General features: G+C 39.9%; 1 protein-coding gene across 1 annotated transcript; it reads left to right on the forward strand.

Annotated features, from left to right (window-relative positions):
• Positions 1–16,504: 16,504 nt before the first annotated feature.
• On the forward strand, positions 16,505–59,920 carry lrrtm4l1 (leucine rich repeat transmembrane neuronal 4 like 1). The gene is made up of 3 exons (XM_030065822.1): positions 16,505–16,631; positions 17,120–18,765; positions 59,492–59,920. Exons 1-3 carry the CDS (start codon positions 16,505–16,507, stop codon positions 59,555–59,557), a joined length of 1,839 nt encoding a protein of 612 aa, XP_029921682.1. The 3' UTR covers positions 59,558–59,920.
• Positions 59,921–67,915: the final 7,995 nt, after the last annotated feature.

The raw sequence follows: 67,915 nt of genomic DNA on the forward strand, positions 1-67,915 counted from the left end.
TTGCTTGCCTAAGCTCTATCACACATCACACACTTTAAAACCCTTGGCTCCTGTGTCAGAGACAGTCGGGGAGGGAAGCGAAGGAAAGGCAGGGGGTGGGGTGGGGGTGGGGGTGGGTGCGCTGGGGTGGGGTGAGGGGGGAGCTTGCTGGCTATAGCAGGTTCATATTGAAGCTCCCAAATCTCTAAGCCTTTCACATGTTTCAGGTGCTCTGATTGAAGAGTATACTGACGAAAGCCTCTTTCCCCTCAGTCATGCTGCTTGTGAATTATGCATGTCACATAATTTCAGCTGTTATTTCTATGTATGGTGTAGATTTTCAGAATGTGCTGTGTGTGCGCACGCTGTTCAGACCTAGAAAACTTTTTTTTTCCCCTTTCCTTTTTTGTTTTTTTTTTTTTTTCAAGCAGTCTATAACCTTGAAAATCCACCCCCTTCCCAAAGTACCACACTCTTCCTTTTAACGTGTATTACCTGTGGTACAATATAGCATTTAATAAGAGGTAGTAGGTATATTTTGTTTTCTTACGCACTTTTCATTTCTTTGAAGTGCTTCGCCGCACAGCCTTAGCACTACTGGCCAGCCCACTTGGGCACTCTGGGTAATAGCCTTTGCGTCAGTGCTCAGAGCGCCGTGCATTCAAATGAAATATCAACTTGTCGCACCGCCAAGGAAGACGACAGCTGAGTCTGCTATGCCTGCCAGAATCCACTCCGTCTCAGGGAAGAAGCGGCCTCACTCTGAGAGGATTTTCAGAAAGGTTGCCTCGAAATTACCCGACCTTAGATGGTCTAATTGCGAAGGAATATAATAGGAAATTATCTATATTATGTCTCAGTTAGGGTTTGTGCTTTTGCAAGTCAGTAGCAGTCATTCTAAGTAAAAACACGAAGAAAACAGAAATGAAAAAAAAAAACCAGGACAAAGAAAGAATGAGCTGCGGGAAAGCATACTTAAAAGCAGAGCGCCCGTGCACAAGAGTTTTTCATCTCTTCAGCAGACACTTGGAATTGTCCATTTTTTTTTTCTGCAAGCTTGGCTTTTTCACAATTAACAGTTCATATCTGCTCTTTTGCAGAATGAATGGAGAAAAAACAAACAAATAGCAACAACAACAACAAAAAAAAAAGTTTGCATAACAACAGCTGTAATTACAACTACAACGAAACAAAGGGGGCTCGTTTTACCAGCGTGCATTGGTATTGTGTGTATCTGAACGTGTGTGTGTGGGTGTGTGTGCAGTGTGCAAGCGTGTGCAATCATGCAATTTCGTATGTTTTGTTGTCTTGTATTGATGAGCATATGATGAAGTGGTAATTGCTGAACTTTTTTTTTTTTTTTCCCAGGCCTTGTGTTTGTTTCTGCTCCCAGTCGAGTACCAATAGAGACTGACTCTATTATAAAGATTTGTGTAACTCAATTTCTCTGAAGTGTTGATGCATCACTGCCAAAAAAACACGCCTAGGGACTCTTTGCCGACCTTGTGAGTGAGGTCTCACGGTCCCCGCAGGATCAGATGTTGGATATAGGAGGGAAAAACCTCAGCTATGCCGGTACCACATTTAATGACTAGTAATGAGTGGATGATCAATCTGAAACGCATGCCAAAGTCTCCCCCCTCTGCGCTCTCTAAAGCTCCCCACGGGAGCCTGATATAGACATGTCCATTGGGTTTGTATCATTCTTACGTCTACACAGAAATCTATGCTGAACCAATGTGTGCTAATTAAAGTGCTTGTCCTGTGGAGGCGTCAATGAGCCAGTGGCAGAACGTTGTAGCTTTCAATCACATCTTACAGCCCGGTGCTTTTTAGCGTCTGAAATATGCCTGAATTGAACTTGAACGCTTTAGTGTTCAACCCCTCTTTTTAAGGGCACGTGCATGCATACGAGCTACCAAATGTAGCTGAAGCGATATGACTAGGTAAGGGCTCTCTGGAGGTTCACAAAGGACCGTTGTAAAGGCTCCAACGGGATTATCATTTTGGTGAAACTGATGACTCTGACGCTCGGCCAGCTAACGTGGTGCACCCTTAATGGAGGAGATGGAAGTGGCTGTGCGTACTGTATTGCCTTTAGGACTTAAGGGCTTTTTTTATTGCACCAGATTCTCTCGTGTATATGTCCTCGCTCGTTCTCATTCAGTCCACTCCTTTTCCCCAATAACCAGATCAAGTTTCACAGTTCCATTTTCTAGTTGATTAACCCATCCTTTTGGAATACTAGTTATATTATTTTCAGAAACAATTATTTCCTTGCCTCATCATTCCATTCCAAAATTCAGTCATATATTGCTCTGTTGGGCAAGAAACCAGTGTAACTCATGAACCAAAGCTTTAATTTGTCTGATACCGGCCAAAGTAGTATATTGTAAAACATGTTTCCCACTCTTTCTTACTTTTCAGTTCAGAAAGATTGGCTGATTAATCACTCGATCGAAATTATCACAAGCATAATTCACATTTATAAAAACTTCGCCCCAAGTATCATGTACCCACTGAGCTAAACATAGCTAAATAAAGCTAAGTAAATTTTAAAAGTGTCACTTATGTCATGTAAATAATCAAAATTGCTTTACAAAAATACTTAACCATAAATTAAAACGTCAACATTTGTTGTTCAGGCTGTCACTTTGTTTTTTTTTGTTTTTTTTTTAGACTTTGTTCAGGCAAGTATACTTAAAATCTCCAGTCTAATGAAATCAAAGACAGTTAACAGATGCCTCTTTGGCAACGTGCTGCCTCGCAAACTGTACGCTGTCAAACTGTGTGTACCTTTATTGAAATACCGGGGCTTTTTATGTATTCTTTTTTTTTTTTTTTTTTTTTGTCTTTTGTTTTGTTATTGACCTCCACAACCATCATAGGCGGCAATTTAATTGGAGAACACAACACTCTCACATTTCAGACAGAAAATAACTGATACACTGAAATAAACCTGTATCAAGCCTGAGCTAATGTAACACCCAATGTAAGCACACTAATGAAACAACAACTAGTCTGTCAGGTGTGTGTCAGTGTAAGTTTCAGTATGCATACATCACATACATACATACATACATTTTTTTAATTGACAATAATAGAAATGCTCATAACAGGCATTGTTTGATTAGATGTTTGTCAATTATGCTTTAAGCTCAGCACAAAGTGTTCCCGTCCCGTCAGCAGTGACACTGAAGTATTGACCCAAAGAACTGATGACAGGCTCTGGGTACATGCCATCGCCCGACTGTCCCATAACAGGCTCAGTATTTCCACCACATTAAAATATAAGCTCGCAAAAAAGAGTAGCTTCAAAACCAGCAGACACAGCAAGTGGGTCATTCACATATTCTGCAACTCTGTGTGTAGCGTAAGTTAATATTGTTATCTCCAACATTCCAGCCAGGCTAACGTTTTGAATTGATTTTGAAGTTCAGCTCTGCAAAAACGACCCAAAAAAAAAAAAAAAAAATTCATTACTACTCTATTCATCACAATATTGCTTTTGCTTTGTTTAGTTTTGCGTTCTACTGCTGCAGCTTGTTAATAAAGACCGTATGAAGAAAAAAAAAGGTGGGCACGAGCTCAACTGTTTATTAGATGTCTGCATGAGAAAAAATCCTGGTAAGTCTGTAGGCACGAGGGAGTTACTTAGTGGGGAAAAAAAAAAAAAAAAAAAAAAAAAAAAAAAAAAAACTAATGTGGAAATCCCTATTCTGATTTTTGCAATTCATGCATATGGTTTAACAATCTGTGCTGCCTGCTAAATGTGCTCTCTTTGCTGCTCGAAAGGCATTATTAGGGCATTGCGAGCTAAATTGTGCACAATTCTACAAACACTATGAATTGAAACACACGTTCCCTTGACTGCACCACTTTTTTTGATACAAAGGTTGAGTCTGTTTTTTTCCGTGTGCATCGCGCTGTGCATCAGAATAGCATGAACTGAACACCTGCCAAGACTCAAAACTTAAGCTCAGCAGTACCGTAATGCACATAAACAATGGGCTTTATATTTTTCCTGTCAAGGTGCATGCACCATTGATGTTGCATAAAATATTTTTCCATAAAACAGCTGCAACTTTTCTCAGAATGCAGCAACTAGGGTGATAACGAGAACTCGGAAAGCAGAGCGTCTTACTCCCATTTCTTAGATCTCTGCATCGGCTGCCTGTTTGTAACAGATTTCATGGTTTTGCTGCTTGTTTTTATATCTGTTAATGGCTTTGGTCCTAAATAGATCTCAGAAATGCCAGTGCCATGTGAACCCACCAGAGCACTCAGATCATTATTGGCTGGTTTAGTGGTTGCGCCTAGACGCAAAGTGCCTGTGCGCAAAGCATGAGGACACAGCTTTCAGTTATTATGTTGTTTGTACCTTCCACCGACCACTCATTTTACATTGGTTTCCTTATATATGTATGTATGTATGTATGTATGTATTATTATTATTATTCTTTACTCGTTTTACCGTTTTAAACTTCTTTTCGTGCTTTCATCTACTGTAAAGTACTTTGACTTGCTTTGTGCATGAAATGTGCTATATAAATAAAATTGCCATTGCTATACATAGTGGCAGGGTTCTGTCAGAGTGTATGGCATTTCAATTTTTCCTGATCTGTGCGTCATGACATGACATTTTCATTCAGCAGCACGGCACTTGTGAGCTGCCTACACTTTTATAGAAGTGGATGCTGCATCCGCAAAAGTTTAAGTAATTCCAGTTAATGAAGTTTAGTTTCAAACATGCTTAGGACATGTTATAAAGTGATTAGGATAAAAAGAAAGAGTGGACATTTCAGTGTTTCTGTATGAAACCCGCATGTAAACAACTGCATGTATACGACTAGTTACCCCAATTATATTCATGCCACATTTGAATGTCATTTTGAATACATGGTGAAATACACAACTCATTAGAAGTGCATATGCATTATAAGTGTAACCTCATAGGCAAATATAGATGTATATGGATGTATACGTATATAGGTGTGCATGGTAACAGACTGCATTGCCTCATGAAAGCTGTGCCTGAGTGTCAGTGCTCTGGTCACAAATCACTTTGTAGTCGCTTATTTTTTTTATATCCTTAAAATGCCATTAATAAAAAATGCAAATGTATCCTACCAATCAACTCTAAGCCAATGCATGTGTTGTTGAAATGAGAGTTACTGATCTAATTTCCAGTGAATGTAATCAAGCATCAATTCAATAAAATATGTAGCTAATAATGACAGTCCTGTTAATGTATCTAGAACAATTAATCAAATATTCTTGAAATCACAGTATGGCCAAGTGCAATGTCCAGATTGCAGAAGCCACTTTTTTTTTTTTTTTTTTTTTTTTTTTTTTTAATAAAATTTGTGACAAAACCTTTATAAATGAAGCATTGTGGTGTTACAGAGATGCCTTGGTCTACAAATCATATTCTCCAGATGGAAAAAAAAAAAAAAAAAAAAAAAAACATGTTTGTTGGATGCAGACCTCAGCAAAAAATTACATGATCATCATTTTCTGAGTATGTTAGATATGGTCTATCATGGCACACTGATGTTTGTGACTGGCTGTAAAGCCCTCGTGCACCACCGCGCTCTGTATGCCAAGGCTAACTGGCCTTCATTATCTAATGGAGGCATACACAGGGGCTCACATTCATTTTAAGGTGATTCTTGGCATGCTTCCCTCCCATCTTTGCACATAAATATCAACAACAGCAACACCAGAGCAGTTACAGTGCACGTTCCTGTGACCCGCACTCACTATCTGGATCTGAAGTCCGTGCACAACTTGGCACAAGGGCCTTGAGGTGCTCAGACTTCAAACCAAATTGCAGCTGGAGTATTTGGTGAGTTTTGGTGAACAAAATAAAAAATTACAAGCCTACTATAAGTCCCAGTTGGCTACAGTAGTGCACATGTGAGCTGATTCAACATGCCTCTTCTTCTGAGATAAATCAGTCGGCAAATTCATTATCATGTCAGTCTGGCATCACTGTAAAAACAACAAAATAAAAAGCCATAATTGGTTCTTTTGTTTTGACTTGTGGAGGAGGACAAATGTGTTTCATGCAAAATTGTTTGGAGGTTTGATTTCATTCATTTGGTTGTTTTGTATTCCTGTGACAAAAGAAACCGATAAAAGGAATTCATCATTGCCCTTGCCGGGTGTCTTTTGGTGTCAAAACATCACAACGTGGCTACATGCGCACGGCAGGTCAAGAGATTCAGTACTGCCAGTGAAAGACCTTTCTTAGTTTGCTGTCCCGCTTTGCTCAAACAGCTACAGTCTCAAGGGTTTCAGTTTCCACTTTGACTCTCAGTCCCATGCCTCCACGATCTTCCATTTCAGAGATTGGGGTTCTGGGTCCGGCTTATGGGCCAGTGCCACCTATTTCCCATGGTCCAGCTGACTCGGGATCATGTTCAATCGACTTCACGCCCCCAAAAAACCCCTACAAGTACGCAGTGGGATCAGTGGCCCAAAGGGAAAGGGATTAAATGTTAGAACACACAAACACACGGCTGTCCAATTATAATAGTTGGATAAATCTCCCATTAGTGTAATAAATGTCATCCCCTGTTACTGCAAGAAAGCACAATGCATGATTATTAGGCTACATCAGTAGTTTTTCCAACATTAATAGGAAGGTAAAAGTTCTGACAGTGTTGAGTCCAGCTGTTTCAGGGCAGACCACTCAACGTTCCTGCTTTTTTGTTATTCATAATTAGTTCATTTGTTATATTTTGATTTCTCCTGTGTCCATACCCTACACGTGTGGGTAAGCAAGACAAATATAGTGCTGACATGCCTTTTTTTCACAATTATTTTTAGAATTCATTTTTTTTTTTAACCTTTATTTATTAAGGATAGGTTCAGTGATCTTTTTCAGCATCACCCTGCTTCACTCTCACATGTTCTTCATAGCCAATTTTGTGATACAGTTTGATGTAAAGGTGGATCTAACATTTACAAAAAAGGAAAAAAAAAAGAAATCCCTTGCCTTATGTAGCTTCAACATTATATCATAAAACATAAGACATAAAACATTAAACATAAAATAAAATAGAACCACCTTACATTTGGATACTACCCATAATATATAACTGGCACACATATGGACTGGAGTTCAAGCCCAGAGTGAACCATCTGTCCACTAAGACTTCTTGGACAAGACTCCTAATGCTACACTTCCTCCCATTTCAGGAGACAAGAAAAGTTATATGAATATTGGCTTGGATGTTGCATGATTTAACAAGGGAACTAGGGATCTGATTATACTGTTTCTACTGGAACAAACCATTTATCAGCAAGAGCAGAAAACCTGGAACTGCTGGAATGTAAATTAAGTGGCAAACCCAATAAGAGGAGATACATGAAACATATGATGAAGCTCTGATGCCCAGTATAAAAAAAAACAAAACAAAAAAAAAAAAACAATTATTTATCCTATGTTCAAACATAGATTGATGGATTACAAAGAGCATGTAAATGCCACAGCGATGATGCCAAGGAGATGATGTAAGGCTTGGCATGCACAACACGATTTTTGAGATCTTGTTGGTTCACTCCAACTCACACTGCACGAGTAAATCATCCACGATTTACAGCCAGAGCTCACCTTTTACACTGTACAGTGCGATTATCAAGTCTTGACCCAGGTGCTCATACTGTACGTGAAAAACAGAAACTAAAACGGCCCTTCCACTCCTGCACACTGTTTTGGCTATTGACAACTGCCGATAGTGGTTTGTTTGAAAGCTCTGAGTACTGCTGTCAGGCTCTTTCTCTCTATTTCTCTCTCCTTTTTTCCCACTCAGACACACATATACATGCATAGGGCTTAAACCGAAGCTACAGGGAAAAAAGTTTTTTTTTTTTCTTTGTTAGCAATGAGTGACATGTTTCACTCTAGGCTCCTGTTGGTTTACTTGGCTTACTTGCCGAGCTTCAAATCGAAAATGTGGTGAAAGTGCAGTCTCAGCTACAAGGTGCCTTGAATGAAGTTTGTTTTGGTGCTTTCAGAGGCTTTATGTGACACTACACATAGGCGCAGTGAGAAAAAAACAGACACTGAGGCTGGGGAATCGACTCCTGGCTGCGCTTCAACTGTGCGAGAGCCTTACGACAGCCGACCAAAATTTCTCCCGTTAGAAATTCATCCGAACGTCCGACAGCCGGTGGGGAGCAGTTGATGGGTCCTCGCTCCCCGCTGTACGCTGCACCGCAAACGAAGCCTAACAAAGCTTAAATTTGGTATGACTCTAAAATTAGTTTGTGTGGCTCAAATATCAGGTGTATGCCCGACTTAAGCGCAACCTGCACCCACAGAGGAATACAGGAACACACTGAGTCCTATGCAGTGGCGCTCACATGGCACAGCTCTCGATATAATGGTGATGATCCTAAGCAAGCTAAGCAATGTGCCAGCAGATATCAGTGTAGCCCTACACACACCTCCCTCCACCACCATAACTGAAACCAATGAGCCGCTATATGCCACAGCAGCAATTATCCTAGAGAGATACTCAGCTACAAGATTAGGATGATAAGCAGTAAACATTTCCCTCCTTGGAGACAAAGACTAGAAGCCAGGATAAAGACACGCAAAGAAGCTAGCAAGCTGGCTCAACTACAGAATCATTATTAAGGACAGGTCCTGGCTACTGATGGAACACAGCTCGGATTTTCTACCTTTGTGTTACGCTCAAAGATAGTTGTATTTCAGCACTGACCCTGCTCGCTGGCGACCTTTCAAAGTGTGTTCAGTCAGATTCAGGATAACAATAGCCAAAATTGAATGCCTTGTTATATCACACAATATCACAACCTTGTGTCAGCAGTCAGATGGTGCTACCAGTTTTATTTTCCTTTATTGCTAGTGGCCAGGTTGACTGCTGAGAGTTGATGCAGACTAACGGAGAGCACAGCTCAGGCCGCTTATCATGTGTGAGAAACCTTTAGACGCTGCTAAACAAAGGCCTACATCGATTCCTGCCAGACTGAAAGGGGCACAAGGAGTGTGCAGAGATGTCATTATCTGTATTGTATCTGTCTATCTATCTATCTGTCTGTCTTTGTTTAACCAACAAAATTATCTGGAAGTGGGCGTGGCTTTTGCTGGAAGTCGCGTTACATCATGCAAATGTTGTATTCTCTAGCCTAATAATCTCTGGCAATGCAATTGTTGTGGCTTCAAAGCATCTAATTGATTCAATACTGGCATATAATTAATTATTTTCCCTCATTCCCATACGGCATGTTTCATCACTGTATCTTCATTTATTTATTATTTATTTTTAACTAATCTAAGGTTTATGAACTCCCTGAACCCCACTACCACCCTTGCAATGAAGGGCTGCCTGACCAATTAGTGGCTGTCATCATTTTTTTTTTTTTTTTCCAAGCATAGTTTTTTATGGCCAGTTTCTCTTTCTCTCCCACTAACTCACACACAGGTATGCACGTGCACATGACACACACAGGCATGCACATGCACACGAGCACACACACACACACACACACACACACACACATCGAAAAACTTTGTGCTCCAGACGTTTGTACGTGATAAAAAAATCCCCATTCTGTTTGCAGGCTTTGATTTCACTAACTAGTCATTTAATTTCCTACACATTATTAATAAAGTGATTGCTATATTCTGCACCGTCGCCCCCACGCCCACTGAGTCAGCACACAGCAGGCAGCAGGCTCAGAGCTGACCGTACCCGGTGGGTATGTATTCCCTGATGAGAAGTTTGCCACTGGCTGAAACCTAAGCTTGTTTTTCACTGTTTGACAGAGCAAACATACACAAATCAAACACCAAAATGTTCAGCATGTAGCAGTAACAAGAGTGAAACAAAGTAATGTCTTCTAACTTTGGACGCTCTTCTTTTCCTCTCCTTTCCTCCATCTTTCCACCTCCCCACCATGCACACACACGTCTGTCTCTCTCTCTCTCTGTCTCTATCTCTTGAGACACACTCATAAGACAGGATACTAAGCCATGTTTTTACATACAAACAGTCATTTAAGCTCCTGTTTTTCTCTGGTAAACTGCAGTCACTGTGGGGATTGATGCACCAGGACACACTGCAAAGCTGTGTGCGTAATGGACACAACTCAGAGATACAATGGGGAGCAGAGGCCAAAAGGATAAATGACCTGCTCTGCAGAGAACTGTCCAACGTGTGGTACTCTCAGCTGCAGAGCAGTAATAGCAGATCCACACAGAGCTGAAAATGAGACGTATTGGTGGAGCATTTGGAAGAAAGCATCATCACATAATACCAATGGCTAATGGACCTGAAAGCAGGCAAATGAAAACTCCAATCTCCACAAACCAGTCAAAATCACAGGAGTAGACATTCAACAATGGCTCACAAACCTGGACAGCATGAGGTCCTGACATGAGTCATACCTACTGGTTGAAAAAAAAAAAAAAAAAAAAAAAAAAAACTAAGAGGACTGCATGATGGCCTAAGCAGCATAACTGAGCCATCCACTAACATCACACTCCCACGCTGACTGGCAAACACAAGGCAGGACAATATCGATCATGAGAGACTCACACAATGGAACGGCACCATCTGACTACTGACCAATTACTTGTCTCTCTGCAACATGAAAACTCCTGTCAGGCGTCATAGCTACCGAGCTGAATGAACATATATGTCAATACAATGAACACTGTTCAAAAAGGAATTGGAGCAACAATAGGTATTGTCAGAGAAGTGACCAAACAAATCAATCTGAACACAGCCTGGGCATTGACAACAAGAAAACGTATTGCTCAGGGCTGTATATATACATAGATGCTGTGATGCTTGGCATTTTACAATATAAGGTCAAGACATCAGGAGAAAACAACAGTACAAACCAACTGACAGATCCTGTTCAGACTTCATGTTTTTTATCCAGATATATCCAAACCCTGTCTATATTCATTTGAGACAGATTGTAACCTGGCATTGAAAATACATCTTGAATAACTATTTGTGTTCAGATACCACATACCTGCCCTGCATGCAAATATTTAATACAACCCTTTGTTTACTATATCACTTACATTAACTTCCACTTCTGTGCCTATGCGCATAATCAAAACAATATATCCGGCTTCCAACCCACATCAAGATTTGTGCACGCTTATTTTATTTTTATGACTTTTTATCAAATTTTGTGCTTTCTCTTATGACCACATGATGCAGTTGACTAGGCTGAGGACACATATATTCACACTACAAAGAACATATGTTGACAAATGGTCATCATGAGGAGCTGATATGGATGTAGGTTCAAATGTGGGGAAACCATCTGTCACCTCCTCTACATGGTTTAGAGTCTGGTGAGGGAAAGTCATGCAAGTCAGCTGTCCAAGCTCTTCCTGGGATTTTAAATAGGCCTGGCTGAGCTTGGAAAATGTCCTCTTTGACAAAACTTGATGTCAGAACGGTTTCCATGGCTCTGCAGAATAGAGTTATACTTATCTTGGTCAATAAGTAGTTGTTCCCAAACTCCAGAATAAGTGAGGCATCTTCATGTCTGAATATTTCTTCCACCATGTTTGACTGCAGGTTCCTGAGCAGTGAAATTTTGGTATTGTTGAGCTCATCCTTAATGTGCAGACTGGTTTTGGCATGAAAAAAAAAAAAAAAAAAAACTCTTTTGGAAACTGACACTGCTTCAATCGGAAAGTGGCACTAAATAACAAATGAAAATGAACAAATGAGCAAGAACATTAAAAAATAGTGACTAGAGGGCAGAAGCAATTCAAAAATAACAGGTAATAGTAAATTATAAAGCAGAGATGTCAAATAAAGGACATAAAATAAAAGTAAGCCTATGAAAATAAAATTCGATAAGTTCGAAAAGATGATACTGGCTGTCAGTTAATTAGGCTGTCAGTTCCCTGATGGCAAAAGTCCAGTCACTTTTGGTCTTAAACCTTTGAATGATCATTAAAGCCCTGTCCAAAGAGCCAATGTCGTAAATCAGCTTGTGTAGGGTTAAAACATCTTCAATATATATTATATGTCTAGCCGTAATGTATCACACATCTTTGGGACAGCAGACATAAACGTGCTTTATAAGTGATCAGGGAAATCAAAATCAATTCCAATTCCTCCTAACAACCAGCAGAGAGATACCAAAATTGGAGGAATTTGGTTTCATACTTTAACACATTCCACAGGAGAAAAGGTGAACAGATGAAAGAAAGATTGACTTTCTCCACATTACTAAATCTTTTTCTTTTCATTAAGCTGCAAAAGATTTTTGTGACATCCAGCACTTTTCAATGAGGCCTTTCTTGAGCGTGACTTAGCTCTGTGAGGCTTTGGCTCTTAGGGGCAGATATAGCCTATCTGTGAAATCAGCCGTGACGCTGTGTTTCTGTATGATATGGACACTTGGATAGGGCCTGAAACTGAACCATGAGGAACTCTACAATTAATGTGTGCTGAAAAAGAGCGTGAGTTTCCTAATGTGACAGAGAACATAAGAGGTGCAAGCTGAACCTATAAAGTGTCCTTGGTGCCAAACCAGAATTTGAAGTGGTCAATTAATTTTTTTCTCAAGTGCTTATACTCTGTTAGTGGGCCTATTACTAAATCTTTAGATAAAATGGAAGCTTGGAGGTATGCCTGTAGTTACTTGGATTTGAGAGCTCTCTCTAACAAGGGGGTTGATCAAGTTTATGGAAGACCTCTTTGATAAATTTTGTGGACGCAACTTCAGTAGAGCAAGTGGTGGATTTTATCAGAGTCCAAAATATAACGTAAATCCTGAAATTCACGTGCACCATAGACAGTACTGTTCATAACAACCCAGTCAAGAGGAGTGATCTGAAGCCCACATGCTCCACATTTAAAAAAAAAAAAAAAAAAAAGGTAAAAACTCTTTACAAATCTCAAAGGAGACTTCAGCACCATGAGTGGAGAGCCCTGATGACAGAGTTTATCATACTGAACAGCACACTTGTTCGTAGATGTAATAGCTGTGAGGACAAAGCGCTTTAGAGTCTTTTAGCACCTTCTTGTTTATCCTCATATGGCCTCAAACAGCCTTTCAAAATGTCATAAATGTCTTTTAATCTATTTGCCTTCCACTTTCATTTGGCACTCCTGTACTCTTTGTAAAGCCGAAGTGATCTCACTGAAGCACGAGCAATGAAAGCACTGCAGTATTTGATTTTTTCAATGTATAGGAACAACGAAGTTAGTCATGCCAGGCAGGTATTATTAAAAAGAATGAATAGCCTCATTGTGTTGATTTGCAATGACAGTTCTTAGGTGATTGTGCATATGAATACAGCAGCTCTGTGGTCAGACACAGATATCTTTAGCATATCGACATTACTGTAAGACCAGACAACAACATCTTGTCAAGCATATGTGCCTTAATATATTAAGATGCATGCACAGATTGATGTTAAAAAATATATATATGTTCAGGTTTTTTGGCAAGTGTTTGGTTTGGATAGCAGACATGAATGTTAAACTCAGCTTGTGGTCTGCAGATTAGTAAACAGAGCACAGGGACATTATCATTTATTATAAAACTGAGATAATCAAAAGAGATAAAATCATGATTTGAGGGGAACAGTTCTTTCTACATATGCCACATGGCTTGGGCTCGTCAAAAAGATCTTGCTGAACTAAAGGAATTAAAGAGTATTAAAGAGTATTCAGTATTAATGAGACTAATTAAAGGGTAAGAAATGTTTCAATATTCTGTAAATGTTAAAATAAAACCTACAAAATCATGGTAAATAAAAAATTAGTTCAACAGAGATCTTATATTTAACAGTCCAAAGGTGACGGACTCATGTTCGAGCACAAATTCCTTAATTTAAGGAATAGGGCTGAGGCAAAGTCATTATGATAATTTATTTTAGGGGTCTGTGTGGTACAATATCCCATGGACATGATGAGCATTTCATTTGGGGTACAATGTTCATTATTTGTTTATTGGCGTCCATTTTTACTCAGAAGAACCTAATGTAACTAGAGCATAGAGCATTTGATGATCACTCTAAATCAGGCATATATAATTGTAATTGTAATGTTTTCAGATTTCTGTGTGAGAAAGGCTACAAACATTAATATTCAGTATTACAAACACTAGAGTATTATCTACCTAATTCGTGGTGTCATTTTTCATTCACCTTTGCTTAAAGTTTCAGATCTTTTCACCATATTTGGAATTTGCTTTTAGTTGGAAGAGCAGGAACTTAACTAGTGTCTCCCAACAAATGTTGAAGTGATCCATTATTCTTTTGATAGATTTTCATGTAAATCCACTCATGTAGGATGACTCACAATCCAACATGTTTTAGTATTATATGATTTTGTGCACCCATACTAGTAGATGAATTTGAGTGTTGATCATTTGTTGTTCATGTGGTATTGAATCCTGTCCTAAGCCTCTGTTCAAACATGTATAGGCACATGAGCAGTCTTTTAGGAAATTCCTGCTATATTACATAAACAACTAGAAACAAGTTGATACAAGTAAAAGAGCATATGAGGTTGGTGTCCATACATTACCTCCTTTACTATCTATGAGGGCATTTCTAGTTGGTAGTAGGAATTTGATCATCTACATCTACTGATTTGTTGACAGTGACCTCCTCAGTTGCTCTCTTGGTGGTAATGACCACTGACCACTTTTTTTTTTTTTTTTTTTTTTTTTACTTATCTATGTTATCACATGCATGCTACTGTTCATTCATTGGTAATGACCACTGGTCATTACCTTGACCACATTGAAAAGGGACTCAAGATCCTTGGAATTTGTCATATGTTAGTCCAACATACCATCAGTGAAAGAAAAAAATGTATCTTTTCTGCCTCTATGTTCACTACCAGGCTATCAGCTCTAGTGCTAAGGAATTACAAGCAAAGGAAACCCATCACCACCATTTATCCACCAGCTAGTACCTACAGGGGAAATTGGTAGATAAATATTTAAACAGTTTTCTCCCAACACCAGTCAGGAAAACACCTAAAAATTTCCTCATGAATAAGCACCTTTAAAAAAATAAGCAAATAAATAAGGAATAAAATCCACTGGTTTTAGGTTTCCTTAATAACCAGAACGTTGTGTATGTTCTTAGTCTACAATTTACTCAATTGCTTTACTCTTTTGTTATCACATCACCCAATTGTATCTCCTGTCTACAACAATAATCCTCTCAGAACTGTGGGACAGACAGTGTATGACCTGACGGCTAAAATGATGAAAGAGCGAGACCCATAAATTGTCTAGATTGAAATGAAAATGTGGCAGCAGCTGACAGTGATTCAGAGGCTGGATCAAGGAAATAATTCTCACACTGAGGAGTTAAAGTCTGCAGGGACTGGTGGATTGGGAAACACTGGATTTGATTAAATATTATTGATTCCATGCCATGGATGCAGCAAAGTGAACTGCCGGACAGGGAGCAAATGGGGTAAAGTGGGATTAGGGATTAAGAGATGACTGATTATGGCATTCTGGATGACTCAGGATAGGAGTCATACAAGGAACCTGTCAATGTGGAAGATTTGAATAGCAAAGGAAAGAATCTCTGATTGTCCTGCAAGCTAACTACAGGGACCTGGCAACCTGGACTAGAGTGAGCAGAAAACTGGAAACTGCTGTGAGACAGGGACTTTATTTTTCTGGATATTTAGTGGTGGAATCTGGAAATTCTGGATGTAGTTCAAGGGAGGGACCTGAGATTTCTGGGAGTAGGGTGAAGGAGGTACCTGACATTGTAAACTGGTTGGAAGAATGTGCAAACTCCAAAATAGTGGAACATGGGGGATCTGGCTTCTCTCAGGAAAAGGAGGAGAAGAACCTTAGCATCTCTGCAGGAGAGAAATCAACATGATTCTTATTTGGAAGTGGAAAAGGGGGCATGATCTCTCTTTGAAAAAGTGAAAAATGCTTTTGACTTTCTGTGGACAACAGAGAGCTCAGGTCTTGCAAGTGGTGGCAAATCTTGAATATAAGGGTCAGTTATTTTCAGAGTTGAAAGTGAGGGCCATGTGCTCTCCACAAGAAGACAATGACGATCCTCGACTGTGGCTTGGTTGCTTTACAGTTAAGGTCTCTCAAATAAAAGAGTTAAGTACCTTCTTTATTGAGATGCTTGATGATGATTATGTGATGAATATGAATATTCTTGTAGATAGCCACATCTGATTAGGGGTAAGTGAACAATCTTTTGCTTTAATCAGCCTTGTTACCCACAATTGCATTAAAAAGGAATTTCCAGGTGTGGAAGCAAAGTACAGATTGCAAGTCTTGTTTCAGAATATTTTAAAAATGATAGCCACCATTACAGGGGCCACAATATCACTCTGGGGCTTTTATAATTTGTCTCACTGCACCAATTCAAATATAATTTTCAACAAACCTCAGAGTTGTGTGGCACCATATTGACTTTGCTATTGGAAATCTCCCCAAAAATATTGCCCAGTCTGTGCACATCATTCAAGCCCCCTGATGATAAGGGGATTGGAAGAGCTCGTATATGAAATGGGAGTCATGGGGAAGTTATGAAGCTAAGTTCCCCAAAGATATCAGCAGTAAGAAGAGGTGTGGATGGACAGATGTTATCACTGCTGTGAAGATGATTGAGGTGGTGAATTCTGTAGTGGGTATAGAGGGGAGGAGAGACTAAGTGGAAGTGTGATCAGTTGTGTCAAGATGGAGCATACATGTGTTCTTTTAACACGACAGTGTCTTATCTGTCTGTTCAACCTCGTTTTCAGATTCAGCAAGCTCTCATCATATCCTCTTTGTAATATCCCTTTGTACTATCCTTTGTTAACATACCTTTTTTCAGACATCTTCAGTTAGTTTGCCATTCATCTGGTTTAAGCTCCTCAGTGCTTCTTATAACCATTTGGCTACAAACACCAAATTATTTCTCGCCAAGCAAATCTGCTCCACTAGCTGTGAACCATTTTTGCTTGAAAGAGGAGACTAGATTTCCTTCTTGTCCATTGTTAACTTTCACAAATAAGGCAAATAAGTACTAAAACATGTAATCGCAGTTTTCTGAATTGGTGTTCATAGTAGTAATTTAATTTCTCTCTTTTCTCTCCCTATCTGTGTCTGTCTGTATTCCCTTCTCTTTCTATAGGTCCATTGATGTGTGATGGACGGCTGGCACACCTCCTCTTCCCTCTGCTCATCCTCTTGCAGGCTCCCCTGTTGTTCAGTTTTGGTGAGCGCACATGTCCCAATAACTGCCGCTGTGAGGGGAAGATTGTCCACTGTGAGTCAGCTGGCTTTTTAGATGTCCCAGAGAACATCTCAGTGGGCTGCCAAGGTCTCTCACTGCGCTACAACGATCTGCACACCCTACTTCCTTATCAGTTTGCTCATCTCAACCAGCTCCTCTGGATTTACCTGGATCACAATCAGATCTCTTCTCTGGACAGCCGGGCGTTCCAGGGGGTTCGCAGGCTGAAAGAGCTAATCCTCAGTTCCAACAAGATCACATCTCTGCACAATGCAACATTCCATGGTATTCCCAACCTTCGCAGTCTGGACTTGTCATACAACAAATTGGAGGTGCTGCAGCCAGGTCAGTTTCATGGCCTACGAAAGCTGCAAAACCTACACCTACGCTCCAATGGCCTCACCAACATCCCAATTCGAGCATTCCTTGAGTGCCGAAGTTTGGAGTTTCTGGATCTGGGCTATAATCGAATCAAGGCTCTAACCCGTACCACCTTCTTAGGACTACAGAGGCTGATGGAGCTACATCTGGAGCACAACCAGTTCTCAAGGATCAACTTTTTTCTGTTTCCACGTTTAGCTAACCTGAGGTCTCTCTATTTGCAGTGGAACCGCATCCGGGTTGTCAACCAGGGCCTCCCGTGGACTTGGTACACTTTGCAAAAGTTGGATCTGTCTGGAAATGAAATCCAGACCCTGGACCCAGCTGTGTTTCACTGCCTGCCCAACCTTCAGATCCTCAACCTTGAATCCAACAAGCTGTCCAATGTGTCTCAGGAGGCTGTGTCAGCCTGGATTTCACTGACCTCCATCAGCCTGGCTGGGAACATGTGGGACTGTGGAACTGGAATATGCCCACTTGTGGCCTGGTTGAGGAATTTTCGGGGCAGCAAAGACACCACTATGATCTGCAGCAGCCCAAAGCGTCTTCAGGGAGAGAAAATTATGGAAGCTACAAGGAATCATGGTATTTGTGAGGAGACTGATTACTTTCAGACTGAAACAGCCTCACCGATGCCAGAGCTCTATTCTGAAGCTACCCCTGACCTAACGTTTGCTACTACTAGCGACTCTCCACCCCTGCTACCAACCACCACCCTTGGTCGTGTCCCACCATCCAGACCAAAACCCATTCCTCATCCTACATTCCCAGGCCGTGTTAGTAAGAACCCTAGAGACTCTGCTCCCCACACTCGGCCCAGTCTTAACAGTTGGTTTATCACGCCACCTCCAGAGCTGGAGCACATGTCTCTGCACAAAGTGGTGGTGGGCAGCGTTGCACTCTTCTTCACCATGTCTCTTATCCTGACCATTATCTATGTGTTGTGGCGGCGCTACCCAGATGCAGCCAGGTTGCTGCACCAGCGATCCATGGTGGGGCGCAAGCGTCGCAAAAAGAGTCCAGAGCCAGAGCAGAACCTGAGCTCCCAGCTACAAGAGTATTACATGAGCTACAACCCTGCAGCCACACCAGATGCATTGGAGGTGCTAGGCAATGGCACTGGTTCCTGCACTTGCACAATCTCTGGCTCCAGGGAGTGTGAGGTATGACCCATCGCATCAGGCTAAAAATAAAAACTCAGATCAAAACACAAAGGCTCAAGAGAGAGGTAAATCCTTTATCAACCATGCACTGTAGAAAAGCCTTTTGAATCACAGTTAAGCTCCCTTGTCTCTTGGTTCATGACGTATTTTGACTTAAAATTAGTTTGTGGAAGTTTCCAATTATTCATTTACTTACTCTTAAATTAAACTTCAGTGCTACTGTACAGTAGAAATTACTGTCAAAACCAGGGGCAGCGGTCCATAGCTTTGGTTCAGAGGACTACATTAGGACACTGACACATCACTGAATTTCCTGTGTTCTGCAGTTAATTGATTTTGGTTAGATTTTCTCATTCAGTTTCCAAGAGTAATTATTTTCCTCTCTTAGTTTTGTGTCATACCATGTATCTATTTATTTGCATAATTATTATAGTAAATTCCCTTTTTTTCAAAGCAAGATTTTTATATATGCTCTTGATGGTAAGCCTATTTGTGCCTGAGGAATTGCACAGTGCACATGCTTACCACAAGCATCCTGTCATCACAGCAACATCACACAATTCACAAATGCTTTGAGGTTATTGGCTGCCGGTGACGTGTGTATGTGTGTGTGTGTGTGTGTGTGTGTGTGTGTGTGTGTGTGTGCGTGCGTGCGTGTGTGCATGCGTGCGCACTTTGTGCATCTGCATGTAGGTATAAGTCACATAAGTGATGTATCTTACGGAGCTTTTCATTTTCAGTGGAAAAAGTTATTTTGTCACTAATTCAAAAGCATCTATTCTGCCAACTCAGGAAGAACTCCCTTCAGGCTGCTGTAGGACACCACAATGTCATTCTGTGCAAAAATCACAGCATGAGTTGATGAAGTACAACAGTATTGATCAGCCAGAATTGGATGGCGCATAACAGAGTGAGAGGAATTGCTCGTGAGGCCTTTAAACCACTAAAAAATGTGGCATTTATTAACATTCTCATCATCTGCAAGCCCTAACACTCATTATAGTGTGCTATGGTTAGTTAGCTTTACTATCTACGTGATCCTTGTGTATGCATGTACACTGTGACTGGCCTTCTGCCTTTCAGTGTTAATTTGAGGCTTTTTGTAACAGTTGCTCAGTTGTTTGGGGAGATTTATGGTAATCTGTACAGAGGCAAGGCAATATGGGTAATCCCAAAGCTTATGATATGGCTTAAATGTGGATCCCTCTTCTGTGATAAGGGCATATTTATATTCCAGGGTAATTACAATCACCTGCCTGAGAACTCAGAATTGCAGGTTGTCTTCGTTTGATCTCAAGAAGCATGCTTTTTGCACAAATACACCCTTTTAAATCAATGGATGCACAGCTACGTGATATCACAGAAAACTATTTGTTTTGAAAGGTGTGTGTGTGTGCGTGTGTATGTGTGTGTGTGTGTGTGTGTGTGTGTGTGTGTGTGTGTGTGTATGTGTGTGTTGTAAACTGTGTTGTGGTAACGTGTTTTGAAAGCTTAACTGGAGGGAAGTAGAGATCAGAGGAAGCCCAAACTATGAATGTGCAAATGTTTGGTCTTTATAATAAGCTAGGTAGTTAATTGAAATATTCTGTTTGTTGACAGAAGTAATGACATTCCCAAAAGCACTGAGAAAAAATTGCAGTGGAACAAGAAATGTGTGTGGTTTAATTTTTAATTTTTTGTCATTTGTCATCTAACCAGTTCGCTCAAATTTTAACCAATGCTTTTATTTTTGACATAGTGCAGTTCCCCAAAATCATAAGTATGACTAGTTTTCATAAAGGAGATTGAGCTGAGCAAAATTAAAAAGGGAAAAAAGTGAGAAATCAGGGGGAGGAAAACCCCTTCCAGGCCAGATTGGGGTGCAGTGGGTGCCGCATGGACAATTATTAGCACTAATTTCTAATCAAGCTTTAATCAAATGCATTCAAATTAGTTTGATGAATCAAATCCAAACAAAGCAGATCAAAAGCGGAAAGACTCATCAAGTCATCATCATAACAGGTAACCTGAAAGTACCAGGATGGATATAGGTTCATATATGGAATATGTTGTCTCTTCAGAATGAGTCACTGCTGCAAAATGATCATTTGGCAGATTATTTTGTAGTTAGTCCCCTCTATAGCATTCATAATTAGAAATGGAGCAGCAGCCCCAGCTCTTACATATTGCACTGCACTGCACTGTAAAACTGTAAAAAATTGTCCTCATGCTGCTTCTGCGTTCATTGGTGGCCATTTTTTTAATCATTAATTCATCAGGCCTGTTGTTAAAAAGGAAATGTAACAGTCACAGAAAAGCTTCCTTATTAATTATTAATAAGCCCTAACATTTGTAGCAATGGTGGAATCAGTGTGATTGTGGTGCAGTATGTTTATGAGTAATGCGCAAAGCACTCTAGAAAACAACAGCAGACACAAGTGAGGAGGAATATTGTGATATCATATTTGTTTCTTGCCCTCCATGATACACCAGCATTATGTGCTAATTACACGGCTGCCCCGTTGGTTTCAATAATCACCTGTGCATAAGGCGGCCACCAGCATGACCCCGGAAAGCAGGATACCAATGTGCGACTGGCAGAATGGGCAACCAGCAGGGCTGCAGCTAGCATTTATGTAGCTTTTATCATAGCTCTCATAATAGTTTGGCTGCTGAATATACACACACTACATTAGACGGATTAGTCGAGTCAGAAGTGATGAAGAAGAAATGAAAAGAGGGTTCATGGTTAAAACATTTGAATTGGCTATGAAATCATTTTTATTTATGTCAGTGAAGTCAAGGGACCATTACTAAAATGTGAAAGAGAAGAAGAGCCTGCAGCTTTCTAGATTGTTCATCTTGCTTGCCTATGTTTTATCAACTGAATGAGTAGCTAAATCTGGATTGAACTGATTTAAATTGACTTGTATTTAAATATTTATCCATTCCAGTATTATCAATGACATTGATGATTGCTGTAATATTACTTGAATCAGCACACCATTATTTTGGCAATGTGAGCAAAGCAGATTTGAACTGGAGGGAGAGAGAGAGGGCGAGACAGTGACACTGGTTAGTGACAGACTTCTCTTTGCAGAGATAAGCAACAGGTGGTGATGACTGACAGCTTGGCTTTATCTGAGATCATCTCACTGTTTTGTTTCTGTGGATTAGCCAGCCAAAAAAACAAAAAAAACAAGCTGAAGTAAAACAAGGACATCCAAAAAGTTTCTGTACAACTTTCCCATAATCACTTATCAGAGGCAAATATGACAACTAAGCTGCCAGTGCATCTCACACATTGATTGCTGTAAGATCAGGTTTGGAACCATGTGTAGGCTTGCTGCTGGATGTATTTATTAAAATCATGGAAACCAATGAAATATGAGATAATTTGTATTCAATGTATTGTATGTTTTAGCAAATAATGCACAGGGATACAATACACAGGCAATAGTTTTTGGCTTGGTCTTTGGCTTCTCTCCTCATGAAGGGACAGCAGTTGAGCCATAGAAAACAACCGCTCCACATAGCCTGAGCTGCTGAAGTTAATTAACTGGATTTATACAAGGGCTTCCAAAAACATAAGATACTCTCATCCCAGTTTGGCCCCGAAACACTCTGCCTAAACACCAACCCTCACATTTGCGTGTTTGTGCAAGCCATTGCCATATTATAGGTTGTGCCGTTACCAAGTGAGGCAGATGAACTGCAGGCAAGTTAGTCCTCTGCCCCCCACCCCCTCCTCCAAATTGAGGAAATTAATGTGCCTGCTTAAAAGCAGGAGATGCCCCAGCAGGCTTTACAATACCAAAATGAACTACAGTGGGGAGCATGGCAGAGGTGGAGCCAATTCCCTATAAATGTAATCATATTATCTCCAAATTAACTGGCTACAGTTCAAAGTACTGTAGGTTAAGATTTAATTACAAAACATAATGAATTGAAAAAAAGAAAAAAAGATTATAATTAAATATATAGAATATATTATATATGTTTATTAATTACTCATTATTCATGCATGCTCCTCAATCTCTGTATGCACCACAGGACTATTATGTAAATGGTTTATGGGCAGTATTGCATCGCTCAAATAAAAATAACATATGCGGCAACTCTGGCAACAGCTGGCTGGTGATGTGCTATGTCAACAGGAAGCGATGACAAAGGGAAGTGCATCCCAGAGCTGGTGCCACTACTCATACCCCTTCCAGCCTCGGTTCCTCGCCCTGTGAGTGGCCTTCCTCATACATCACTAACACTTTGAACTGAGTGTCACTCAAAACTCAGGGGCAGTGTTTAGGGAGAGAATTAGGATGGGGGACGGTCGAGAAAGTAGGTCAGTCATTCCTCTGTACTGTTTTTTTTTTTTTTTTTTTCCTGCCACTCAAAGCATAGAGAGATGAGCAGACAGAATATGCTCTGTGATTTGTCAACCGAAGGCCTTTCGTGAAGTTGGCCAGTCCTGATTGAGATTTATCAGTTGACTGTAAATTTTGCTTCAAAAAACGATGACCCATCATCTACCAGCACCAACTCGCCATTTTAAGTAATCGCTTGCTCAATATCTTTCCCTTGTAATGCTGCTATTTCACATACATAGTATAGTCAGTATACACAATGCACAACTATAGCAAGTACATGTTTGCTCGACATGATTGCTTTTGATACACTGATTCAGCAAGATGCTGGAAAAGTTACAAAAGGATCTTGGTTCAAGCTGACTCAGTGGTGTCATGAACTTCCTGTGGGTTTTTCAGAAGCATATTAATATGTGAAACATCTCATTCCACCTCATCAGAACAGGCTGTCCTCCGGTAAGTGACCCCATAGGTTGTTTGTACAGCAGCTTATTATAGTTGTGTGGTTATACTTTAATTACCTTATTAAAGTTAAGCGACCTCTAGCAGACTAGGGTAGAGCAGAGTAGGGAGTAACAATGTCTGCGTTGGTGGGTTGAAAGGTTCGTAGGTCAACGATCAACACGTCGTTCACTCAGCTGACCCTGGTTCAAATCCAAGCGGTAGCAGTGTTCATTTCTAATTAACTAATGCTAGATAGCTAATGTTCATTAATATTACTGTGAACATTAGCATTTACATTAGCTTTAACATTTCATAACCTTGAGCCTGACCTTTTCATAAACTTAACCATCACGGCAAATGTTAGACCCTCTTGTAGATCACATGTGCGACTAATTCAGGAAACACCCCTGTTGGTCGTATTAGAGCATTGGAATAAGCAAACCTGTATGGGTGCATGGATTGAAGGACTTGCTGCATCTAAATATGTTCTGTTAGGTTGAGTTAAAGTCATTTCCATGTTTCTGGACCTATCTTGAGATTATGGCATATTATTCTGCTAGAAGTATCTATTTGCAAAAGAGAGACACATTGTCAGCAACAGTGTTAAGGCATGCTACAGTGCTGAAACGATGCTCGCCTGGTGCTTAAGAGCCTAACATGTGCCAACAAAACAACCCCCATGCCATTACAGCAACATCACGAGCCTGTACTGTTAGCAAAAGGCACAATGTGTATTCATGCTGCTCATGCCAAAATCTGAACCTTCCTCAGCACGTCGCAGCAGAAACCAGGATTTGTCCAACCAGGCGACATTGTTTCATTTCATTTGCAATTTCAATTGTCCAGTTATTGATTGTAGTTTCGTCTCGGTGTTCTTAGAAGCATGAGTGGAACCCAGCCGGGGCTTATGCTGCTGTTTCCCATCCACTTGTGGGTTTGATGAGTTGGATGATGTTCCTCTACACACCACATTTGTACTGGCTACCGACTGAGCTGCTATTTTCATTCTTGTGCCCTGCCTTATACTGTTGCTAGAGTGAGCCTTGCTCCCCTGAACTCACTCATCCACAAGGTGTTTTGCCCTCAGGACTGCAGCTGAGTGGATGCTTTTTTGATGCTTGCTACCAGGTGGCAAACCTTGCTCTCCCTGAAGGTGTGCTAGTTTCGCCTGCAGCTCATGTTTGGGTCCAAGTTGAGGGGTCCATTTGGGAGAGTGTATGCATGAAATTTATCAGCTTCTTGTTCACTGTGATGGCTCACCGTTACTGACTGAGAGGACTGTTGTTTTTATGCTGTCTGGAATTTGATGGGAGTGAATGAAGCCTAGAGATTTTGCTTAACTGACTTAAAATCATCTTTCATGGTGGTACATGCTTGTAAAAACAGATTTAATATCGCTGTGAGGATAAAACAAAAAAAAGCTAACAAAAACAGTCTCGTCACACTGGAATTAATGGAAAACCGCATTAATGGGAAATACTCATAATTTTGACAATAGAGTCTCCTAGAAATTTAATTCCCATACAACTAAACGGCATCTTTAATTATGTTCAGGGGAAACATATTTTATCATGGATTACATTTGTTTCTGATATATCTTTGTTTCTGACTTTCACTGTGTGCCAGTGTCCACTTGGCCAAGGTTAGATTTAGACATTGTACAAATCTGGAACTGCATTTCGAATATGCCAGAATTCATGCATGAGTTATCAGGACTCTGGCAGTGGCAGCTACAAAACTGTGGCTGCTTTGTTAGATCTGCATCTGGCCCGACTTCTCCTCTGGACTGCACTGAGTTACAAATAACACAATCATGGCATTTTGAATCGCTCTCTACTAACACCATAAATATTTTCTGTAACAATTCTCCTTGACACGTTGTCTCCCTCTCCATAACTGTAATCCAAATCTTATCATCTCAAATGCGATCCTCTCATCTTCAAACCACTGAAAGGTGTCTGCAGTAGTTTGGGATTTTTTTTTCAGCACTGTTGCTCATTTCAGGCATTTAATAATTGAGAAGCTGGTGTCAGCCTGGTTTAGTTTGATGAAAGCGCCATCTTGCCGGCCGGCACAGCTGGCTGTTCCTTTCATTATGGCTCTGTGCAGCGCCAGCAGTCCCAGTGGATGGCAATGCTGAAGAACAACAGCCACCACAACATATTTTCCCTGCTGTGGCTGGTATTCAGTAAGGTATTGTCAAGGCCAGGAAGGAATGTTGTGATGTTGAATCTTAGCAATGTAACCACGAAAAACAGTCCCTTGCGTCTATATGTTGCCTCTTCCAGTCATGTCCTCAAATTTTGGGGCTAAAAACCCCCAACGTTAAATGTAAAATGCAGTTTTGCTTAAGAATGGTGAGTAAATTCAACAGAATATTGACAATATACGTATGTTGCAAGGGGAATATTACAATTCTGCCTTCATTTTCATTATGTGTAGCTTGTGAAAAATACTTAGTCGTCCTGTGCTGTTGTGGTTGTGTTGTCGACTTTGGTTGAGGCCCCCTGTTGCTTGTGTTGTTCTTTAATATGTCTGCTACTGTGTTTTCATTTCTAGTTTCACAATATTGGTCTTAATAATTTGCCCACTGGGATGACCCCTATTGCACACCTGTCTGGCCAGAAACATGTCCCCCTCTCTCTGTGGTCCCTCAAAATGTCCTCCCTTTTTCCCCTTTTTATTTCATGGGTTTGAAGGGGCGTTTTTTCTTGCCTGCTATGTGGTTTAAGTCAGGGGTTGTCATCCTATTTTGTTTAAACTTATAGGCCTGCAAAGCCCTTTAAGACTGTAAACTCTGTAAATAATCCTGAACTTGAATGGTTAGAGCAGGCTTGCATAGCCAGTATAGCATATAGAAAATGACATCTTACCCCATGGCTTCTCTATGAACAAGGCACATTTTGAACCCTCTAATGATGTACGGTACAGTTCCCATCCATCATTTAGTTTGGGGGGTATGTGGCCTGAGGAAGCACATGGATGTGATAAAATGGGATACAAAAAAAAAGAAAACCTCATTAGTTTAAGGAGAATTTACACCCACCAATAGCTGTTTTAACAGATGTCTTTTACTCATGCAGTGCATGCTAATGCTCTGATAGCAAAAATAGGACTGAAGTGAGATTTTGCCTTGTGAGCTAAAAATTACAGGAGGAGAGAATATGCTGTGCCAAATCCAAAACTGAAATGTGTAATCTGGAAAATAAATAAATAAAATCCTACTATTTTATGCACCCAAAGACTATAAAAATAGTGCAGAATTCAAAACAGTTGGATTAAGGAAATCTGGTGAATGCAGAACAAGGTTGTATTCACTGTGGTATTGCTTATCTTTTTCTTGATGTGACAGAACTGAGAAATGCCTACACTGGAATAGCAGGTCACTAAATTAGCAGATAATTCATTGAAAACAATCAGAATTGTCTGATAATGTGTATAGGTTGAAATTAAAAAGCTACCACCCACGCTAAACACTGTTACTGTAGCCATCAACACTGTCACCAGAGACCACCAACATGCAAAACTTGAAAATAACGATATGACATTCGCGGTCAGCACTGAGGGCAGTGAGGTGAGAGGATTAAAATCATAATATCATGTGGAAATTGTTCCTATCTTAACCTAGAGTTATAACCCCTTTCTTCAGATCCGTTATTCAAGGACCAATAAAGGGTCAACAATAGATGCCAAATCAGAATCAGAATCAGAAATACTTTATGTATTTCTAATTAAGTAGAAGTGGTCTACATCATGTGAAAGCTGGGAACCTGAAGATTAATTTGAGATGTAGCTCAACACTGTGTCCAGTTATTACAGTCTTAAATCCGTAATAAATACAATAAATGTTTTGTAGGTGCCTGTTTATTTATTTATCTAGAGTGTGTGAGCATTAGAACATTATGACAGGAGTATATGACAGCCGCTCCCATGCTCAGTTATGTCATAAGTTGTTGCAGCGGTTTTGGGGTTTATAGCAGATACACAGATTACACAGATTTGGTCCAAACATGGTACAAACCATGTTTGACCCTCAAGAATGAATAAAAAATAGTCCTTTCAGAATCCTTCATTTCAGACACCAAGACCTTGAGGAACTCCACAGAAAAATGTTTGCTTTGATTTTGTGTCAAAAACTTTGGACAATTGGAGATTTCTGTAGGAACTGCATTTTTCACTGATGGGATGGCAAGCTTTTTGTTCTGGAATTCCCTCAACAACTCCATCTTATTGACAAAATACCTTGAAAAAACAGACATCATCTGAATGTCCTCAGTCTCTAGTTTGTGGCTGTAAAGCTTCATGAAGTTGTAATTATCCTAGAAGTCACAATAGGTCATTTTATACAGGGACAACGACCTTGAAAAATTGCCTCACTTCAGTGAAATGGTTACTTTTACTGTGGAGGTTAACATCGTATGTTAAAAGCATTCAAAGGTGGTAAAAAGAGGAGCCATGTCTTTTCAAATTATATCTCGGTTATGAAATAATTAAGACCGAGTTTCAGTGGTAAAGCGTTGTAAGTGGTACACGAATGAATTCTTGACACAGATTCCTCATTCAACTTACAAATGCAGTTTGCGGCAAACTGAACTAATACAGATGCGAAATAAGTTCATGGAGTCCATACAGTGTATTATAAAGCATCTATTATTGGAGGGCTATGAAGCAAATTTGCAGCTCCCAAACCCTCCCAAGGTCTCAGAGGTGTATGGAGAATCAGACTTTTTCAAGACAACCCTACAAATTATTTCTACAAACCAGCGAACTTCAGCCAGGCAATTTTGTTCACCATTTGAATATATAAATACGATATAATTTCTTGTCTGTTACGCAACTGATTACATCTTTTGAAAGTATTCATCTAGGTTCCCTATCTTGCACAATAAGTACAAAGCAAACTGGACATTTGCAAAGAAATTCTCATAGGCTTTCAGATATGCAACGCTCAATAATACTAGAGTCTCAATGCATGAAAGCCTTTTTTGCACAACTGATTATGACTTGTGAAAAATATTGCTCCAGGTTCCAGGTGATAAAATCAATCCACTGAAATCCATTGAATCCATTAGCTCTATAATATCAGTGGTTTACCTTATTGTTTTGAACAAACAATGGGTCAAGGAACATAATAAGATCTCTATACATTCCTTGGCCTGAGGTAGCAGAGGTTATAGGATCTGTGAGATAGAAAAACAAAAAGAATAGCCAATAAATGCATCTGCTGTTGTGTCTCCCTTACTTACACATTTTAAAATCATTGTGAGGTAACAATATCACCTATTTTAATCGTTTTTAATAAATGGTCACATCTTAGCTTGATCAGTGTAGTCTCAAGTACATGGCTTGTAAGCTTGAGTTGACATTATACTATACATACAGCTTTCAAGCAATAGGAGAAGAAGTGACTCGTGAAGAGAATACGAGAGAAATATTTTTTTTATGGCATAGACAGTCACGGAAAAAAGAGTCAGAGAAAGCAATGTCGGCTTTAGGTAGCTGAGGTTATAACTATCTCTCTAGCAGAACAGAAAAAAGAGAATGACAATTCACCGTCTCTCTCTGGTCTTTCCTCAAGCACTCCCTGCCTCTATGAGATACTGTGTCTATACCACTCCTCCCCTCAGACGGCTTTGAAGAGAGAAGGATGTCACACAGCCCGCCGCAGCCCTCAGTTTGCATGTCCCCTGGCTAATTTCCCCCTCAAGTCTTGTTCCACTTGACAGGCATTCTTCTAAAAACCATTTAGCGGAACACTTTCATTGGCCACTGCTTCTCCTTTTACTTCATCAGTTTTAAGGATCCATTAAAGGATAGGTTTGCTATTTTTCAACGAAGGCCATATTGAATTGCTGATTTCCATCATTTATACCCATTCATAGCACAATCTCCCAGACTGGCATTAGGAATGGCAAGCTAAGCTGCAGCCTCTTGCTGGCCTTCAACGCTTTCCAATTGGCACTTGTATTTCGGCCCCTGAAAAAAAAAAAAAAACATTTAAAATGTACTTTTTGAAAACGGGAGTGACACTCCGAGTGTGGCCTTGTGTGTCTATTTGATTTTTGTGTTTATTCAGAGCAAGGCTTTAAACCACCACAGTTGATTTTTACGTTCGGAATTACTTTTTAATACAGCTGAGCCCTTTTTGTTGGTCAAGAGTGTGAATGTGCCATTAGTCAACCTTGCAACTCCACCACTTCCCAGTGTCCAGTGGCAAATATCTGCGCATATATGAAGGAGTGTGGATGTGTAAAATTGCATTTATGTTATGCTTATTTAAATTACAGCAGTTGTTTGAAATAGGAGTTCTGAAAAAAAAAATAATAATCACATTTGACAGTGTTCTGTTTCATTCACCTGGTGATGGTGACAAACATGGGCGGTGGATGTTTAATCCAACCCGGTCTCATCAATCTGCACACAAATAACACGACTTTTGCACTTTGAAGTTAGTGGAGTGTATATGCAAAAGTACAATTTGACATACAGTTGATATGCCAGTGTCTTTTTCTGTAGACAGCGGATCTGCAAAATTTGCACATGCACAGATGTTATGTAATGTCTGCGCATGCGTGAACATACGCTGATTAGCTCAATAGGTAACGGTAGCCATCAGCACTACTTAATTTTATAAAAAAAGGTTAGGTGTTAGGAACAATACACTTGAGTTTAGAGTGAGGGAATGGGTGGGTTTAGGGTTAAGGTTAGAAAAAGATTATGAAAAAAGGTTACAAAGGTTACCAAATGTTAGTTAGTAAGCTAACTTTAGTCAACTTATGTTAAAAACAAACTCCAGTAAGATAACACTGGTTACCAGAAGCTAATCTGTCAGTCGGTGTAGCGGCTTCAGTTGATTATAATGAACACGTTTTGCTGCAGCAGACATGTTGCGCCACATCCATGTCTGGTGTATTTCGGCTGCAAGTTGGATTTTCGGGCTCTTCATACTACATGACATAACCGCGCCTTGGATTGGTGCACCACCTGCATGTAAAACTGGTCTTTGGAGTATGGACTGCATGTAATTTATAAGTATAAAAGCCATGTTATTTGTGTGCAGACTGAAGAAACTTAGCTGGTTAATTAGTTAAAGTGGAGGACCAAAGGATTTTTTCGGTTGACCAAACAAATCCTCAGTCGAGGACAGCCCTACTTTCTCCCAGAGCGCAATACATACCAAACTATTCAGAAAATTGTAGGTCCTGTAATTTAACGAATACAGCTGCAGATTGGTGTAGATGCATGCAAGGCAACATAAATTCTCAATTAAAACCTCTTTGAAAGCATAATTTGCAATAGTTTTTATCAGTGGACAATTTCAAGACTGCACTGTGAGTTTCCCATATTCAAAAAAGGCATTTTTAATGTTTTTGAGGAGCTGAAAACCAGTGGTAGGTGCCTTGTCACTAAAGGTACCAGTGACGTTATGTCCAGCTATAAGTGATGATAATAATAATAAAAAAAAAAATTCAATTCAACTTGGGTAAAAAATGCTACACTTAGCCTTCTAAGACTTGTATGCATGAAGAATTCACTGGTAAGGGTGTAAATGTCTGTGTTCTCAATTAATATATAGCAGAGTTCACATTTCAGATGCCACTTTAGTAATTTCTTACTTAAGATTTTTCTCCCCTCAAGGCACTGAGCATTAGAGCTTCATGTCTGTCATCAAAGTGTCTGGCCTCATATCATTTAATGCATCATTTCAGGGTTCAGGTTTAGATAGAGTTGTAAAAGATGGGATCATTAAGAGGTTTGACAGGAAGCTTTCAATTACTGATCAGCTGGTCCCAAGATTTCCAGTCCTCAAATTCCCAGTGCATATGCTTGAATGGAATGAGGACACTGCAGTTCCCTGTAGACAATAAATTAGCCAAGATTAATGGTAACAGAACCTTATTACTGCGAGATAAATGTTTTTCATTGTTTGGTTGAGTGCTTTTGCACAAAATTGGCAAAAAGCAAAAAGCTTTTCATTCATTATGTGGAGGACATCATCTCATTTGAAAAAGCGGACAATGAGAACGGTGAGTGTGAAGAAAACAGCAAACCAGATGAGGCAGCGTCGGCGAACCCTGTAGTTAGGTGTATTTTCGGTTATCCAAAGCAATAACCACTTAACTTTCTCGGAGGTCCAATTTCAAGCCCTCTTCCCTTGATTGCTGGGTCATCCTCAAAACGATTTCTCCCTGCAGAGGCTCTGGTGGATGTTGCATGTGTTGATACGTCGCAAATGTGGCTTTTTACCCTAGGCATGGGCTTTCTCCCCACCCGGCACACACTCACACAAACACGCAGAAAGATAGTCACACATACTCACAACAAACCCCAATGAGCAGTGTATTAATAGCAGCATCTGGAGCCTGGCTTGCCCCTGAAGCTAAGACAAATAGGGATCTTCTGTTTTACTGGATATCACGACAGAAGACAGATAGGAAAGATTGCACAGCAGATTTTTTTAAACCTTTTTGTGTCTGCGTGTCTGTGTACATGTGTGTGCATATGTGCGTGTGCGTGTGTGTGCATGTGTGCCAATGTGAGACCTATGGGGGGGGAGGCGGGGGGAGGCTCAGTGTCACCTTATATAAAAGATCCACCCCCTCCATTGCCCTAAATTGAATTTTGTAATCTTCTACCTGCCCCCCTTTTCCTCTCGCCGCAGGCTTTGGCAGACACTGTATACTTCATCCTCAGATAACGGTAGCACCAACCCACCCACCTTCGCTCATAGCGCATAAACACCTTATTCGAGCATAAACTACGAAGCATGCAGTCTCACACACATATACACATACACGCATACATGCATGCACACCGAGTGGGAGCAAGGGACACGGAGTGGGAGTAAGGGCACGGCAACGCAGCAATGAAAACGAACACCTGTCCACACACTCTCACACACATAGCAAGTGACTACATTGTTTCTCACCATGCATATTAATGTAATACACACGCGCCCAAGTGAAATGTGCAACGTGCGATGTGTCTGAGCAGATGTAACGTGTCCATTGACATGTAGGCCAAGCGCATCCACGCCACGGCATTTGTCTTATTAAGCTTTGACTTTGGCCTTTCCCCCGTCTGCCAGTTCTAACTACGAGCCAGGGGTCAATTGAGCATAGGCAATGTGGTAAAAACATCCTGCAGGAAGTCAGCTGGAACTGAAAGTAGGCAGGAGGCTACAGCATTCCAGGTGCTATTTATATCATGATGAGGTAGGAGTGTAATGTGCAATCAGCCAAGAAAGGGCGTGAAATCAACTCCAAGCAAAAAGAACATGGATGCGGTCCCTTAAGGAGGCTTAAGGAGACTCACCAGCCCAGCCTTGCCCTGAAGGATTGAAATAGAGCTTTCTGTCAGACATGCACGACAAGCGCCGAACACTTTCATTCTTCTCTTCTCGACTGACAGGCTGTCCAAAGATACTGTGCTCATACACTTTCATTACACTGACAGCCTTTTGTAAGGGTAGTTTACACTTTTGAATAGTTCACTATTGTTGGACCAAGGACAGTAGCATTGAATTTTTAAATTCAGTGCTACTCCAGGAAATTCTAGGAAATGTTTTCGCTGTTATCAAGGACCTTCAAGCTGACATATATTAAGATGTGCAAAGCAGACGTTTCATTTGTTTGTTTGTTTTCTGTGCACATTGTTCTGACATAATATTGCTTGCCCTTGCTGATTAAAAATAAGTCTTAAATGGCCAATATTATCAAAACAAGAATTTATAATTGCCTCAAATATTCAACATTTCCTGTTTTATGTTTTGCCCTTGTCCTTGTTGGAAAGAAAACAACTGACCATTTTCGTTGTTGTCGTTTTTTTTTTTTTTTTTTCTGAAAATGCACTGTATTTCCAGTATTTTTTTTTTTCTCTCTTGTCACATTAATTTTAATTTCACAAAACCCGGGCTCTTTTTCTCTGCAAATGTTTGAATTATTAAAGGGTGCTTTTCAGAGGGGAGCAGAGACATTTGTGGAGATCACATATTTTTTAATGGTGCCCTATAGGCATGAAGTTGGTTGCCGGCGTCAGGCAGCAGCTGCAGCCGCCCAGTGAGGGCACTCCTTCTTTGTAGAGCAGAGGAAGTCTTCCTGAAGTTGCTTTCCCACTCAGAGTGACCCTGCTCGTTTGAAAAGTTTTCATTTTTTTGCCATTATTATACCAGGAAAAACAAAGTACTGGAAATGTTTTGTTTCTTTTACAAAGTGCTGATAATCAGCTTTCCCCGGCTGCTTTGAGTTTCTGGTTATTCTCTGGTTAAAGTCTTGTTTTAGAAAAGTTTTTTTTATATTCGATACACTGTGACTGAGTATCCTCACCGGCTGGAATAAATCAGTTAACAGATTATAATCCTGTCTACCTGTGGTCGATTGTACTTATAACACTGTTTCAGTGTTTGCACAGACAGCGGAAACCAAATTCAAATGTGAAGAAAGAGTCAGAGTCAGAAAGTCGAGGATCTTACCTTTTTTTTTTTTTTTTTTTTTTTTGTATTAAACCAGAGCATACCACCCAGGTTATTATAGTAGAGGTTTGATGCTTTCTTGAAATCATCCATCACTGATGAGACATTGTGGCAGGGGCGCCGTATATGGGGGAAAAGTTAGGACAATTCCAAGGGCCCTTGCCTTACAAAATTCCTGGCAGCGCTCCTGCGTTGTGGACACACACAGCTTGTGAAAGTTGTTCTCTCACGGGGGTTTTCATGATCAACAACATTTGTGCTATGATATACACCAAGAGAGTTTCGGACCAGACAAATCCTGATTTTCATAGAAGAAAAACATTGACTCCCTCAGCCAATTCAGTTTTTTCCATTTCTGTTTTTTTTTTAATCAACATTTATATATTTAAATTTTAATAACAATAAAATCAAATACAAATACAAAAAGACAAAAAATACTAAAATAAATAAATAAAACAGAAATAAAATAAATAAATAAAACAGAAATAATAAATAAATAAAACAAACATAAAAAGCACAAAATTACCACCCAAAAAAGCTAAAGAAATAAATTAAAGAAATAAATCGAGTTTTGTAAATTTTGTATTTTACAAGTCTGCCCACAGGCCCCTGAGTTACTTTCCCCAGGAGTTAAAATAAGAAGCCAAGGTGTGCCTGGTGGTGAGAGGGTGTTCTGTTTTGTACGTGAGTAATTATAAGCTGCTATTAACAAGAGACATCTCAAACTTGTATTATATATATTCAGATAATAAACTGCACGGCTGAGACAAACCATGAAACAACACAGATGAAAGGGAATATTTGCTTACTTTTTCAGTAAAATCTATTATTTGAAGTCCTAGTAGTTTTGGCTGTGTTTTATTAGCTTAACTTATACTTATGAGATTTTTTTTCTCTATTTACATAATACTGTTCACACACTTTCTTGACTCTTTCACTCATTTCCTGTCAAAACAAGTGTAACTGCTATCAGCATTACCTCGTATCATGCTTAAGTCACACCAAAAACAGTGCAAACATTTACCTTGCTGCTGCTCCACTGCTCCAGATGTCTGACTTTCATATTTGCCTCATATTAAATATTAATAACTAGTGCCCAGCTAACTAACCAAAAAAAAAAAAAAAAGAAAAATTGTGCCAATAGTGCAAAAATATCTTGTTGGTGCTCCACTGCTCCAGATGTCTGAATTTTACCTCAATGTTAAATATTTATAAGTGGTGCCCAACAAGTAACCAGCCAGCCAAGACTCCCACCATGTGTTTTGGTGTGATCACTCAGTGATGCTGTGGTCTTATGAAGAAATAACCCTCACAATCAAATGCATTGTCACAAAACACACTCACACACACTTTTAGACAAATATAGATTACTTAACAGTTGTTTGTCTCAGTAAAAAAAAAAAAAAAATCAACTATTCTTCTCTTTAAAAATACCAAAACAACAATGATAGACACAGTGTAAATATAGATGAATATTGTTTTGTAGACATTTGCTGTGTGGTGACATTTGTCGCAGTGCAGAAGAAGTATGGAACATGAACAGTGGTCTGTGAGCCACTCAAGGAGGGTTGCCCGCCGGCACAGCAGAGGTAATAACAGGTTTACCAGGTGTTTAGTTTGTCTTGCAGAATCAAACCGGGTGACATGTGCTGCGCTGCGGTCTGCTCCACTCAGCTCTACATGTGGAAAACCATTTGGTCCGAGAGCCTATTTATCCCCCTGACTCCTTGAGGAAGCATATCGTTTCACCTTCCATCATCACCGCCAGGAAGCTCTCATGTAAGCCTAAGCCATAGAAACTGAGTGGGTAGAACCGGCATGGGCCTTTGGTTCACAGCAAATTATAGAGTATTTCCAGCCATGGCAACAGCTGTAGTGTTCAAGTGAAGCCGCGGTGTTTTGCACAAGAGTTTGCGTCTGTCAGGGAGAACTGATGCACAGCTAATGAAACATGTTGTATTTGTACAGGAAAATGAATAAAAGAATTGTTAAAATAACTTTGTGAAAGTAACTTTTTTTTTAATGTTGGCTTTGGGAGGATTTGAATCTTATAGTTGCTGGTGGCTTTACCACCTAATTAGGATCAATTCAGCTCACATCTATTCAGCTCACATCTATTTCACTCTGACTTTTTTTTGGCACTAAAATTAAAATCGTATCGGCAGTTTAATTGCAATGGCAGAACAGACAAGTGAAGTTTGTCTCCAATGCAGAATTCATTTGGGTATAGCCCGATTCTGGTCGATATCATGTTTTAAGGAATGTAAAATCGATGTTAGGCAGCCCAGAGCATCCTCTTTTTGAGGCACTTGATCTTCTTCCTTCAAGTCAGAGGTACAGGGCTCCCGGTGCAGTTTTCCTTTGTCCCTATTGCAATGCACATGCTTAACTTGGTACCTTGCACCTGTGTACTTTTTGATCACATGTTGCATGGTAGCACTCTATCTCATATCACAAAATCCATTTTTTATAAACTGCACTGTTGTACTATTACGCGTGTACTGCCCTAAACCCAACTTTTATAGATTTCATTGTTGTACTGTCATTGTTTATCTGTGCTCTGCTGCTAGCTGAATTTTCCCAAGTGGGACAATAAAGTACTGAACCGAGCTACATCGGTTAATTCCAGTAGAGTCACGTCTCTGAAACAGAGAGTGGTGGCTTGTGCTGCTGGAAGTAAGGCAGCACTTCTTAACCCTCACCCTAACCACAGCTTGGGAGGCAGCGCTGCCTTACAGTCAACACTGGGGCCAGAAAAAAATTAAAACTAAAGAAATCACAGAGCGTTGACACGTTGCAGACGACAGGCTGATTGGTTTGAATGTTGTTTAGTCTCACAATTGCCAGAACCCCCCCCCTAGTTGGCAAGGTAACGCAGTTTGATATAAATGAACTCTATAGAGGAGATGGCCATCATTCTTCATAAGTCTGCATTGTGTGTGTGTGTGTGTGTGTGTGTGTGTGTGTGTGTGTGTGTGTGTGTGTGTGTGTGTGTGTGAGCAAGTGAGAGAGTGAGTGGCTGTGTTTGATGTAGTTGCTGCAAACTATTCCACCTGGTTATCATGTGCAAATGGAAAAAAAAGAAAGTATTTAAAACACATCTTATGAAGAAAGAGGAAGAAAGACATCAGTGCCATATAACCCCCCAGACTGTATTTTGTGACTAAGTATAGTACTGAGGTTGGAAAAAGTCAGACACATTATAAAGAAAAACTGAAGTATATTCAAAGCAATGACTCACTGAATGACATTTTTTCTGATCCACCAGTAATCAGCTTTAAAAGAAGCCCTGCACTTGGAGAGAAATGAGTTCATAGCTGTCTTCCTGCTACTAAAGCACACTGTTGGAGTAGCACAAAGTTCACGTCGATGTAGTCAATACCATCGCCGTGGGAATAATGCATCGCGAAGGAAGTCATTTGCAAATGTTATTTACAAATCAGAGCGCGCTGAATGCAAGGTGTTTTAGATCGGTAAGGGCTAAAAAAGGAGCGCAGGATCATCTCGCTGAATACAAGTACGCCATTCATGTTAGTGATGAACACTTTTGAATGGCCAGACACAATAAGTCCCTACATCCTTCAAGCAGTGGCTCTAAATTATGTCCAAGTCTCTGGCAGGAAGGGGACTGGGACAGAAACTTAAACCAGTGAAGATTTTTAAATGCTGTGATTTGGAGACTTGAATTTCATTCTGTTTTTATAAACTACACATTTTATCTTTCTACTGTCCCCCTCCTTTTCTTTATTACTTCTGCCAAAGAGGTTAAACCTCCAGCAGGGGTTATTTGATCACCCTTGTTCATCCGTCTATCCACGGGTCCACAGAATGACTGAAATTGTGTTTGGACAGATTTGCATGAAACCTGATCTGAGGTTTGGTCATGGGCCAGCGAAGAACTGATTAACACATCCATGTAACATCAAGGGTGCATCCCATTTGCTTATTTTATGTCTCCTTGTCTTCTCGCTCCTCTGTCCTCCAGCTCATGACCTGAAAATCGATCTGTGCCTATCATCATTAAAGGGGTCTCACTTCATTAAATGTGCAGGGAGGAGGCGAGGACAGCTGAGGCTTCCTGAGGAGGCTGCAGCGAGGAGGGACGGGTGTATCCTCAGTGCCTCACTACAAGTTGCTTCACTACAAGTTGCCTCGCTACACATCGCTTTTTATGTTTATTTATAATTCATTTAGGCAACCAGGAAGGCTAGAGTGCGCTCATTATCTCTAAATGCTAGAGATAACATGCAGATTAGTTTTTTCTCATCGACCAATCGACTGGTTGAAAAATAGTTTGAATTTCAGTCGAGCAAGAATTTCTTCGGTTGATTGAAAATGTTGTGTGGAAGCTTTGCATGTAAAACTTTTTTTATCAAAGGAAAGGACACCAATCCAATCTGCAGCACTCTCCACTGGCGTCCAGAGAAAAATAAATAAATAAAAAAACAAACAAACAAACGACTGTATCCGGCACTGCTTTGGGATGGCGATGGCAGGGAATATACACACCCATTTCAACACAGTTTAAGCAAAATTTATTGTCCAGACACCCAGAGGCACAGTAGCCTGTGGTGTTTCTTGTGCCATTGGAGTAATAAGACCATCAGGCTTGAACGGTAATGTTTAGGCATTTTAGACTCTCCTAAGCTGTCTCCATTACATCTTAAAGAGATCAAAGTCTGTCAGCCTTAATTGTGTGATGTCAGTATTTGTGGTTATACTGACTAGACTAGATGCCCAAGTGTATTTGATTTGTACTGTAAGAACTTGCTCCGATTGAACCATGTACACCTGGCATTTAATGAAGTGATGTAAAACAAACTGTTATAACCGACACACATGAAAAATTATTTTCATGTCTGGTCTATCATAAAATACGGAGACAGTTTCATGAAATATGCAGTTTAATTAATCTGTGTGGAAGCAATAAAAAACGTTCTGAGGTACTTCGCTTCAGAGGACTTGCATGAATGCTGTGAATTAGCATATATTATACAGTCTAAGGAAGTAGGAATGAGACGCAATAATATCTTAAGTTCATGTTAAACTAATGCATGTGTGTGGGTTGGAGGTAACCTGTGCTGTATGGCCCCTGTTTGTTGGGACAGTGGAAAAAATAAAAGGTTTGAAATGCAGGCTTGATTTAAAGGTCACCGTTTTGAATCTCCAGAGGGGCTTAAAAAATCTTGGGTGGAAAACTGAATGAATAACACTTCAAATGCATCAATACAGTGGCTGAAAGTGTCCCATTTCTGATTTTTTTTTTTTTTCAGATCTGATCTTTTTGCCTTGACTGTTCACATTCCTCTCTGTATGGCTATGTTCAGGCAGCCAGCGAAAAACGTGGCATAAATCAGGTTTTTTCCTTGAATGTGACACAGATCTGAGTCTTTTACAGGAAAAAAGCCACATTGAGTCCGACACTGTCAGTTCTGATTCGCTCACGCAGCAGTTGAAAGTGACTCGATTCTGATTTTTCTCAGATTTGATCTCTTCGTCTTCAGTGTTCACATTTATCTCTGTATGTGACCTGTGTCTGACATCAGTGTGAATAGATCTCTACCATGACACCACATTTACAACAAGCTTCTGCTGAAGAACAGAAAATATCATTTGCATGGCAGTCCATCATACAGTGAATGAAATAATAGTGCAGGCATTCATTCTTTGAATTGTTTGTGGCGGTAACAGTCCATCAGCTGTTCAAGCTGAGGGCAGGAAGGCAAAAAAAATATCTTTGATTGAAGCATCTTCCCATATATCTATTAAATTTGTAAGCTTCTGTCTCCCTGTCGTTGTTGTTGCAATCCTCCAATATTTTGTTTTGTCCACCACTGCTGACAGTCAATGAATAATGATGCTCTGACAGAAGTGAGTGCTCTCAGTGGGAGAAAAACCCCATGAATGCTGATGTGAGCATTCACACAGCTGTCACATCAGCAGGAATCAGATAGGTATGTGGTTTAGGAGCACATATGAAAGGTGTTGTTCAGACAGCCAGCCCAAATCCATTTTCTGACGCATCCAGATTGATTTTAGAAAGTCAGGACAGCAAAAAAAAAAAAAAAAAACCTCAGAATGTGATTTTTGCAAATCAGATCCAAAGCACATGTGAAGGTGGTTTGAAATGTAATTACAATCGGATTTGTTCAGATGCCTCTCAGTCTGGACACTCAAACATGAGTGTCTGTTACGTCACTCGCAACACAACACACAACGCCAACATCACTTTTAAGTGACGGAAGTGCATGATAGCGGCTGCTGTTACCATGGATACATTCATTAATATCAGCCTCCTCTGCTGCTGAATTTGTCTAATGCGACGAAGATGTTCTGCACCGCAACTTGACAGCACGATTGTTTGGAGGCCGAGATGATGAATTTCCATTTTTCATGCCTCCGTACTGATAAACCACGTCTTCAGCATGTAGAAACTGACGCCTACGTCGTTACTATAGCAACCCATGTAGATACATTGGTGATGTCTGGACCTCACAAAATACGATCTGATAACATGCAATAACAGTCTGTCTTAAAGATCTGACTTGAGAAGCAAATCTGATTTCCCTGCAGTCTGAACAAGGCCAAAGTGGCCCAAATCAGAGTGGAAAATGTCACGTTCAGTGTATTTTTGCTGTTCACACCACCCTAAAAAAATTAGATCTGCATCACATTTGAGGAAGAAATCAGATCTAGGCCACTTTCTACTGGTTGTCTGAACGTAGTCTTTCACATGTGTTCCTAAATCAGATTCATATCTGATTCCTGCTGATGTGAACGTTCAGAACACAATGTGTTTTTTTTTTTTCCCCTTTGAGCACATCACTTTCTAAGTATCATTATTCACCAACTGTCAGCAGTGGTGGGCCAAAACAAAATATGGAGGATTGCAGTAACAGCGACAGGGAGACAGGAGGTTGCGAATTTAACAGACGCATGGGAAAATGCTTCAATCAAAGATCTTTTTTGCCCTCTTGCCCTCAGCCTGAACAGCTGAGATACCAAGAAACGAATGCTCAAACTCCCTGAAATGATCAGCCATTAGCTAACCATGAAAATGCCATGTCCAACCTGTGCTATTGCCATATAATCCAGTTTGTCATGGGGGAAAATAATGTTCATCTGTGTCCACAGCAAATAATCTGCTTTTCAGAGTTTGTGGTTATTTCATGAAATTTCAGCAGACTGAGCTTGGCTCTGCAGTGACTTTTATACAAACATGCCAAGAAAAAGAAACCTTGCAAATGTTTGAAATTCATTAGAAATATCTCCTTTTCACTCGTAGAAAAAAAAAAAAAAAAAAACTTACCTTGAGACTGAATACCAAATCAAATGACTAGCTGAGCTGAATATTTTGCATCACAGTTTTGTGGTTCCCTGGCTTTGGGAATGAGTTGTTCATGCTTCGAAATATTGATTAATTGGAACTGTCTATGATTACAGAAATAATATATGTCAATTCTGTTTTGGGGCGACCCCCCCCTCCCCTACCCTTTGAAGCCAGCCCGGTTTAATTATTATTGGGTTATTCATGTTGTAAATCCTCACTGACCTCAACCAGGAAACTTATTTCACGTTCGTTCTTTCACTCAATATTCCCAGAAAGGCAGCAAATAATGCATGTATCTTAACAAAGCCAAGAAAGTGCTTTAATATCTTAGTTTCATTGTTTCAGATAGTTTGAATATAATTTCATTTGCACTACATGAGATGAGAAAATGAGAGAGAGCAGGAGAGAGAGAGAGAGAGAGAGAGAGAGAGAGAGAGAGAATGAGCAAGAGAGAGTTGGAAAAAAAGCTGCTGTTCCTAATGTGGTCGTCCATCACCAGTATAAATCATAATCATCATAAATCATAACGCTCACACACACTGATAAACATGCACAGAACGCACACACTTACGCACAAGCACACACACACACACACACTCACACACATTTCATCAGGGACATGCTTGGTTTGCTCCCAGCCACAACTCATTGCATCAAATTTCCTCGGGGAGGTCTTTGAGCTCTACCTTTAGATCATGGATTGCATTTCTTGCTTGCTAATGCCCAAACTCTCTCTGCTTAACTTCAAATGATATTATTTGAGAGCCAGACACTGGATTATGTGATACTTACTTGAGGGCTTACTTCTTTTAAAAGATATTTTGTGTATGTAGATAGGGACTTTGTGACGGGTAAACCTACCTACGTTCCGTTAAACCAGATTGTGTTTATTCGTCACTGAGTTAACCAAGCAAGTTGATATAAATCTTCATAACAGCAACTCACTGCAAACCATTTCCTTGAATGCATTCCTTCGCTTGCAACTTCATGTAGTGAAAGACATTCTTTACATAATTAATTTGCGGCTGACTAAATGGTGGCTATTCACCTCATCTTTTAGATAAGTGATCTTAAAAATGAGGTGCTGGCTGTTTTATCCGCCACTCAAAAACATCAGAAATGTATGACTAATTAAAGCTCCTTTTGTGTGCAATTTGCTTTTACTTTTTTTTTTTCCCATTTCATTTCATCAAGCATGCGTGTGGCCGCTTGCCTTTATCAGCCTGAAACCTTGTCAGTGCAAAGTTTCAATTTCCTGCTGAAATCATAGTGTACGACACAAGGTAAAATATTGCATTTGCTGTCAAGAGTCATACATTCATGCATTAATGTTCCCAGCGCCAGCATTAATGTGGGCATTTATTTTTTATGGCCTTGAACAGAGATGAGGGTCTATTTCAAAGCAAGAAAAATATATTTGTGCACTTGTTCTGCTGCAAAATGTATAGTACCTGTCTTTGAATTTATATTAAGCAGGGCATATTGTGTCCTCTGAGGCAACAGGGGAAATAACCATTTATAAATGGCAAATTCAAAAGTGCTTTGTAACAGTTGACAGCCTGGTAAGCACAGATAAGGATATGTCAAAATAATTATTCTTACATCCATAAATATGTTTTAAACAGTGATTTCCTGATATTGGACAGCATGCCAAACAATGTAACTCTCTATTGTGTTGTGAATAGTTACCCTTATGAAAAAAAAATCACGTGAAATAAACCACATGTGATTTAATTATTTCACATGTGATTTCCATATTGGTTTTTCCACATGTGGTCTGAAGCCTCGTTATTATTTCACTTGTGCAAAAGCAAAATGTACACGTGTGTTCCAAAACCATGTGTGCTTTATTTCAAATGTGGCAATTCTAGTTCACATGTGAACCACGTGTGAAAATGCTAATTCCACACGACGTTGTGTGAGCAATTTTCTCTTCACATGTGGAAATTTTCAATCGTGAAAATAGCGAATCATATGTGAAAATATCTTTTTCACAAGTGACATAGTTTTCATTTTGCATGTGAAAACTGAAAATCACATGTGCAAAGTTAAAGTTCATCATTTTGTTTTCACAAGTGAAAATTTTAGGCCACCTATGCATATTGTCAGTCACATGTAAAAATGGTAAATTCACATGTAAAATTCAAATTTTTACATGTGAAAAGGCATATTTCACATGTGACATTTTCATACGGGTAATTACTCATGTACATAGAAACCTGTCCTTAACTAGCTATCATTTGGTCATTTGGTTATATGAAAATACATTCATTATTTCTTATTAGTATGAATATTTATCTTAAGATGTACATGTAAGCATTAAATCCATAAAATATACCAGTATGTAGGCACAATCATATCATGTAGAGGGATGTTTCTTTTTCAAAAAAGAGGGAAAAACAAAAAACAAAAATAAAGTTCAAGCTAGTACAGGAGCATTTTTTTTTAAATTGCAGACTATAAGTGAGGAAAATTTTAAATAAATAAATAAAGACCACTTATTTTGGATTATTCCTTATGCATAAGTAAATAATAATAATAATAATAATAATAATAATAAGATAAATTGAAATGTATCAAGTGTGGCATGGCTTAAGGTATCTTAGCTTACATTTCCATTTGTCAGTGCACAGTCAGAGTCCAACATTTCTAAAAGTGATGCCAGTCCATCAAAATCAGGCTAAATGGTGAAATCCCCATAGACTCCTACCATATTTATTTCTCATCCAGTCTAATCCAGTACAATGCAGTGCAAATTTCATTCAGCGTTCATTAAACTAAAATATTGTTTAAGCCAAAAAAGGGTTTTATGATAGACAAACAATGGCCTTTTGTTTCACTGCTGTGATCACGCCGCCATGCATCATTAATTTCGATGATGATCGGGCGTAACTGCTGCGGCGTTGTTCACCAATGACTTGAAAATAAATTGCGATGGCTTTTCATGAATGGCCCTTTAACAGACAGTTTGCAGGATATCAGCTGCGTTTCCTATACCTTTCAGGAAACATTATTATACTACCAAAGTGAGGACCTCAGTTACTTCAAGGAACTTCTCTGAACACTAGTGCCATGATTACCCACAGCGGGTTTTGTACTGTATGTTATGTTACAGGCACAGGCGTCATTTCAGCAACAGGTGAGGTATGGCAATGTGATTAGACATGACAGAAATACCTAGTGATGATAGGATTTAAAAAAAAAAAAAAAAAAATGAACTTTCCTAAAAATTAATTTAAAGGCCTGTATATCTACACGTTTTAACCAATAAAATCAGTGTCATTTGGAAGCCACATGTAAATGTTTTCAGTCAGTGAATTGATATGTTATTAGGTAGCCTTATTTTTACACAGCACATATTCATACTTACTGATTTAAATTAACAGTGTAATAGTATTTCTTTGCAGAGCAAGAGTTTTGTAAAAATGGAAGTACAGGCAGGTCTCTTATAAACACCTGTCCCAAATACAGTATAGGCCAGATGTATTCAATGATTGAAGAAAATAAAAGCCCAGGATATTAATTGAACTTTTAAGGTTATTGCTGCATGACTGGAACTTCAAGCAGCCAGAACAGAAGGAATTACTATTTCTCTCACATTCACAACGACTAATGTTTGCATGCAACATGCAATTTAGAGAGAGCAGTGGAAACAGTTTCCGTCAGATCTATTTTTTGGCATTTTTCACCAAAGCAGAGGTCTAATTATCATTGGTCATTTGTTTAAATGCCTCAGAAAGTGAAAGAAATGCATTGAATTACATGGAACTCACTAAAGAGTGTTCAAAACACAGCAAAACAAAAGACAGATTTGCCTCAAAAATAGGTGAATTTATTGCAGTTTCATCGTACTAAAGCCTGATCACGCAGGCTGATTTCAGCCTTCAGTAACATATTTGAAGGAATTTTTCATCGGAAAAAACACCTACAGTCACAGAGACCATTTGTACAGGCTGTTATCTAAAACAGCTGGGAAAAATGCTTCCGCAACACAGGGTCAAATATGGAGGAGCTAACAAGTTCACTCACTGACACTGATATTCACTGTCAAGCAATCAAACATATTATGTCAGAGGTCTATTTTCTTCTCATAGACAAATAAGGCTGAGTGAGAGCATATTGTGTGCATATTGTGTGCATAAACCTGATTCCAAGGTAAGGCAGCTTCCACACCTTGCCATACCTAATTGACGCTTATGATTACATTCTGCTGAAACATCCAGCAAGCGAAAACTAGCTCAGTGCTAGTTACGTGCTTGCCACATGGGCTTTTAGGCACGTTATGGTGTGTAAATCGAAGTGTCACATAGCTGATGATGCATTGTGAGCATTATAGCGTGCAGAAGTATGTCACTGAATTCATTTGTTTCAGATCTGCGTCTCTGATGCCATGTTCACACACCATTTTTTATGAGTTGACACCGTCTTTTATGAGTGAAAAAGTGCTGCCAAGAAGGCTTTTTGGGCTTTTAGAGGTCACTTGCCATGCGCGAGAACAGCCTTATTACTCCATAATTAAGCGTGAGCATTCACGCAGAGGCCCGATTAAGTCATAAAAGAAATTGTGTAATCACTGCAAATATTTCACCAGGCAGTAGACACATGTCTGCTGCCTGGTGAAATATTTGTAGACCTGAAATGGGCAGACAGGTGAGACTAAAGTTATTTTATGACACTGTTTTAGTGCTACTAGACCACACAATTTGACTGGAAGGAATAATGTCTTCGTGACAGACCTACAACAGCACCTCCAACTGAACACATCAAATTTAATAACATGCTGGGAGCCAGCTAACCAGCTACCCTGACTAGCTTATTATGCACTAAGAATATCTACTCATAAGATGAATGTAAAATCCATGCATATCTATGGCAGAGACATCCAGCAATTCAACGATTAACCTATGCACTGTTGGGGATAAATTATTAATTTGAATAACGTGCCCATTCATTGATCACCGCATGGTAAGTACTGTTGATAAGCACCATCTAATGGCAAGCATGAAAAAATGAATCAATACTGCAATTTAAAAATGTACTCAGCTTAATATATAAGTATGTCATGTGCCCTTGATTAATGAGGAAAAAAACTGAATATGTGTGTATGTCTCTCTGTGCTTTTGTGTGAGTGTTTTTTTGATTGTGTGTGTGTTTGTAAGAAAGAGAAAGTGTGTGTGACAGAGTAAGAGTGTGTATTGGCAAGGGCAATGTTTCCCAGAAACATTGCCCTTGTGTAATTGTTACTTTCTATACATACAAATAAGCTGTGGTCCTTTGTCTCTTTTGTAGACATTGTAACAATCTTGTTGGATCTCATAACCTCACACATTATCCACACACACACACACACACACACACACACACACACACACACACACACACACACACACACATACACACATACAGTACAGGCCAAAAGTTTGGACACACCTTCTCATTCAATGCGTTTTCTTTATTTTCATGACTATTTACATTGTAGATTCTAACTGAAGGAATCAAAACTATGAATGAACACATGTGGAGTTATGTACTTAACAAAAAAAGGTGAAATAACTGAAAACATGTTTTATATTCTAGTTTCTTCAAAATAGCCACCCTTTGCTCTGATTACTGCTTTGCACACTCTTGGCATTCTCTCCATGAGCTTCAAGAGGTAGTCACCTGAAATGGTTTTCCAACAGTCTTGAAGGAGTTCCCAGAGGTGTTTAGCACTTGTTGGCCCCTTTGCCTTCACTCTGCAGTCCAGCTCACCCCAAACCATCTGGATTGGGTTCAGGTCCGGTGACTGTGGAGGCCAGGTCATCTGGCGCAGCACTCCATCACTCTCCTTCTTGGTCAAATAGCCCTTACACAGCCTGGAGGTGTGTTTGGGGTCATTGTCCTGTTGAAAAATAAATGATGGTCCAACTAAACGCAAACCGGATGGGATGGCATGTCGCTGCAGGATGCTGTGGTAGCCATGCTGGTTCAGTGTGCCTTCAATTTTGAATAAATCCCCAACAGTGTCACCAGCAAAACACCCCCACACCATCACACCTCCTCCTCCATGCTTCACAGTGGGAACCAGGCATGTGGAATCCATCCGTTCACCTTTTCTGCGTCTCACAAAGACACGCCGGTTGGAACCAAAGATCTCAAATTTGGACTCATCAGACCAAAGCACAGATTTCCACTGATCTAATGTCCATTCCTTGTGTTTCCTGGCCCAAACAAATCTCTTCTGCTTGTTGCCTCTCCTTAGCAGTGGTTTCCTAGCAGCTATTTGACCATGAAGGCCTGATTCGCGCAGTCTCCTCTTAACAGTTGCTCTAGAGATGGGTCTGCTGCTAGAACTCTGTGTGGCATTTATCTGGTCTCTGATCTGAGCTGCTGTTAACTTGCGATTTCTGAGGCTGGTGGCTCGGATGAACTTGTCCTCAGAAGCAGAGGTGACTCTTGGTCTTCCTTTCCTGGGTCGGTCCTCATGTGTGCCAGTTTTGTTGTAGCGCTTGATGGTTTTTGCGACTTCACTTGGGGACACATTTAAAGTTTTTGCAATTTTCCGGACTGACTGACCTTCATTTCTTAAAGTCTTTAGTTAGCTGATTGGTTCTTGCCATAATATGAATTTTAACAGTTGTCCAATAGGGCTGTCGGCTGTGTAGTAACCTGACTTCTGCACAACACAACTGATGGTCCCAACCCCATTGATAAAGCAAGAAATTCCACTAATTAACCCTGATAAGGCACACCTGTGAAGTGAAAACCATTTCAGGTGACTACCTCTTGAAGTTCATCAAGAGAATGCCAAGAGTGTGCAAAGCAGTAATCAGAGCAAAGGGTGGCTATTTTGAAGAAACTAGAATATAAAACATGTTTTCAGTTATTTCACCTTTTTTTGTTCAGTACATAACTCCACATGTGTTCATTCATAGTTTTGATGCCTTCAGTGAGAATCTACAATGTAAATAGTCATGAAAATAAAGAAAACGCATTGAATGAGAAGGTGTGTCCAAACTTTTGGCCTGTACTGTACATGCACATAAAATATGTCCCATAGCAAAGCTGAGGACAGTGTTCTACTCATCTACCATTACTATCAATTTACATCTACTTTTCATGAGGAAATGCAACATACAATCACTTCTACAATCTCCATGTCTCTTTTTAAGGGGCAAGACAGTACCATGCAGTTTTGTGCGAGAGTACAGGAAGTGGGAAGGGACATACAATGGGATAATTGCAGTCCTGAGCGGAGAAAGAGGCTTGTGATCCCTTTGAGAGTGGCTAGCATATGTCTGGGTTACTCCCAGCTCCCCTGACAGAGAGCAAACTAATTACATCATGTTTGTATCCTGCTAATTAGCGCCCTAATTAAAGCACATGAAGACTGCTGAGGAGGTGGATGAAAGAAAGGGCAGCTCTGGACCATCCCAGGGGAACATGTAACCCGTTTCTTGAAAAGACCAGGACTTAGGTCTGAAGTGGTCACTCTTTATGAGGAATGACTATAACCACCCTTATTTAACTGCTAGGGACCCAAGTGCTTAATTGTGTGTGACTTCAAATATGATTGTTCCTTTCATTTCTGCTCTTTTTTTTTGTCCTCTGCACAAAGAAATGTGTAGGGAACTATGGATCAGGCTGTGCTCATCTAGCATATGTGATATCAAACGTGACAACTCATAGACTGGTCTCATTTGATGAAAATTTTAGTGATTATGCATTTTGGCACTTTGTTCTGGTGTTTAAAAATGTATGCTTGTTTGCCTGGCTGGCTACATCACAGATCCAGTTTTGACACACACACACACACACACACACGAAATAAAAAAATAAAATAAAAATACACTCGAGAGATGATGCACCTTGATAATGATTTGCCTAGGAGGAGCCTGAATCATTCATAGGGACAGCATGCTTACTGTTAACTTGTTCGGTTACTGCATCAAATGCCTTGCTACTGGCAATGCACTCTCATGTTGGCTACATATTTTCAAATCACCTTCTGATTCATTTATTTATTTAGTTTCCACTTGACCGATCGGTTTGTGGAAAACTGGCAAACAGCAAAAAAAAAAAAAAAAAAAAAAGGAACAAGCGTCATCCTCCTGAGTAGCTGTCATGTATGTGGTCTGGAATTGCTCATGACAGGAGAGTGAAAGCAGTCAATCAGCTGAGCGTGAGGCTTGCAATGGTGTGTTTCAGGCGTTGGCAGCAGCACAGCCAATTGCAATGGCGGTAATTTATTCAGCCACTTGAAGAAACACTATTCGAAGGAGCATAATGAGTTTTCATAGATAATAGTCCAATTGTCTGCACCCAAGCTGCAAACATTAGATCATGTGCTAAAAAAGTGAGATTAATTTCCTCGGGCAGGAAAAAATAAATAAATACATAAATACATAAAAAAAAACAAAACAAAACAAAACAAAAAACTACTGAGTATAACAATTGAGATGACTGAGTTTATTGCACTAGATGACTTTTTTTTGTTAATTATTTTAACTGTACAAATGCAGTGTGAAAGTAAATGTTTCAGTAAATTACAAAAATGGATCATTACATGATGAATATTTAATAACAGAACAGGGCTGCAAACAAATCGTTAGTACATGTTGTGTTGTTTTTCTTCCATAACCATGCTCCTATTATACCCGTGTACGTTCATTTATGTTCCCATCACATATAATGCCCATGAAAAGTCTAAACTCACAAATGTCAGGAGTCAAGCTGCTGCTGTCTGTTCTGCAACCGATTTGCTTTACCTGTCAGAAGACATAAGCTGGCATTGTTTTCACAGAAATCTATTAAGAACAGCCCACAGAGACATACTGCTGCATCAATTAATTTAGTCCATCATTTTAAATTAGCTCGTAATTGTAATTTTGCTTGACATTTCATCATAAAGCCATAATCATTGCAGTTAAAATCTGTCAAAAGTGGTTTCTTTCTGCCAGCGTTGAGTGTTTTGACTCTTCATTGCCACTATAAAAAAGTAACAGTGAGTAAGAAGGAAAGAAAGAGGGGGAAAAAAAAAGTTTGATTAAATGTTACTTGCATGATAAAGTCATGACATAGTACAACATTTTTGGAATTATCCACTATATGTTCAACAAATCTACATCTGCTTTGGTCATGTTATCAGTAGAAATATGTCTGTCAGTGATTCCCTTAGTTTTAAATATCTAGGTCTCGTAATAAAATCTGTATCTCCTGCTGTAGTTCTCCATAGTGTCTATCACTCTCCTAAACTGAGACATATTTCTGGAGGAATTAGGCAAGATGTTATCCAGAATCACAATACATTTTTTTATAGAATTACAGGTGATTTCAATACTCATATTGCTGTTCTAGATGTTGCAACTTTCAGCCATTACTTTGTTTTATTCAATGCTCTCCTTTCAGCAATGAGTGTTAATGGGTGCATCAACAAATATTACATTAGTTTCAATACAGCTAATATATTTATTAAAGTATCAAGTATACATTATCCACGGTACCATCACGTGATGCTATGGTGAATAATTTCTGCAAAGTTCTGTCTCAGATCATTGATGATGTTGCTCCTGCCGAAACAATTAACCAAAAAGCAAAAGTAAGGATGGCAAAGTTTCTGCCACAGAGCTGACTGGAAATGAGGGATAAACAAATGACAACTTGATTTCAACATCTACTGTTGTAACAAAGATGTGAAATCTGCCATACAGTGCTACGTTTCTCAGTTGATTAACAGTAATCAGAATAATGCCTCATTTCTATTCTCTTCATTGGGCAAACTGATTTATTCCTCCATATCTACCCCGCATGAGTTTCTGTCTCTGACCAGATGTGATGTATTTGCTGTTTTCTTTCAGGAAAAAGCCTCTCATATTAGAGCTAGTGTATTCATGTCTTACAGCAATACATCTGGCCCCTCCTCACCCTCACATCGGTTTACTGCCGTGAGCTCAATCTCTACACCCCCACCTGTGAACTGTATAACGTGTGTTAATACAGTTCAGCCCAAAAGGGAATTTCACTTCAGCTGGAGTTGTACTTCCTCCAGAGATCTGTGGGAAGAACCTAAAATCTTGCACCTGCTCTCTTGATCCCATCCCCACCAAACTCTTCAAATCTGTCTTTCACTGTTTTGTAAATTGTATTATCAACAGCTCCTTCATGGCATTTTCCCTGATTCTTTCAAGTCTACTGCTGTCTCACCTCTGTTGAAGTAAAAGAACCTACATCCATCTGTAATTCAAAGCTGCACACCAGTCTCCAATCTTCCTATTCTAAGTATTTTAAAAAGGTTGTGTACAAACAATGTGTATGATACCAGTCGGGTTTCAGAGCCAATCATAGCTCCAAAATAGCTCTCATAAGAGTTGATCTCACTGCTGCCTTTGACACTGCTGATCGTGACATTTTAATCCACATGCTTCATGATTCAGTCGGCTTAGCAGGTCCTTTTCTTAACTGGTTTTCATCCTACTTAAAGGACATTAGCTTCCATGCTGTAGCTGGTAATTTTTAATCTGCAGAAACAAAAAAAAAAATCTCAGGGGTTCCACAAGGGTCAGTCCTTGGACCTCTTTAATTTATGCGTGCTCCTACTTTGTATTATAAGAAAGAAACATAATATCTTATTCATATGCCGATGATACACAGTTATACATTTCATTTTCCTCTGTTGATCTCAGTCCTATTAACAAACTGGTAAACTGTGCTGATTAATTACTGGATATTAATTGCTGGGTGTTCAGAAACGTCTTACAGCTATATAAAAACAAAACTGAGACACTTGCTCCTATGAGTCAGACACAGGAAATTTATGCACACGTTCTGTGAAATACAGTGAGCAAGTCAGAAACCATGGCATTATTTTAGATCTCAATTTTGAAAATCGCATAACCAAAATAGCCAGCAAAACATTTTATCCCTTAAAAATATATTAAAATTTGGAGCATTCATACTTCAAGCTGACTGTGAGAAACTGGTTCATGCATTCATCTCAAGCAGGTTAGACTACCACAACGGTCTATGTCCTGGATTATCCCAGAAACCAGTCGGACGGGTCCAGCTCATTCAAAATGTCCTTACGTGTCCATGAAAATCTTCACATAGTACTCCAGTAATTAAATCATGTCATTGGCTCCCAGAAGAATACAGAATCACCTTCAAAATGCTGGTAATAGTCTAGCACATAACGGTTTCGCTCCACAGAACATTTGTGACTTGCTCACAGATTATAACCTGATCATGCCTCTCAGGTCATCAGGCAGAGGTCTTCTGGCTGTCCCATAATGTAGTCCAGTAGGCGACCTCTGCAAACTACAACCTCAATAATAAACATATAATTTAATTTAGAAATTCTCCACAATGTCAACAAAAACTGAACATTATAAACTTTGTTAAATGGCAGAATTTATGGCCGAGCTGTTGCATTGAACTTTCTTAGACTGTATAGGTGGGCCTAATAAAGTGAATACTGAGTGTATATGTACATGTCTGTTTGATTGTGTTGATGGTTTACGGTATTGAATTGCTGTGTAGTATGTGTTATGTGATTTGAGTGTAGGGTTTGTTGATTCAGTTCTTATAGTTTACTCATGCTTATGTGCTTATACTCTTGTATTTACACATCTTATATTGCTTATGGTATTTCAGTGGAGGTAGAAGTATCTCTCTCGATCAAGGATTATTACACTTTTTCTGTGCAGTGTGGAGTATAGTTCATCAACAAGATGTATAACCATCTCCTATGGCTATATCTGTATTCAAACAGTATTTCATCTTCAAGGAAGGAAGAGAAATCTACCACAGACAGGTTTAATGTGTGAGTCAGGGATTCTATTATAAAATCAGCTGCTTCTTTAGCCCATCTGGCATCAAATTTATCATGACCAGCGGAGGTCTTTCTAACAGACATAGCAAAATTGTTCACATCTCTGTTTCACAGGATTAAGTTTGTAAGTGCTTGAAACTGGTGAGTTCAAAATTGAAGAAAATGGCCGTTTGTTTATCTGTTTAGCCATTGCCGGTCCAATTTCAGTGATAACTCAACAGATTTTTTATGGTGTTTTGGCAGGAATAACTCATGTCATAATGTCATAAAGTTTACATTATATTATTCATTCTATTGCTATATGGGTTAATGATATGAGTGCATTGATGTAGATGTAATCTGTATTTCTAACAATTTAAAGGTAATGGACTTTATGTATTTTTTTCTGGAAAAGCATGGAAATAACTAATTTAAGCCACTAAAGAATGAGTTATTATATATATATGTACAAATTCTGGATAACTGGAATGAAATAAAAGATGGGGTCCGTTATGTGGTTTAGTAAGTCTTTGGATTTTGAAATGGTTCTCAGGCCTCATCATATGTCGTGGGTCTGTAGGGTCTGACTTTTTATCCTCTCAGATACAAACGTCAACACAAAGACATGGCTGCAGATCCCTATGTTCTTGTTGCTGGCTTGAACATGAGAAGTTTAATATAGGAGAACATTCATTCATCAACAAAGATTAACCCCTTGTAGACTATTGTCGCGAATTCGCCTCAAACCACTTCCAGTCTTAATGCAGCCAAGGTGGTGTATGTATCCCACTGATACTGTTGATACATATTTCACACATACCAAGAATTGTATTGGAAGCACTCTACCACCGATAATTTAGCATCTGCTTGAAGGCAAAAACACAAACAATTTATTTTTGTAGATAATTGTAAATAAATTCAGGCAGTAAGGGGTTAACATTGTCACCCGTTTTGCATAGCATTGTTCACTGCAATTATGTTGTTACTGTGCAGACAATGTGAAACATGTTTCTTATGCCAGCTCTTTCTTTGAAGTCTGTTTTCACGATTAAATATATAGTCATTGTCTCCACCCAATTTACCTTCCCTGTAACTGTGGAGATGCTTTAAATTATCTGCACTGCTCAAGCTCATATGTGGTTATGTAGTCATGCTTCTGAAATGTTGATTACAGAAAATGTGTGGAAAAGTCTAGACAGAAAAAAGATTCGGATATTCAGTCAGATATTCAAAGTTTTTTGGAAGGTTTTGTGCATTAGCTTGGAGTGATGACTGATGACATATTCTTTTTTTACTGGGGACTTGATTTATGAAAGATTTAAAACCATCCTCTAAGAAATATTTGGAGCCTTCTCTAAAGTTTTGCTTCCTAATGCACGTTGAGATTGAGATCCTTTTCAGTTAATGATGCATGATTATGATTATGATGATGATTATGATTGTGATTATTTCACAGGAGTATTCATGAAAGAAAGATTAGCCATTAATTCTGTCACTTACCTGTTGCCTATTTCTGAGTCACAGTGAAGCTATGCAATGTCCACCTTTTTCTAGGCCACTTGTATGGCTGGCATGAGTTCTCTTACTATTTTTTACCACAATACCTCACAGACATCCTTATCTTCAGCTCTGCCGATCCCATCGGTGGGCTCATCATTACAAATGCATGCTGTGCGGCCAGGCTTTGTTCACACCCACAGAACCTTATTTTAAATTTATTCTAGTGGGGATGTCATGGTTTCCAAAGATACCAAACATGTCCTGCTGAATCACAGGGTAATGTGTGTGAAATGATGGACAGCACATCTAGATATATTCTATTTGATGTAATGCTGCAGCTGTAAAACAACGGCATTGTGGGTGTGAATATTTCACTCAGTATAAGTGTGATGTAGCTTCAGTGAAGCATTACAGTGAGCAAATACAGAATACGATATGGAGTCTGTGTGGTGTAATATGGAAAAATGATGTTTCTTCTTTCTTTGAAGGTACTTTAGTTAAAATTGAGGAGAAAATCAGATTTCAAAGTGTTAATGTATACCTTTGTTCCTTTAACTTCTTTCGCCTTTCACCGTTCCACCTCAATTTTCTTCTAGTCGAGCTCACTGGTCACGTTCCTCTCTTTGTTTTCTAAATCTGCCCAATTCTCAAAAGGAGACTCTGGGATTCCATTAAAGATGAAGTTGCTCCTCCTCAAGTGGCCTTCTAGGTAATTCACCTCACCAGAAAAGAAGAGGGGGCTCTCACAGACTTGATGTCAGTCCTATTACATGTGCAGTCAGAGGAGAGTTGGGAGCTGAAGGCCTTCTGTTCAACTAACACAAAAGTGATATCAGAGCTAAAGACTCTCAATATCCCATATTTCTGTTGTCATAATGTCTTGTCTTCGGTTTGTTGAAGACGTGATCAGCTGAATGCATTTCTCTCAAGGTGCTTTCATGCTGTTGAATTATTTCTGTGTGGAATTACTTTTATTGATTCAATAATTCAAGCACCTGTGTGGGTGAGACTGCATCACTCTGACTCTTGAACAGCAATGCTCTCTGTTGTTTCAAGGCACGAAACTCAGAAGTACAAAAGTCAGGCAAGATCAGAAGTTCAGCGTTTAATCTTCCTCCTCAGTGTTGGTCTAACACTTATTAAGATTTCTGGTCTGAAAAGTAATAGGATGGCTCACAGTTTTGCAGATAACCCAACAGACTTTTTAGACAGACACAGCAGGAGTAGCCACTGTTGTTTGCACCTACTGTATGAATGAACGAATGAATGAATGGATGAATGGATGAATGAATTCCACCAGGCATGTCTCCCCCTCTCTGGTGCTTGGATTTGGTGAAAAACCAGCTGAGGAATTTGCTCTCAATTGTAATTTAAAACAGGCTTTTCAAAGGTTTTGAATCACTGCAGCCACAAGAGGACCTTGATCACAGAGTCAAAAATAATTAGGCTGGTAGGCCCAGTTGCATGTGAGAATATCTGTGAATAGATACACACACACACACACACACACACACACAGATGGAAAAAAAAAGTGTTTTCCCTGCCAGTATAAGACTTTTGCACAGGGCACAAGTCGACTGAACAATAAATATGGAGTAAAATGTAAGATGCAGCACTCGAGCTAAAAAATCTGCCTAATAAAAACATTTTGCCTGTGAGCCTGTGGATGCACAGCCTCCTAAACAGACAGTCAAATATGAACTTGTGCTTTCCAAAAATAAAAGGTTTACTATGCAACCATTTTGGTCACAGTGTTTGCTACTGGGCCCAAAAAAATTAGATGGCACCTTTTTTTTCTTTTAATGTGGTTAACTCCTTAACTCTATAAATGTAGTTCAACTATTATAAATTTCCAAATATTAGTGATCCCAAGTATTTGGCCTCATGAATGTGTTTATAAACTCACTCTAAAACCAGAATTTTCTAATCCCAGCTATGTGCACATTCACATAAAAAGGATGGATTTGTAAAAAAAAACATCCAATCACATGCAACACGGGCGGGGTGGACAACAGATCCAGGACGCCCTGGATGTGCTGTCCATTTAAATCAAGGTAAACTATTTATCCCAGGAAGGGACCAGTATGTAAACACATAACTAAAGTATAAGCATAATAATATGATTCTGTACAACAAAAGCAATAAAGTAGACCATAAATATTTGCTCTAATTAAGGAGACTCTTAAGGTGGAACGTATGGGAAAGAACAAGATTACTAAAATGTATGTTCGATACGATAAATGCAGGTAATACAAAAGCTCTAACAGCAACAGGTAATGTTTCTACAAGTTAATAGATTTATCACTGTCCTATCATTTCGGAACATACTTTCCATTGCCAGAGTATTGTGTCATCACATTGAGTTTGTTAAAAGATTTTCCATTTACAAAGTTGGCCTCATCTTCCCCCGGGCTAGGAATATGGGAGCAGTCAGTGTCACTGATCAATCGACCGGTTTCTCTCGGGAATTCTGTGAAAGAATTTCACTGATTAATATGCAACAGTAAATTCCCTTTATTATTGATTAATAGTCAACTAATGTATGCTACCTACTGCTCTTTTATCTGTTTGATAGAAGCTCTCTTTTATAGCAGATGGCCTGGAAACACTTCAGATATTTATTACATTTTTCATGTTACAAAGAAAGAGAAAAGGTTTTAACTGTTCCCCGACGTTCATGGGATACTGATGCCATTTTCCCAGTTCCTCGCTGAGGAGAAGGGCGTTTTTGAAGTGAGAGCCTGAGCCGAACCTGCTCTGTACTGTGCTGCCTAAGTTGCCATGGTGATATACATGGCCTAAAAGTGAGCTGCTGTCGTGAGACTGAAAAGCCGGGGTTAAGCCCAAAGTTAGCTCGCTAACCCGTTAATCTCGCTTTGTGAAAAAGGCCCCAGGTAGGACTTTGTGGTTCTGTGTGTGTGTGTGTGTGTGTGTGGTCTGTTTTTGACTGCTTTCAGGGACATACACCAGACTTATTGTTTAATTGGGGATGGTTTCTCTAACTGGGGACAAAGGCTGTGACCCCATTTGGAAAAAAAGTTGTTTTTTGGGGGTGGGGGGTCCGTGGTTAAGGATAAGGTTAAGGTTAAGGCTAGGGTTAGGGTTAGGGTTTGGCGTGTAGCTGTTATGGGTTAGCGTAAGTCTCTAGGAAATGAATGTAAGTCTATGCAATGTTCCCAGAAGTGACCTAAGTAAATGTGTGTGTGTGTGTGTGTGTGTGCCTTTGCAAGTCTCCTTATATGTCTTAGTATTTATGTCTGTTTTTGTGCTTAAAAATGTACCTCGCTGTGTGTTTGCATTTTACAGCAGTACAGCCTGATTTGTCGGTCAGAGTTTACTGCCTATTTTTTTTGCCGTCTTTGTGTTCTATTCAAACGCTCCGCGGCTCTATGATGACCTGGCAGCTGTATTTACTTCACCACTATCCACCTGAAAGGTAGATGGAGAGTTGAGTGAAGGCTTGTCAGCCCGTTTAATAGCAGTTAAATCAGAGTTGTGCTCCAGATGGAGTTACAGAAATCTGCTTTTCACCGACAACCAGCTCAGCTTTGGCAGCAAAAACGCAGGCCCAGATAATTTCAAGCAGACACTGAAAGCTTTGGAAATTGCTTAGACCGGCAAAACCCGAAGCGTCTAGGTGATACGCGTATCTGTATTATTAAGGAAATGTGGATTTACCCAAAGCCAAGTCCCAAATAGGCTCTTTTAAAGGTTAAATCATAAACTTGTGGGATTTAAGAGGAAAACAGCACAGGGGAAGCCTCGGACGTCTGGGCTGAGTGTGCCTGCGTTGCTTTTGGTTTGAAGATTAATTCACACCTTGTGGCTTTCAAATGGGAGCAAAATGTCAAAATCTCTCACTAATTTGCAGCAAGCTTGAGAGGAGCTGGATGAAACTCACTTGCATTTAAAGGTCCAATATTACTCCCTTTTCATGATTAAAAATTTCCCATAACTTGAGATAAGAATAATACACCGTGTGATCAGAATAATGAGGCCATATATTTCAAATACATGTATTTCATTGAAAAGGTGTGTTCCCAGTGACTCCGCAGTCATTGAATATCATTGATGTTTCTACTGCCTGTGGTTTGTGCTTTCTCCTCCAGGTTTTCTATGTAGGATTTCCCACTGTGGGTCTGAAAAAAATGTATTACATAACACACATACAAACCCAATGAGACACTACACTAAATGTACTTTGAAAACAACAACAAAAAGACATCATTGGTCAAGTTCTGGCACACAGTGCATTTAAAAAAAAAAACAAATTTCATGAAAAGTGAAAAATGACTAACTCTATTTACTGGGACTTATTGGATGGGATGTAATTAACTTTCCACACCAAAAAGTCAGTAATTTCGGCCCATGCTGCTCAGATGTAGACCTCCGCCTCACTCCGGGGCAATTCAGATACCAGTCGTTGCACTCAACACACATTCCCACTAACTCTTTGAAACACCTCTTCTATTTGTCTGAGATAAAATGTTAATGTAAGCAAGTTGAGTTGAACGGAATGGCGTGTTTTGATTTAATTACCTCCGCTTTAATTAGCGTTTCCAAAATGAACTCTGGCAAGGGTTCCGTCCACGGGTTTTCATTTTAAAAACTCGGTTAGACATTAGGGAAGCCTCTCCACCTCAACTTTCTAAGCCATCCAAGCATAGGGGATTTCATCATCTGCTTAATTGCTTACCCTAATTTGCTTTGCTGGCATTGTCATAGTCCCATTGTACTGTTATCAAATTACTGAGCACTGTAATTAACTTTACATTGTTACCACCACAACTGTAACTGGCCTGGACCAGCTGTCAAATGTCTCTAACTTTGTTGTCTCTTTTCTTCTCTTCCAGAACGAGTATACATGTCCACGCCCGCTGCCTGGTGCCTGGCTGGGAGATATGCCCACCATCCACTAACCAGAGAGAAACTGCTTTGTGTGGTCTAAGCAACCAACACTGAAATATGGCGACAGAGAGAGACCCAGAGAGCCCAGCCTGTCCCCGACTCCCATAGCATCTGTTATATCCCAGGATACAATAAAATGGTCCTCCACGCTAACAAGGGTGACCTTGGACCAGGACAGAGAGGCACAGACGATTTTGTTTTGTTTATTTTTTTTTTCCCGCAGGTTTTTAAAATGTTATTTGGCCTGTGGTCTTCGGTCGCCAGCTTTGCTACATTCCATCTTGCTTCATCATCACCTAAGTACTGACAGAGTTTATAGTGGAATCGAAGTTTGGCGGCGGATCGCAGAGCCTTGGCACTGACGGAAGGCTGTATCTAACGCGGGAGCTTATGGACCACGTCAGCTAATCGTCTCCATAAGGAGAACACGGCTTCGTTTAGACACAGACAAAAGACTGTGCGAGTTCAAGAGGCTTTAAGGAAAAAAAAAAAAAGAAAAAAAAAGAAAGAAAAACAGTTACCTGAGCAATGAATCATTAACGAACATGCACCGAACACGTAGCTCTGACTGCGCCGCTAACAAAGCTGTGTATAATTTAAAATTAGTTGACATATTTTAATACCCCATGAAGCGCCGTCTTTTCATCTTTCAAGATTTTTTAAGGAGGACTCATCAAAGGCCAGGATGGTGTAAACATGCCCTCGTCAGAGCAGCAAAGAATTATGAGAGGACTCACTGGTTTTCATTGCACCTGTCAGTTCAGTCGAATCTGACTTCATCCAGCTCCCTCGGGTGGAAATCAAGTCGGTAGCTGAAGGAGTGTTTGAACTCTGAAAAGTTGTGTGAAGAAAGCAAACCATCCTCTTGCCAATGAAATTTGTTGGATTTTTTTTTTTTTTTTTTAATGCAATCAAACCTCTACTACCTAGTTTCATTTGGAGGAAAGAGGGGGCAATCAGAAGCAAAAGGGGGGAAAAAACTGTTCCTATTAAGGGTAAAATGTAATTTTCTGAATTATAAAGTTGTTAATATGTTGTACTTTATGAATATGTGTTTCTACCATTTTCAACACCAAATACCAAATTGCCAAATGGATTTTTGGCATTTTGGCTCTCCCAAACATGGGTCAAACATGGGAGAACTCTGTCACATTTCTCTATTTCTGTAAAATTAAAGAGGTTATAGTGGATCCAGGATTCTTTCTTAAAATCAATGAAAAATTTAAAAAGCCTCAACTTCTCTTATGTCCGGCAGTGCTCCGATGCCGAATCAGCTTTCATGTGTGTAACGTGTACGTCTTTGTGAACAAGTGATCTTGCAATGACAGTCTTCGCGAGGAAGATTTTGTCTGAAAGATAACTTTGAGCACTGCTTTCATCTTATTACTTATGTTGAATTCATGCTCTCTCAGCATTCATCTTCCTCAAATGACCAGACTATTTCCCTGAAAAGAGACTGCAAATGTTGCTGTGCACATTTGTGCGCATACTTGTGTGTTTCATCTGTAATCAATTCTTAATTATATTTGAGAGCCATCGAGCTGTGAATTATTTGTTTCATCTTCAGTCACTCCTTAGATTTCTACACTGGAAAAAAAGGTACTTTTCTATTGTAAATTTCTGCTTTTCCCCCTAAATTTATTGATATTTAGTAATCAGCTGTATTCTTTGTTCACTTTAAACAGTCTGTTTTATAATGAAAATAATGACTTTATTGGTGAACAATATGAATTGGTCAAATTAAAATATTCATGAATCATTTTTGTGTCAAACGTTTGAATGTCTGAAAACATTTTTTCACTCTGTGTGTGTGTGTGTATGTGTATGTATATGCGTGCTTGTATGTCCATTGTTATTTAATAATGTACATAATCTGTTCCGTGCCTCCGTGCAGACTTGTCGAAGTCGGCCTTATTCCCCACGGATCCTCAGTGACGAGGCTGTCACATCAACATTAGCCTCATTAATTTTGAGAGCAGAACATTGATCTCTGTTGGACCATTCTGTTCATGGTGACACTCACTCTGGGTACTGTTCTGCTTCACCAGCCCTCTAATTACGCTTTGCGTGTAATGCATTGCATATCTCCAGAGAGGGCCAACTTAGTGAATTTGCTCCGCTTTCGCTGCTTTTAGTGCATGTCAAGCTGTCAGCTCAGAGGTCCAGATGGCCAATCTGCCGAGCACTTCCTGTGGAGTTTTCACATACCAATCTATACCTACCCCTCTTTCTAACAATAACTTTAACCCACAAACATCTCTCTTCTCGTCTGTCTGATGCCAACAATCTAATGATTTTAGTCTCCTCCCTTTAATTCTCATAGTTTTAGTCAGCCTCTCACATCTCTGCCTATCTCTCTGTCTCTCCCTGTCCTGTATCTTCCCTGTCTGTTTTTTGTTGTTTTTTTTTTTTCATACATACATCTCTGGGCCGATGTGTTTTGTGTACCCCCACCCCCTTTTTGCTTTCTATCTGCCTTATTCCCTGTCGTTCCCTATGATCTTCTGATCTCCACCTCAATCTCCGGCACTGCATGTGCAATGGCAACACAGACAAGGCTGTATGCCTGTGAGCAGCCACTATGCATTATTCATGTGGTTCAGGCTCCATGTTGACCAAAGTCCAAACAGTTGGCAGTCAATAACACTTCCACTGAAAGGCCCCAGGAAGAAGATGTTCAACTACAAGCTAAATACACTTATGTGTGATTTATCAACCCACCATCGCGACTTTGTATACAACTGAACTGTCACACACACAGGCCAAATAAAAAATGATGCCTGAATGGATGGATCATCTCAAATTGTCTGCATGAAATTAGCGATGGAAGAAATAACTCTCACCACAAGGGTCCACAGTGCTGAATTTCATTCCTTCTGCCTTTCTGTTGCTATTCAAGACCATACCCAGCAGGACACACAATGGATGGCTGACTCAAATATACATGTACATTTTTTTTTTAGTCTATCACATCGCGCACGCCAACCTGCTGGCAGTTGACGCTGGAGTCAGACAGAGAACAAACAGGGAAGAGGTGTGAAAAGGTGGAAACAGTGTCTGTAAAGTCGAGTGAAGGTCAGAGAGGTGTGAAAAGGTGGAACACGTTTCTAAAGTCGAATGAAGGTCAGAGAGGTGCGAGAAAGTGGGAAAAGTGTCAAGTCAGCAAACTCTAATGAGCGTAACAGCCCCATGGGAGAATATCCCTGCACGGATCCATCCGGCTTTCTCCTCGTACACTCAGGAGCAGGTAACATAACTGTACACTTCTTCCTACTCCTGATATTTATCTATGTTGTTTATTGAGAATTTGCTGTGTATGTTTACCGTTCATTTTATTGGTTCCGCTTGTTTTCTTTTCTTGCCCATGTTTAAAATAAAAACAATTAACTTCATTTCAGCTCAATTTAAGGTTAAGCTCCTTGTCCTTGAGATTGTTTTTACCAAGTAGTGACTAAGCTCTGTCCACAGTGTGATTCACGCTGATGATGTCAAGTATGACGTCAAGTACGTTTGCCTCTCTTTATGGTCGCGTGTGTGTGTGCGCGCGTGTGGGTGTTGGTGTGTGTTAGGTAAGAGGTAATCAGATTGACTAAACCACCCAAGAAGCCACGTTTAAAGATAGCCATTACATTGCACTCAGATCCACTGTAAATTACAGTCATTTTAAAGAGTACTCAAGCAGAGTGGGTGCAGGTTTCAAACTATGATTTGGCTTTTTCCTGAGGATCGCTACAAGTGTTGAGAATGGGATCGTGGCGGTAGCAGAAGAGAGCAAGACATACAGAAAGGACAGTGGAGAACAAGAAATAACCAGAGCAATAGATGCTACAGTTGTTGTTTTGTTTTGTTTTTTAGTATTATCCAACACAAAAACATGGTGAAATGGCAATAGCTCACTGTTATTAACTACCATAACCACAGCCATAACTGTCATGGGCACCTGATTGCTGATAGTGTGATTTAGCAGCTTTCCAGATTGAAAGCACAGAGCTGTTAGATTGCTGAGCTTCAGACTACATTAATAATGTTATGCATATGTTAGTAACACATTTTTGCCTCATAAATGATGTGCAATGAAGTCTTCTGAATCTCGAATGACATAACATTTGACAGTTATTGCACAAAAAAAGCTCCAACACAGTTTTTCAGTGTTTCAGTTCTAGCCGTGTCTGTCCTTAGCTGTGCTACAGAGCCACAGGTCAGGTGTTCAAGTTCAAACTGTTCAAGGTAAAATAATGAAAACGCTATGAAACAAATATGTCTCTTGCAAAGTTAAATCCCTGTGTGCGTTGTGGAACAAAAAGTACTGGAGAACAAGAGCTAAAAAGACCCGAAAACATTGTTTGTATCTGTGTTTCAGTTTTTGAGTTTCCATGTGTCTCAGAGCCACTTGCAGCAGGTGGACGGACCCACACACCCACCATGGGACCACTGAATCACATGTGTGTCACATTAGGATTTATCATTCCTAAATTGCTCTAAAGTGTATGTGCTCACGCCACAAACAAGGAAAGAAAACATGTCAGAAAATGTTATTTGTGGTAGCACTTAGAGATCGCTTGTCCACTATTTGTGCTTGTCTCGATCCAGCTCGTTTCCCATTTATTTTCTCAGTAAAGTTACCAATCCTTTTTTTCTTTGTTGAGGGAATACTCTGACATTTTGGCCAAATTCCCTTTTTCCAATGTACCCAGACTGAGACAAGACATTCGATACCCTTTTCACCTCTGTACATCCACTGGTTTGGTTCCTATGGGGAGCACTTCATGTTAACTTAGCATAAAGACTTGACGTCTATGGGAGTCGTTAGCCTAGCCCTGTCAAAGTGAAATAATAAATCTTACAGCCGCTGTGAAGCTGTCTTATTTACACAGTGTATCATGTGTATTTGAAATGCTCTAGAAATATTGTGATTTGTTTTTTTTAAATGACTGTCATTTCAGGAGAAGTCAGATGGTGGAACTATAACCACTGGACACAGTATCATCATTTATTATCACTGTGTTGCTATGCTCTCATAGTTGCTGTGAGCTAAATTAATGTCAACAAAGAGTGTGGCATAAATCATGGCGACCACCACCCACAATGCAATGCACAATCACGTGGTCTCCCGTTCTCTATAAGATGGTCACAGGTAGTACAGTGCAGCACACACCACTAAATACACACTTCTAACACCTCGTACTGTAACAGCTGCATGTCTAAACTGAGGCCCAGGTTGGCGTGCAGATTACTGAATATCACAGTTGTCATTGTACGCCCCCACCCACTCAACTGTCAATACATGCATATGCTCTCACATCTCTCTCTCTCTCTCTCTCTCTCTCTCTCTCTCTCTCTCTCTCGGAGTGACAGCTTGGCAACATCCACAGTTATTAATGTAATAGTGCAGTAGCCGTTCTGATCCACACTCCTATCCAGAAGGTGGCGCTAATGCACCTATAAGCTGTTTGCCCACCGCCAAGAAGAGGAACAAGAAGATCCGCAGTTTCGAAGTCCATGGAGGAGACAGAGTGGAAGTGGAAAAGGACAGAAAATCAATGCGCAGGTATGTTTACACATAACAATCAATCAAATCGAGACTGGCTAATAGAAATGTGTCTAACAACTTTGAGTGTAGGTCCCGCCCACGAGACTCAGCTCAACAGCAGACAGAACTTTGGGCTTTGCAAATTTCTTTTCACTTTTCAATGAAATATATATATTTTTATTGCACTGTCGATAGTTTTCCTCCCAAATCTATTGTTTTTATTGCAAACCTATTGTGATTGATTGCATAATAAAGACACACACAAAAAAAAAACACTCCATATCACAGAGGAGCTCGACTCCCCCTCGCTCCCTGAATTTTCAGTCAAGAGCAAAATAGATTTCTAGTCAGAGTATTTGACAGAAAGATGAGAGAAAATATAGCAAAAAAAAAAGAAGAAGAAGAAAAAGAAAAAGAAAAAAAAACTTTTTTTTTTTTTTTTTTTTATCTCTGAGGTGTACTGCCCAGTCTCTATTTCTTCACAGCCTCTGGGGATTTTTCTGGCTGGCAAAGATGTGTGGAGAAAAAAAAATTGCACTGCATCATACAATTTTATTTATTTATTTATTTTAATTCACATGTTCCCCCTTATCCCAGCCATTGCTTCAAACAAATATACCATTAATAACTTAAAATAGTGTAAAATAGTGATTACTGACTACTGAACAGATCATTCTCTACCTTCCAGTCAAAGTGTGTGATGTGATTTTACTCACAAAGGTTATCAAGTGGAAGTTTTTTTCAGCAACAGCTTTGAACAGGAATGCACAAGCCTCTTCAGTACCGAGTCCTAATCACTCCAAATGTCAGAAATTCTCTAACTTGTTCATTCGGGAATACTCATAGTACTTCAACCCACTGAGTGGTTTTCACTTTAATGATGACCATCTGAACAATTAGTCAGAGACGGATCAAGAGAAATCAGTCCTAGACAAAAATATCAAACTCCATCATCAAACAAATGGCTGCTCTTTATGTAAGCGCCGGTTATTTCACAACAATCCGTCGCGTCACCGCTTTAGCAGTTTACAGCATGAGTGGCATTTACCATATCATCTGCGTCAACCACCTGCTCCTGATTGGGAGACGGCAGGGTTTCTCCTTGACACTTGTGTGATATTAACGATATTCCATCCCATGTCATCCTCGCATCTTTCGCTTCTCACACAGAATTAGACGAAGACGGCTCAGTGAAGTTAATAGAGTAGAACAGGCTTATCTGCCTCTCTAGCCTCCACACGCTGGAGCCTGGTGTAGGGTGACCACATGTTTGCAGCGGACAGTCCCCTGATTTGATTCTTTGTCCCCGGCTAGAGCTGTTCCCGGAAATGTAGCTTCATTTTCACTGATAAAAAAATAATTCAGTAAATGTGATCCACAATTAATTTCTTCTATGTTTGTTGTTCACTGGAAGCCTAACTTAGCCACGTTGCTCTCTTATCTGGCAGGGTAAAAAGGAAGTTGCATCCACTGTAGTTATTAAATTGAGGATATTGAATTTAGTCTCTTTTTATCCACCCACAGTTCTATTTATTAAATGTTCTCCATTTGGCCTATTGAAGAATGTTGTCTATTTTTGCCGATAGTAGTGAGATTTGTAATGTAATGTATAAAGAAAATGACAGGAAAAAAAATTATTCCTCTGTTGTAATGGAGAAAAAAAAGATGAAGATGTACACTGGTCTATTTCACACAGGCTTCATCCTGTAATGAGGCTCTGCGGGTTTAACCGCTCAAATGCATCTCCATTGTTCTGGCACCACCGAAATTCACATGCATGCATCCAGCCAATCAGGATGAGCTGACTCAAACCTATGGGCTCAGCGCCTGTGTACGGGGTCAAAGCATCCTGCCTCTCATCTATTTTTCTTCAGCTCACAAAACAACAACCTCGCTTAGGATGGCATCATCTAAAGCCGCACTCAAGGACTGCCCAACTTATCCCAGTGTGTTTGCCACTCTTGAGCCCCAACAGCAGCAAGGCAGAGTACAGCGGCGGCCCTCCTGCTGCTGACCTGCCTCTTGAATCAGGAGGAGGAGCCCATGCTGCTCCAAGGCAGCAAGGATGACAATATATCCTCTTTCTGCCATTGCAGCATCCTGAGCTTATGTCACCCCCCTCCCCTCCGTCAGTGAGACAGGACCTCCCAGGAACGTAAGCGGCTGCTGTGGAGAAGGTCCGCTTGCAGCTCCCTCCACCAGTTCCTCTAGCCGTGGTGATAAAGCCTGCTTTCGTAGTCCTGATGCTGGATGGCATTTGGGAACGTGTCAAGGAGTCGTGACTGGTATCACACCAGTCATACCAGAGCACCCTGTGTCAAGTCATCACCTTGCTTGATGACACACTGGTGCAAACACAATCCACCATTTCTTATTATACAATAAGGCAAAGTGATTGGGTTTTCATGGAGAGGCAGGGCTTGAGCCACTGACATTTTCAACTGGTTCTGTCCTCTCTTTTCTCCAACATCTGCTAGATGGGGAGGGGGGCTGTCGCATTCTGCCATTAAAGCGTATACATCAGCAATATCCTCTTGGATAGAGGCTGCTGTTTGCCAATCCTCTCCAGAGAACCCCTCCTGCAGGAGGCTAAGAAGCAACATCCAGTGATATGCACTACACCCCGCAGGAGAGAGGAAGGAGAGACTGCATCATTTGTACCTGGTGTGTGTGCACTGGCATTGTGTGCTGTGATGATGCTGTGGCTGGGAATGTCCTGCCTAAAAAGAGAAGCCCAGCTTTGGGATGAGGTGTTGCTATCCTGCATTGACAGGTGGGCACCACAGCTGTGCGAGGGTGTGTAAGGCTTTATCTGTCTTCAGAATTTGAAAAGGCAGTT

Source organism: Myripristis murdjan, chromosome 12, assembly GCF_902150065.1.
Source record: "Myripristis murdjan chromosome 12, fMyrMur1.1, whole genome shotgun sequence".
Classification (NCBI taxonomy): Eukaryota; Metazoa; Chordata; class Actinopteri; order Holocentriformes; family Holocentridae; genus Myripristis; species Myripristis murdjan.

Coding starts and splice junctions, on each gene's coding strand:
- lrrtm4l1 (XM_030065822.1), top strand. CDS start 16,505: ATGAAATGGGAGTCATGGGGAAGTTATGAAGCTAAGTTCCCCAAAGAT. Junction 16,632..17,119: donor GGTGGTGAATTCTGTAGTGG/GTATAGAGGGGA, acceptor CTCTTTCTATAG/GTCCATTGATGTGTGATGGA. Junction 18,766..59,491: donor CTGGCTCCAGGGAGTGTGAG/GTATGACCCATC, acceptor CTTCTCTTCCAG/AACGAGTATACATGTCCACG.